Raw genomic sequence first — 72089 nt, forward strand, 5'->3', positions numbered from 1 at the left:
GCTTTTGTAGTATGTTTGGGCATCTCTAGGGTATATTCCCAAGAGAGGAATTGCTGGGTCCTGAGGGAGGTTGACTCCCAGTTTCCTGAGAAACCTCCACACTGATTTCCAAAGTGGCTGCACAAGTTTGCATTCCCACCATAAGTTATTCATATCCTGTTTAAGGGACTCTATTGCTTTCATAATGGCACTTTTTCACACTTCTTCTGGATTAAGGTGTTCAAGTCCCTCTATTGTAGGGTCGTTGGGATCTGGTGTTTTCATGTTGTTTTTCAGATTGTTGGAGGAGGTCTTGCCTCGACGTCTGCCCATCTCTTTCTTCAAATGCTCTCTATTGGATCTTCTGGTACTGGGTCAGGTTCCCTTGTTGGGCAGGGACTTCGTTGACAGAAGGCCTACCTTTCCTCAGGCAGGCTATTGAAACACAGGCACTCCCACCTTCTGGGTTGTGCCTACAGCCCAGGCCCAGTGCGCAAGGTAGCTGAGCTGGGGAAATTTTATGGCCCCAGGGGGAAGGGAGAAATACAGGAAGGTGTACCTGGATGGAAGCTGTGATGGCAGGCGGGAGAGCTTAGCAGGGTGGAGTCACCACTGCAGGGTGACCTGGGAGTCAAGGGGGTCAGGGAAAGTCTGAACTCTTCCTCGCCGGGCTTCTGCTGCGGGCCAGAAGCAAACTCACCCCTCCGATGGTTGTCTGCTAGAAGTCAGTGCCCCTTGCAGGTCAGGAATGTCGCTGAGCTGTTATATATTTATTATGCATAGTAATACTTTGCCTAACATGATTTTTATATAAAACCATTGACACATTGGTCATATTTCCACCATATGTGCCCATATTTGATTTTTATTATCTGCACCTAGTGTTTATTAGCCTCATTTATTTCACATACATAAATGCCAATGTACATATAAAATTCATGCCTATTTATAAAATGTATCAACAAAGAGGAAAAATTGTGTTTGTCTTACTGAAACTAGATACATACATATATATATGTATTACACCACAAATATAATGTAAATTATATTTACATTAAATATAATGCAAAAATATAATGTAATACATATGTATATGTATTACACAGTAAATATAATTCATATATGTGAATTACACAGTAAATTATAAATGTAGCAATAAAAATTATATACATGTATATGTAGCAATAAAAATCAAAGAAAAACAGGTCATTAATTAGGTAAATTGGAGGGAGTTAGTTGGTGAATGGTGAATTGCTTGGAATAAAAAAAGGAACTGAGAAAGTGATTTATTTTTATTTTATTTTATTCTCTTTTATTAAAACTTTTTAGAGTTTTTATTTATTTACTATTTCTATCTTTTAAACATAAAATATAATTACATAATTTTCCACTTTTCGTCCCTGCCTCCAACTTTTCCTGCACACACCCCATGTTCTCTCTAAAATCCAGGGCTACTATTTTCTTAATTGTTGCTAAATATATGATCATTTATATTCATATATATGAAATCTCTCAGTCCATATAATGTTGCTTCTTTATACTGCTTCACAGCCTATCATATGATACTGGATAGCCAAGTAGAGCATGTTTCTTTTCTAAAAAAGACTATTTGTAGCACTTCTAACATTCTATTTTTTTATTAATTTATAAAAATTTCCACTTCTGCCCTCTCTTCCAATACCCTCCCTCTCCCCCCACTCCCTCTCCTCCTCCCTCTCCAGTCCTAAGAGCAGTCAGGGTTTCCTGCCCTGTGGGAAATTCAAGTTCCTCTCCCTTCCCTCCAGGTCTAGGAAGGTGAACATCCAGACAGACTAGGATCCCAAAAAGCCAGTACATGCAGACGAAACAAGTCTCAGTGCCATTATCAATGACTTCTCAGTCAGCCCCCATGTCAGCCACATTCAGAGAATCTGGTTTGATCACATGCTTGTTCAGTCCCAGTCCAGCTGGCCTTGGTGAGCTCTTATTAGATCAGTCCCCTTGTATCAGTGGGTGAACGCACCCCACGCGGTCCTGACTTCCTTGTTCATGTTCTCCCTCCTTCTGTTCCTCATTTGGACCTTGGGGGCTCAGTCCAGTGCTCCAATGGGGGTCTCTGTCTCTATCTCCATTCATCGTCGGATGAAGGTTCCCTCTGATCCTGACTTCCTTGCTCACGTTTTCCCTCCTTCTGCTTCTCATTTGGACCAAGGGAGTTAAGTCCAGTGTTCCAATGTGGGTCTCTGTCTCTACCTCCATCCATCGCCAGATGAAGGTTCTATGGTGATATGCAAAATATTCATCAGTATGGTTATGGGCCAAGGCCAGTTCAGGCACCCTCTCCTCTGCTGTCCAGGGAACAATCTGGGGATCTCTTTTTGGACCTGGGAACCTCTCTAGAATCAAGTCTCTTACAAACCCTACAACGGCTCCCTTAGTTGAGATATATACTTCCCTGATCCCATATCCATCCTTTCTCCCTCCCCCTATCCCATTCCCCCAAGCTTTCCCCAATCATCCCCTACTCCCTTCTGTCTAACCATCCCCTTCCTTCCACCCCCAACCCCCGTACACCCAAGGTTGCCTGGCAATCTTGTCTACTTCCAATATCCAGGAAGATAACTATATGATTTTCTTCAGGTTCACCTTCTTATTTAGCTTCTTTAGTATCACGAATTATAGGCTCAAAGACCTTTAATTATGGCTAGAATCCACTTATGAGTGAGTATATACCATATTCCTCTTTTTGGGTCTGGGTTACCTCACTCAGTAAAGCGTTTTCTATGTCCATCCATTTACATGTAAAATTCAAGAGGTCCTTGTTTTTTACCACTGAGTAAAATTCTAATGTGTATATGTTCCACAACTTCTTTAACCATTCTTCTATTGAGGGGCACTTAGGTTGTTTCCAGGTTCTGGCTATTACAAATAGTGCAGCTATGAACATAGTTGAACAAATGCTTTTGTAGTATGATAGGGCATCTCTTGGGTATATTCCCAAGAGTGGAATTGCTGGGTCCTGAGGGAGGGTGACTCCCAGTTTCCTGAGAAACTGCCAGTATTTTGACTCTGGTTGAGTCCCCTTGAAATTTTCCCCTTCCATGCTAGCATGTCTCCAAATACCAATCTTGTTCAGAAATACAGTTTTTAGATAGTGTCTGTGATGTTGCTGGTACCACAGCACTGGAAGTGACTTCCTACAACACTCTACAAATTTCAGATACAGCTATAGTCAGCAGAAAGACCTATGGGTAATTCTCACTTAATTGCAGGAAGCAAGAAAAAACAAACCCCAAACTCAGATTTCCCTTCAGATATTAAGCTAATTGGATTGGCAATAGTCTATCTCAATGTCTACACTGCGGACGGCACTTTCTCTAGAGTGCGTGGAAAGGATGAGTGTAATTTTGGGTCTCTTGGGAATTAAGGGTCATGAATCAGGGAGTAGAGCAATTTTTTCACCTCTTTTTTTCTATTTAAATACTCTCCTTTGAAGAAGAGCCTGGACATTCTACTGCCCTGCTTATAAGCACACACTTCCTGAGGTAGAAGGGCCACTTTCCTCTACTTCCAGAAAGGATTTAAGACCTTAATCACAAATAATCTCCTACAATTCAGAAATTGGAACAGGAAAATTAAGCCTTGTGTGGAATTTTTTTGAATTGAAAGATCTAACATCATTAATCTTAAATATGTATCCAGATAGACTGGAAATGGGAAAATAAGACTGCTCTAAGCTTGGGCTGAAAACTGTGAGTACTGTATCCTAGAAATGCTAATAGCCATCATCTTCTCCTTTGTATTATTTTTAATGAACATTTCCTTATTTATATTTTACTTTATTGAGGAGATTTTTTTCATCTGATATGTTCTGATTTAGTTTCCTGACCCAACTGCTCTGAGATCTTCCTCACCTCCCCTACATCTGAATTCAAATCCTTTATGTCTCTAAATACATGATGGGCTTCATCAAGTTTCTTTCTTTTCCTGATTAAAAAGAAAGTTAAGTGAACCTGGCAGACAAAAGCATTCAAGGTCATCTGAGAGTGTTAAGAATCATTGTCCATGGACTTGTAAGATCGCCAGTGGAGTTCTACAGCATGATCAGAATTCAGGCCTTCCAGATTTCTAACTTTGTTACAAAGGGACAGGAAATGTTCATTTCCAACTTCTCTCTTTTTATTTTAGTTTTAGTTTTGGCATGTCTTTTTCATTTGTACTACAACAAAGGGAATCTACAGCAGCAACCAAAAATGTACTGTCCAGGCATCTCAATGCAATGGGTGGGGAAAGCTGTAGTGACAGAAGACTGGAGATGAGAAAAGGTTGAATCCTTCTTCATATATTCTTTATTTTGTGATATTTTTCAGAAATCATAAGGAAATTCATTATCAATTGCTTTCTGACATAATATAGTTTGTGGCTTCACCACCTGATCCTATGCGATTAGTCCAGCCTAGAGGAAACATTCCTAACAAACTGTCACAGATTAGAAGGATCCATGAAGATTACAGACCATTCTCTAATACAGGTCTGTTTTCTGTATCTACAGATTACCTTAGAGAAGAATGGACTCAGTAAATGTCTCTCTGGTGACTGAATTTATTCTGATTGGATTGACAAATCAGCCTGAACTCCAAATGCCCTTGTTCTTTCTGTTTCTAACAATGTATTTGGTCACTGCCTTGGGAAATTTGTGTTTGATAATTCTGACTGTGCTGAATTCTAACCTGCACACTCCTATGTACTTTTTTCTCTTTAACTTGTCCGTTATAGACCTTTGTTATTGTTCTGTGTTCACTCCTCAAATGCTGATGAACTTCATATTAAGGGAGAATGTCATTTCTTATGTGGAATGTATGATTCAAGTTTATTTCTTTATATTCTTTGCTGTGTCTGAATGCTATGTGTTGACTTCAATGGCTTATGATCGCTACATGGCCATCTGTAATCCACTGTTATATAATGTTGTCATGTCTCCTAAATTATGTTTGAGCCTTATGTTTGGTTCCTACTTTATTGCATTTTTTAATGCTGTAGCTAACACTGCATGCATGCTGAGACTGACCTTCTGTGATGCCAACACCATCAACCACTACTTCTGTGATATTCCTCCTTTGCTCCAGCTCTCCTGCACGAGTACATATGCAAATGAGCTTATAATTCTTATTACTGGGAGCATCAACATTTTCATTCCTACTTCAACTCTCCTTATCTCTTATGGTTTCATTCTTTCCAGCATCATCCACATCAGTTCCTCTGAGGGCAGGTCCAAAGCCTTCAGTACCTGCACCTCCCACATCCTTGCTGTTTCTTTGTTCTTTGTTTCAGGTGCACTTGAGTATTTTAAACCCTCCTCAGCAGGGTCTAAGAATGAAGGAAAAATCTCTTCTGTCTTTTGCAACAATGTAGTTCCCATGATGAACCCATTAATCTACAGCTTGAGGAACAAAGATATTAAAGTTGCCCTGATGAAAAGCCTGAGCCGCAGTAACTTTTGATTGTACATGGTTGTCGTTTTGCCTTTATGCCTCTTGGTTTGGGCACAAAGACAGTTTCGGTGCATGCACAATGTCTGTGTTTTTTTACATATTCATTTGTTTTTCAGTTTTTGACCAAGCAGAAATCCGAAATCCTTGGAATATTTGTAAAATCTAGCCTCTTTTAACATGAAAGAAATTTGAGTCTTCTGGATTAGATGTAAAACTTCCAGATTTGCTGTTTTCAATTTTTTAACGTTCACCCTTTCTGTTCTATTTCTTATTTAAACATAGAGGCATCCAAAGCCTTAAGTGTTACACCCATTCATCACAAACTTATTTTTCCTTTTATAAATTAAAATATATATTCAAAATGTCAAGTGAAGTATTATTGGGTTTCCATTTTCGACTGTGTGTGTTTCTCATTTTTTACATTTCTTTGAATGTGTAATTTAAACATCTGATTCTGTTATTTTCTCTACATCTTTAATTGGAAAGTAACGTATCTCTGTCAACTTCCAATGTAACAAGTTTGATTTATTGGTAACCATTTGCTTAATGAAAAGTATTACTTTCATAATTTCATAGAATTACTCAATGGTTCCAGGTTTCAAACAAACTATCAATTCAAATCCTTTTTTTTGCATATTTGTATTATTATTTTATGGAATGTGAACTTAAAAGAACATTTCAGCTTTGGAACTGAAATTTGTTATTTGTCTTTATTAATTGTACATGTGTCTAGTATTGTTGCAGTGGTTACTTTATTTTGGATTATTTTTTGCCATTATTTTTGTTACATCAAAGATTGAAGTTCATCTACAAAATTAAAAATAGAAAATTTATGGGATAGAAACAATGCAAACAAATGTCACTAAATGGGGAGCAAAAAGATAAACACTGAGTAAATGAGAAGTTTTTCTGCATATATTCACTGATGGTTCTGAAAATAATATTGCTATCTGAATACTAAAATCCTTTTGTATAGCTCTGCAACTATTTTCCTTGCTTTATTAATCTCATATTACCCTTAGTGCCCAAAATTGCTGTGCACTAATAGTGTTTTCAGGAATAAAGGTTGCTTTACTTGTAAAATGAAAATAGGTTATTTATTGAATCCAAACAGAGTGAGTACAGTTATGTCAGGGAATAAACTGCAAGTGGTTATTGAGACACTATTTAGGAAGAAGACTTCAAACACTGAAGAACAGGCAATAGAAATCTCTCTTTATAGCTTCTTTTATATGTTCTGAAACTTCCTGGGAATATAAGAGCACTGAAACATCTCTCTGGATAGTTTAAAATGCTCAAGATATTTGACAATAAAGAAAATTTTATCCCAATGGAAGAAGGGATACGAAGCTGCTTAGGCTATGACAGGGCAGAATAGAATCAGCCAGGAAATCGAGAGATATATATAGAGAGAGTAGGCAGAATTGAAGAGACACCATGTAGCTGCCAGAGGAGACAGATGCGGGAACCTTACCAGTAGTATGTATTACCTCACGGTGATACATAGATTAATAGAAATGGGTTAATTTAACATGTAAGAGATATTTAAGAATACACTTAAGTCATTGGTCAAATAGTATTGTAATCAATATAGGTCTGGGTGGCCCGGAAAAGAAATTGCAGTCTTTGCTAACACTATTCATAATCGAAGATGTGAAAGATTTCTACAACGAAAATTACATAGCCTTGCTAAAGGAAGTTGATGCATAAATTCACAAAAAATGCTTTGCTCATAGCTTAGACTACCCTTATAATATCTTTCTTTCACATTCACACAAGTACAGATCCACATGCTCTTGAACACCCATGTGCCTGCATGTACGTTTGTGTCCACTGGAATATATCTACCACTGGAAAATATGTGTAAAATAAATAATGAAGATTAACAATAGCTGAAGTGTTTGTAGAAAAAAAACACAAAATTCTGCTTAAAAAGCAGTGATATAAGTACCTAGGAGCATAATCTTTGTTAATTGATAAGAAAATTTTCTAGTGTTATGGTGTCAATACTTTCCAAAGACATCTATAGAACCAGTGCTATCTCTATCATATCTCAGCGACATTTTAAGCTCAATATTCATAAAGAATCTCAACAGATTTTGAACATGCAAAGCCCTCCTGAAAAAAATCTTGATTACCCCATTCCAAATTTCGAAACTCACCAGAAATTTGATAAACAGAGGCATATTTTATGCAAATAAAAACAGGTTTTCAGAGAAATGGAATAACACAGAAAGCACAGAAAAAAGCTCTTAGACAATGATTTAAAAATAAAGGGTTTGAACAAGTTTCTAAGACCATCTCTTCTGAGGATGGAGAGTTTCTTTAGTTAATATAACTGAATGTAGATATTTTAAAAATTATGTTGAACTCTACAGACAGAGTATATTAGTTACGCCAAGTTTGTTTGTTTCTATACAGAATTCATATTCTTGTAAACATTGAGATGAGGTTCTAAATTATAGAATCTTCATTGACATTTGATTTTTCTGTTTTTCAATAGTTAAAAGCAAGATCTGCAGAATTAGCATTTGATGGTAACTTTGGTTTAAATGTTTTTAGTGACTAATTATAGTGAGCAATGTTAATGATCTCATTGACAATTTGTATGTTTCTTTAGCGACATGCATATGTAATCCATTGTCTTTTTTAATTATCAGATTGTCATTGTGAAGTTATAAGAGTTATCTGTATAGTCTATGTAAAATATTTTCTTCTGTTCAGTGCTATATTAGTTATTTTCCTCGTTGCTGTGACAAAATACATGGTAATAACAACTTCAAAAAATGGTGAGCACTATATGGCTCACAACAAATGTAAAGAGAATCTAATGGGGAACTGAGGTAAAATAAGTGATGAGCAGCAGGTCATAGTGTGTCCAGAGTCAGGTATGAGAGATGATGGCAGCTTCTCACCTTAATTTCTCCTTCTCATTCAGTGTGAAATGCCAGCCCATGCAGAAGTGCAACCTACAGTCAATACGTATCTTTCTACTTCTATTAACTCAATTTTTAAAAATTCTGAAAAACATGACCAGGAGGTTGTCTCCCACGTGATTTGTGATTAAAGACCTGCTCAATTTATAGTATAAACACTCATAAATGGACAGTTCTATTTACATGAGAGAAATTTTCCCAGGTGAGACACCTCTATTTTTCTAAGACTGACTGTATTTTTTCACAGAAAAACAGAGGTCATTGTCAGAAGACATCACCACATGTGGGGCTATGAATTTTTGATCCCGTGTTTTCTTGCAAACACTTTTATTTGTAAATCTTGTAAAGCTATAAACTCCTTTGGGGACATCCCTTGAGGTAGTGTGTGAGCAGTCATATTGTAGATCTACTTTTAGTCTGCTAAGAAATCTCCAAATTGGTTTCAATATTGGCCAAGCTAATATATACTCTAATCAACAGTTTATAAGTATTTCCTCTTCCCACATCCAAAGAAGCATTGTTGCCCTGTGTATTCCAGATGAATACTAATCAGCCTAGGAGGAGAACAAGAATGGGAGGCTACAGTCAATATGTATACATGTGAGAAGAATAAAGAAATAGCACACACACACATATGAACAAATATTTTTTTAAAAAATATTTATTTATTATGTATACACTATTCTTACTGTGTGTATGCCTGCAGGCCAGAAGAAGGCACCAGACCCCATTACAGATGGTTGTGAGCCATGTGGTTGCTGGGAATTGAACTCAGGACCTTTGGGAGAGTAGGCAGTGCTCTTAACCTCTGAGTCATCTCTCCTGTCCTGCACAAATATATTTTTAAAAGACATCTGGGATTGGGGTGGTTATAGTTTCATCATTACAAGAGGAAGCATATTCCCTATGGAGAAACTTGCATTAAGTTTTGAGTTTCTGTAGAACTAAAGACTTACCCATGATTCTAGTTGTAAATACAATCACATCAATTCCTTTTAAAAAATTTTTTTGTTTTATTTATTTATTTATTTGTTTGTAAAAATTTCCACTTCCTCCCCTCCTCCCCATACCCTCCCATTCCCCCTACCCCCTCTCCCCCCTGACTCCCTCTCCTCCTCCCTCTCCAGTCCCAAGAGCAGTCAGGGTTTCCTGCCCTGTGGGAAGTTCAAGTTCCTCCCCTCTGCCTCCAGGTCTAGGAAGGTGAGCATCCAAACAGACCAGGATCCCAAAAAGCCAGTACATGCAGTAGAAACAAGTCCCAGTGCTTTTATCAATGGCTTCTCAGTCAACTCCCCTTGTCAGCCACATTCAGAGAGTCTGGTTTGATTGCATGCTCATTCAGTCTGGGTCCAGCTGGATTTGGTGAGCTCCCATTAGATCAGGCACACTGATTCAGTGGGTGCACCAACCCCTCCGGTTCAGACTTCCTTGCTCATCTCTCTCCTTCTGCTCTTCAACTGGACCTTGGGAGCACAGTCCGTTGCTCTGATGAGGGTCTCTGTCTCTATCTTCATCCATTGCCAGTCCAAGATTTTATGGTGATATTTGAGATAATCATCAGTGTGATAGTGGGGCAAGGCCAGTTCAGAAACCGTCTGCTCTGCTGCCCAGGGACCTAGCTGGGGACATCCCCGGGGACACCTGGGATCCCCTTTAGAGCCAAGTCACTTGCCAACCCTAAAATGGCTCCCACAAAAAGGTATCCTACTGAATGGGAGAAGATCTTCACTAACCCTGCATCAGACAAAGGTCTGATCTCCAAAATATATAAAGAACTCAAGAAACTGGACATGAAAATTCTAACCCAATTTAAAAAACGGGGTACTGAACTGAAAAGATAATTCTCATCACATGAAGTTCAAATGGCCAAGACACACTTAAGGTCATGTTCAGGGAAATGAAAATCAAAACAACTTTGAGATACTATCTTACACATGTCAGAATGGCTAAAATTAAAAACACCAATGATAGCCTATGCTGGAGAGGATGTGGAGTAAAGGGAATACTCATCCATTGCTGGTGGGAATGCAAACTTGTGCAACCACTTTGGAAATCAGTGTGGTGGTTTCTCAGGAAATTGGGAATCAATCTACCTCTGGATCCAGCAATACCCACTCTTGGGAATATACCCAAGAGATACCCAATCATACTACGAAAGTATTTGCTCAACTATGTTCATAGCAGCATTATTTGTAATAGCCAGAACCTGGAAACAATCTAGATGCGCCACAATAGAAGAATGGATAAAGAAAGTGTGGAATATACACATTTGAGTACTACTCAGCGGTAAAAAATAATGACATCTTGAATTTTGCATGCAAATGGATGAAAATAGAAAACACTATCCTGAGTGAGATAAAAAAGATGAATATGGTATATACTCACTCATTAGTGGACTCTAGTCATAAATAAAGGACATTAAGCCTACAGTTCGGAAGCTTAGAGAAGCCAAATAACAAAGTGAACCCAAAGAAAAACATATGTAGATCCTCCTGGAAATTGGAAGGAAACAAGATTGCCAGGCAAAAGTTGGGAGCATGGAGGTGGAGGTAGGAATGGGAGTGGGGATGGGGGAAGGGGAGAGGGGGAGAGAGAAGGGAGAAAGGAAAGACTGGAGAGAGCTTGGGGGAGTGGGAGGGTGGAGATGGAGGAAGGGCGGATATAGGAGCAGGGAAGAAGATATCTCAGTAGAGCTTATATGGAAAATACTAGAGAGAATGAAGTACAAGAAATAAATATGGTGATGCTGGGCACAATGATGTTAATGCCAACAACTAAAATCTCCAGCTCATTGATATAGGTGCTGGTGCAGGAGAGCTGAAGCAAAGGAAGGAGGTCACAGAAGTAGTGATTGATGGTGTTCGTATCACAGAAGGTCAGTCTTAGCATGCATGCAGTATGAACCAGAGCACCAGAAAATGCCATTATGTATAAGCTAAACACAAGGTTCAAATATAATTTAGGAGACATGGTAATGTTATACTTGAGTAGATTATAGATGGCCATATAGAGATCCTAGGCCATTGAGGTCAGCATGTAACACTCAAAAATGCAGAAAAAAACTGAAAAAGAAAAGCTGAATATTGCATCCTCTAAAGGAAATAATATTCTTCTCTGATATAAAGTTCATCAACATTTTGGGTGAGAACACAAAAGAATAACAGAGGTTAACAAAGAACAAGTTAAAGAGGAAAAAGTACATTGGGGTGTACTCCAATTCAAGGTGAGAATTCAGTACAATCAAGATGATCAAACCCAGATTTCCCAACACAGTGACCACATACCTCACCAGAAATAGGATGACAAGTTAGCACTGGAGATAAGGCTCTATTGTTAATCCCACCAGAATGAATTCAGTCACAGATGAGCCATTTTCAGGGACCGTTCTTCTTTCAAGGAATCTGTGAGCAGAGCTGAGAGGAATCATATTAGAGGAAAATGCAGCCATTCCCACCACATAGAGTAATATCAAAAGAATTTATTCCTTTAATCATGATCTTTCTCATATCTAAATTCTCTCTCTCACACACATGCACATACATAATGTTATTTTCTACCTGTTTTAATCATATTCACCCTTCCTCTTCCTTCTCTGTCTGCCCAAGTTTATACTCTTTTTTATTCTTTATCAGGCTAACATCTATTTCCCATATGTTCTTAGAAAGTATGACCTTACACTGTAGGATAGCTGGCTTACCAAGGGACAACCTCTTAGAAAATATTGATTCTTCCTTTCCCAGAGGCTCATAATTGTCATTAACTCTTAGCTAAAGATGGGAATTTGTGACCTGCTCTCGTTTCTATGCTAGGATTTACTGTGGGTGGGCTTGCACAGATCCTGTACATGCTCTCACAACTATTTCAGTTTGTTATGTTTAATTCTCCTGTTGTGTCCAGAAAACACTTTTCCCTTGTATTCATCTATCCACTAGCTCTTAATTTTTCTCCACCCTCAATTATCAACAAAATAAATAACGAAGCACAATATTAAGCCAATCCCAGAGATAACCGTAAATACCTTTCTATGAAAATATGTTTCTTGAAAACCAAAATATGTAAAAGGAAAGAGCTGAAGCAAGAGAAAAATCATCATTTCAATCATTGATTTTTCTTTGTCTTAACTCTTTCCCTTATTTCTGAGATTGGAGCTATATAGCATGGCAACATGTGTTGGCCTCTAATACATTTTTACTGTGATTAATTGAGATTAACACATGGTTCAAAAAGAATTAGAAATCATTTTTAGATTATTGTAGTTATTCCCATATCATAAATACTAACTGTGAATTGAGAAGAGCGAAATTCTGTCCTAGGAGATAATACTGCTTATAGTTTCTTCTGCCTTCCCAAAGGTCCTCTGTGTCTCTGAATAGTCTCCATGCTCCACTGTGAACAGATTCTTACTCCATTTTTGTGTGAGTCTCAATTCTGCACAATATGGAGACTTTTTTGAAACTTTAGTTTCAAAGGAAGCCAATAATGTAAATTGAATCCAAAATTTCATAGTTACTAAGTAAAAAAATAACATTTCCTCATTGATTACCTACTTAGATGGTCTTGGGAGAGCACTTACATCACAGACACATTTCTAGTATTTAACTCTAGTCATTATCTCCAAACTAAAAACCATGATTTAGTAATATAACTTAAAACCACTTCAAGCAACAGAGCAAAATTTTTTATCACATTTACCTTTGATAAGTAAGAGTTCTAATGTGCAATTAATGTTATTATACTCTCAGTTATAAATAGAGTAGATGATCACTCATACTTCTCTAGGGAATAGTTTCTATTTGTATTAGGGAGATAATTGTTTGACAGCTACATGTGGATATTAAATGTCATTTTTCCTTAGCGTTTGATGTTTTACTCAAGTATTCTTTCCATTTAGGGATGGGACACCCTACAGAGAGAATGAAAAATAAGTCATTTTTAATTCAGCAAGATGATGGAGCAGGAAGTACAGAATCCTACATCATTAACACAGCAATATTAAAAGTCTTTGCTGTTCAGTTAATACAGAGAAGAAATTTTTGAATTCCAAGGTTTTAGATCCTTTAAATCTATGAAGAGAATGTAGTAACTACTTAATTGATGATATACTCTAGAAATACTTCTGAACCACAGATGATAATTTGTGATTAGACCTTTGAGTGTTCTCCAACAGCAGAGGAAATAACTTTATTAAGGTCCTCACAATGTCACTAAATAAGGCAATACTTTTTAATATGACTTCAATGGTTTAACTCACTTGCTTATAAATGGGTTAGAAGAATAGTTACTCCCTTGTGAAATTATAGAATTTGAATATAAAAAGAATCTGAGATAGTTGTATTTACAACTTAGATCATGATATTCCTTTGGTTTCCAAGAGACTTAAAATTTAATACATATTTCTGCTTATAAAAATGCATCCTGTTGTGGAGATGGAACTATAAACCCCCAACTTCTTCACTTATTCTTTAAACATATATTTGTGTATATAAATTTCTATATGCTCATATATATTCCTTTTCTTTATTCTTCTCTAATACAATGAAGCCTGATTTCTACCTTCCCTACCTCCCTTTATCCTAGTAATATCACTTCCTTTACCCCATATCTACTGCTCCTCCATTACCATTCAGAAAATAGGAGTCCTCCCAGTGATATAAGATGAATACATCACAACAAGATGCAATAAGACAAGGCATAAACCCCCTTTAAAATTCTCTTATTGAAAATGTATTCTTGTTTTATTAAATACAACTTGACCAGAGTTTTCTTTCCCTTCATTTCTCCCAGGCCCCTCACATCTCATTGCTTCCCCAGATAAGTCACTCCCCCTCTCTTTTCCTGAAAAGGCATAGACCTCGAAGAAACATCTTAATCTCTGTAGAAGGATATGCTGCTGGCGGCTTTGTCTCTTCATCTTAATTGAGAATATCCAGTGAATATGCTGCAATCTTTCTAATAGCTTTCTCTTAAAAATCTTTTGTGATTTGACTAGATGGCTTCTAGCCTTATAACCTATGGGATACCGTGATATATATTTTAATGAAATTTAAATGACCATATTCTTTGCGTTGTTGTTACTTCTAAACACCAACTGAAAACTTCTAAGAACACTATTCATTCAGTAACTAGGATTAAAATTTCATTGTTGTAATACTATCTTTTAGAAAAGAAATTTTACCTGATAAATTCCAAATTAATTATTTTTCCTATAGATGCTTCTTTTAACATCTTACTTTATTTTTCCTAACTCTAAATCACAAATCTTTTTTTATTGTTTCCAGTAAATCTTAAATTTCAGTTTATATTTTTGTCCATGATTTACTGTGTGAAATATGTGGTAAGGTGTGAGACAGATATTCAGGTAAGCCTTTTGTTTTTTTACATATCTATGTATTTATTTCATTCTCATTATTTGAAAATATGCTACTTAATCTTCGATTTATGTTCATTTTCAAAAATTAATTGGCCTAAAATATCAGAGTCCATTTTTGTACTATAATGTTCAGTATCACAGATCAGCTAGAACATTTCAGGAACTAGACCAATACAATGTTACTGTCTCTAGGTAGCTATGCTCCTTTGAACACTAATCATAAAAATATTCCTGGACACATATGTTTAGTGACTGAATCACTATGTCTACAGACAAAGTATATGAGGAGTAAAGTTTATGCATATATGCTGCAACAGAGCTGAACATTCATAAATATGTGAGAAGCTCTATTTATGTTAGGAATATTACCCTCCTCTTGGTAACATTTTCTATTCTTTGAGATTTCACATATGTTTATACATTGAATGGACCATATATACCCAATTTCCTCCTGCAACTTCCTTTGTGGCTTCCTGTCATCCCCATCTCCTTACCTAATGTCTTCACTTCATAACTCACTAAGTCCAGTTATTGATGTCCACGTGTACATGGGTATAAGGTTATTCATTAAAGTCTGGAAAACCAACCATTAGCCACTTTCCTAAAGAAAAATATTCTTCCCTTACTAGCATCTATCATAGGTACTTAGTAAGTAAGAGGGCCTGAAGTCCTTCTCCCACATATATGCAGCAATTTTCCTTGGCTTGTGTAGATCTTGTGCAGACAATCAGAGTCGGAGAGAGTTTATGAGTCAACAGCTATGCTCTCTCCAGCAGACAGCAATTCATATCACTCATCCTATGTTCCACCTTCATTTTACCTACTTTACATTTGAATTTCCTGAACCTTGGCAGTAATTTGGAGAGTTAATAAAGGTGTTACTAATGCATATTCCATCATTAAATCTTCTTAGCACTTTGGCTAGTTATATTCCTCTGTATTAACTGTAGTTCACAGCAAAATGAAGCTTCTGTGACCTAGCCAATAACTTCTAGACCTAGCATATAAACCTATACATATATGTATAATGTATATATATTTAGAAGGCAATTTCATTACATGACTGTTTACCAAAATACTAGGGCTTTTCACCAGGGCTACAGTGTTATACATCACATCCCTCATCTCAAGGCTCAGGAAACCCCAGAGAAGAGGAGGTCAAATGATTGCAAGAGTCAATGGAGATGAAAAGCACCAAGGAAACAAGTTTTTTTTGTGTGTGCTACAAGCCACAACTTTGAAAAGTAATTGTTCAGCCATATTTTCATGAATGACTTATCATAACCAAGGGATCTGATAAAGGTTAAACCAAGAAGAAAGACTTTTTGGCATTATTGCTTTGTGAATAAAAGTGGTTGTCCTTTGATATATATATATATATATATATATATATGTATATATATATGTATATATATATATTTACTGTAGCTGACTTCCCTTCTGTTATATAATTGGAAATTAACTCTCTAGTTGAAAACAGCTTCCCACTGCAAGCCTTTTTACTCTCTTCTAGGTAGATGCATAGATCTGCCAGCCTGCAATTATCTTTATCAGCAGGCATTTGGTCAGTGCTTGGAGTCCAGGCATAGAGCATCCCATTTAAGATACTCACATATCTCCAAGAATACAGAATTCCTACTTGCCCAACTATGCTGCTCTGGTTTTACCCCACTTAAAAGAGTTTTAACTCTTTATGTTCACCTTCACTTCAGTTTACTGATGATTGTAATTCAGGAAATTTACAGCTTGTGTTTTACACTCAAGGAGAGCAAAAGGGATAATTAGCTACAACCCAGAGAAAGACCCGCAACACTCATGATCTGAATGGTTGATAACAGCATAGCCCTGAAATGATAATTTAGAGGTCTGAGTCTCGTCTTAACTTAGAACAGGAAGTCTAACTCCAGACAGCATCATACAATCAAAAGTTCCTGCTGGTCAGAGTTTTCCTAAAGGCAACTTTAATATATTTGTTCTTCAAGATGTAGGTTAAGGGATTTATCATGGGAACCACACTGGTATAGAAGACAGAAGAGATTTTTCCTTCATTCAATGTTCCAGCTGAGGAGGGTTTGAAATATACAAGCGCACCTGTAACATGAAAAGGCCGGGCCTGCTTGTCGGGGTTTTTGTCCCGTCCGGTTCCCCCAGCCTGTTTAGCCCCAATGAAAAATCACACACAGATCTCTGTATAAAGCTGATTGGCCCATTAGGTCAGGCTACTTATTAGCTAACTCTCACAACTTGATTAACCCACTTTTCTGCTCTATTTTAGCCATGTGGCTCAGTACCTTTTTCAGTGGGGCAGCTTACACCCTACTGCTTCGGTGGTCTGGGCAGGAGTGGGGGAATCAACTTCCTCCTCCCCAGAATTCTCCTGCTCTCCTTGCATCATTTCCACTTCCTGTCTGGTTTTCCCACCTACACCTCCTGCCTGGCCAATCAGCGTTTATTTAAAACATGATTGACAGAATACAGACAATTCTCCCGCACCACTTCCCCCTCTTTTTAAAAAAAAAACAAAGGAAAATATCCATAGTCCATTTTTTTTGGGAATGTGGGTGTAGTATGTATTCCAGGCTACTTCCTGCTGGTTGGGGGCACTGATAATCTTATGGGGACCTAAAGGAAGTTTAGAGTTATGATCAAGTCCTGACTGAAGGAAGGATCCTGTGAGTCTTGATCATCTCAGGCAGCAGTCTTGAATCTGTTCTGGATGAAGAACTCAGACATCTGGGCCATCTGTTCCTACTGGAGATTTCTTAGGTGGTCTCCCTTGGTTAAAGATGATTTTTTTTAACTCTGAATAAATCCAAAGCCTCTCATTTTCTGTGGAAACAAAAGCAAAATCTCTTCTCCAAAGTAGCATACCTTTTGACTTCAATTTTGAAGCTAAGGTATTTTAAAAATATCTGTCTTGGATTAATTTTGGAGCATTTATAAACAAATATTTTTTAGCATCCTTCCTCAGCATTCAAACAATTTAAAGAGAGCATAATAGCATACAGTATCAAGATTTTTTGTGTATTTTCCATCTTTACGTGGCTTTATTTTTTTTCAGGAATTATAAATCTATAGTTTTATTAAGACAAAAACTGACAGTATGGTATGAAGTTTACATTTAAACAAAATTTTCACATATATCTAACACATGCTTTAAAAGATTTTACAATGTAGTTCTAAATGCAGGTCTAGACAATACTAAAAATTGATGGAACTCATGATTCAAGACAGGATCTTGGACATCAGTTAATTTGAAGATCTTGTATTCTCAAATGAACCACTACCCCAATATGAAAGTTAATCTCCTGAGACCAGGGCTTGTGAAGTCATTCAACCCTTAATTGACTCAATGGAATTTGTGCTGTCAGTAACTGAACCTGCCACAAGCAGCTTCAGGGTTCAAAGCTGAAGAAAAAAACCAAAAAACCAAAACAAAACAAAAAAAACCACACCAAAAAACAGAGGCTCCAAGAGTTTCCACCCTAAGAGCGCAGGCCCTCCACTCCCATCTCCCATAGGCCCTCCTGCAATACTTGAGCCAGTGGCTTGGATGGACAAACTGATATTATAACTTCATAATTGGAAAAAGGTCTTTTTCTCCAATTTCAGGAATTAGCACCTCTAAGGCAGAATGATCCGCCTGCTTATACTCTCCAATAAAACTGTCCCTCCTCAGTCAGTTTCCATCTTCACATGGCAGCTTTGGTAACTTGGGAACTGGCTATGTCCTTTGTGGGCCACAATGAGCTCAGGTAGGGAGCACCTTGGCTGTAGGTTTCAGCTTTCACAGATTTTTTAAGTCTCTCAATCCTCATTAATGGTACCAATGTAATTTTTTGAAAAGGCAAAATATTGACATAGAACCAATTGATTAGTTAGCTGTTCTTTCTACTGTTTCACCATTCCCCCAATCAGGTCCCAAATTTTAACCAAAATGATTCCACCCATCTCCCTTCCTCCCTGCCCCAACCCTCCCACCCCTAATGAATATACCAGTAATAGCCAAAAACTACACACATGCTAGGCTGTAAAAATGCAGTTAACACTATTGGGAAGAAGGCTGTGGGTTGTGGAGATGCTCTTTGAAGATAGACAGTATCTTTGCTCTCCCACACCCCAGTTCTGCAGGTTTTGTCCTTCATGGAAGGCCCTCCGCTTTCTTAACAAAGCGCAGAACGGGTTGCCTTGAAACACTTACCCTTTCCCCTCCACTGGGATGGGTGTGCAAACTATACAGCTTGAAACGAGTTAAAGCACTTGGGCTGCTGCAGGGCATAGAAACTATGCTGGCTCTTCAAAGGACATCTTCTCAAGCCACCTCTATGGTGTCAAGACAAGTAGAACTCCTTCCCTCCCCACTTGGAACCCACAGTCGAAGGTGACAGGGGCTGGCACTCAAGAGGGCTAATTCTTGTCGTCTTTTTTGTCATCATCCTCTGAGGGGTAGGAATGCCACGTGAGCCTTTCCTCATAGAAGGATATGACAACCTGTGGGCACTTGACATTGGCTTCCTTGGCAGGGACCAGGTCAGCCTCATCAGAGTTTTTCCATTTCATCAGGAACATGAGTTCTCCACTGGAGTCAGTAGCTCCAATAATCCGCTCAGGCTCCAAACCCCGGGCAAAGCCTCGTGGCTTTTCTGACTCTTCTTTCTTCTTCTTTGGTTTGCTTTCTTCTCCCTTATCTTCATAATCAGAATCAGCTTTGCACTTGCCTCCCTCTGATTTGTCTGTCTCGTGAGCTGTTTTCTGTGACTGTAGAAACTCAGCAATAAGGTCAGGGCAATCCAGGTTCTCTTCTGGCTCCCATGTGTTGTCCTCATCTGAGAAACCCTTCCACTTTAGAAGATATTCCACTTTGCCCTTGACAACTCGTCGATCGAGAACTTTTTCCACTACATATTCCTCTTCCTCTTCTTCTAGTACCTCCTCCACTTTCTTCTTGTTCTGTTTTTTTCCCATAGCACCCGCCAGCTTTCCGGTGTAAAGGGTGACACTGCTCGTAGCAGCGCCCGAGAGTCCGAGAGGAATCGGTGCCCCGCTCTTAGCGCGTCGCGTCGGGCGCCCGAGGGAGTAGCGCCCAGAGGAGCAGAAAGCCGTGAGGCCGCAGTCGAACGCCGAGCTGAAGCGGCGTACTGCAGGCCCCACCAGCGGCCCTCACGTGGCTTTATTTTAACCTCTATTTTCTTTTATTTTTTTTACTTTTAACTTTTGGTTTTTTGAGACAGGTTCTCTGTATATTTTTGTCCTGGAATTTTCAATTTTCTCTGTAAACCAGGCTATCCTTGAACTCCCAGAGATCCATCTGTCTCTGCCTCCCAGGCTACTCTTTCTTTCTTTTTTCTTTCTTTCTTTCTTGTCTGAGAACTTGAACCTTTAGCCTGTATATATTTTTAACAAAATATAAACCATTTAGAGGTTTTCTTACTCTTTGAATCTCTCTTTACTGTATATCTCTCTTTTTCTGACCACATGGGTCTTTAATTTGCTAAGGAATATGGAGAAAACAACAGTCAAAAGCTCTTAAGGCATTTCAAGGTCCTTGCCAGGAAGCAAGCTGCAACAGTGTTTCCATAGTCAGGACTGCCTGCTTGAAAGAGTCAGAGTTTTCCCTGGCAGGACCGTCCAGAAAGCCGACATTTTAAAGCAGTGCAGCTATGGCTGAAAACTGAAATGCTTTACTCTAGTATTTCCCAAGCTTTCTCAGGCTTTCTGTGGATGCAGTTACCCACGTTGGGCACCATTATGTAACATGAGTGGGGCCTATTTGTTTGTGTTTCTGTCCTGCCTGGCTCCCCAGCTGTTTAGTCCCAGAGAAAAATCATACACAGATCTCTGTAAGTTATAAAGCTGACTGGCCCATTAGGTCAGGCTACTTATTAGCTAACTCTCACATCTTGATTTACCCACTTTTCTGATCTATTTTAGCCATGTGGCTCAGTACCTTTTTCAGTGGGGCAGCTTACATCCTGCTGCTTCGTGGTCTGGGTAGGAGTGGGGGAATCAACTTCCTCCTCCCCAGAATTCTCCTGCTCTCTTTGCATCATTTCCACTTCCTGTCTGGTTTTCCCACCTACACCTCCTGCCTGGCCAATCAGCGTTTATTTAAAACATGATTGACAGAATACAGACAATTCTCCCGCACCATGCACTTGAACCAAAGAACAGGAAAACTGAAATGATGTGGGAACTACCGGTGCTGAAGGCTTTAGACCTTCCCTCAGAGGAACTGATGTGGATGATGCTGGAAAGGATAAACCCATAGGAGATAAAGATAGTTGAAGTAGGAACAATGATGTTTATGCTTGCAGCAACAAAAATTACAAGATTGTTGATGTATGTACTCGAGCAAGAGAGCTGGAGCAAAGGAGGAATATCACAGAAGTAGTGGTTGATGATGTCAATGTCACAGAAAGTCAGTCTCAGCACGCATCCAGTATGAGCTATAGCATTAGAAAAAGCAATAAAGTAGGAACCAAACATAAGATTCAAACAAAGTTTAGGAGACATGACAACATTATACAACACTGTATTTCAGATGGCCATGTAGCAGTCGTAGGCCATTGAAGTCAAGATATAGCATTCAGAAACAACAAAGAAGCCAAAGAAAAAGACTTGTGTCATACATTCCTTGTAAGAAATGACATTCTCGGTTAATATGAAGTTCATTAGCATTTGGGGAGTGAACACAGAACAATAACATACATCTATAAAGGACAAGTTAAAGAGAAAAAAGTACATAGGGGTGTGGAAGTGAAAATTCAACCCAGTCAAAATTATCAAACACAAATTTCCCAATGCAGTGATCAGATACATTCCTAGGAAGAGAAAGAACAAGGGCATCTGAAGTTCAGGTTCATCTGTTAGTCCTACCAGGATGAATTTGGTCAACAAAGAGAAATTTGCTGACTTCATTCTTCTCTAAGGGAATCTGTGGACACAGAAAATAGAGATACATTAAAGGATGTTCCACACTATTCATGAGTCCTTTTTAAGTGTGACAGGTATGTTGGAAATGTTTCTTCTAGCCTGGACTACTCCTACAGAATCACCTTGTGCAGTCACAAACAATTTTGAGTCAGAAAGCAATAGATACTGAATTTAATTATGATTTCTGAAATAATATATTGCAAGATAAAGAACACACTAAAAAGGATTTATTGTTTTTCTATCTCCAGTCTTCTCTCACTAGAGTCCTCCCCATAACAATAAAATTGGATGGAGATGCCTGGATGGTCAGTGTTGGTTGCTGGGACAGTTTTACTTCTACTGTGGTACTAATGAAAAACATGTGCCTATATTAAAACTAAAAGAAAAAGGAGAGTCGTGGAAAGAATGTTTCCTGTCCCATTGTCACATAGTCATGAGGTCGCAAAGGCTTGAGTTCTATCAATGAAGGAGAAGTCCGATGAATTTGATGCATAACTAATGACCACTAACACCTCTTCACACTCTCTGCTCTTTCTTTCTTTCTTCCTTCCTTCCTTTCTTTCTTTCTTTTTTTTTTTTGAGATAGGGTTTCTCTGTAGCTTTTGAAGCCTGTCCTAGAACTAGTTCTTGTAGACAAGGCTGGCATCAAACTCACAGAGATCTGTTTGCCTCTGCCTCCCTAGTGCTGGGATTAAAGGCGTGTGCTACCACATCCCAGCCTTTTTACATTCTCTGATTGACCTGACTGCTTTCATCTGCCATTTTCACTTGAGACTTGCTTTGCCCATGAAAAGGAAGAAATTTCCTGAAGCCCATCATATATTTAGAGAGACATCAACGGTTTGGATTCACAAACAGAATGGGGGTAGAGAATACCTCAAAGGAGTTTGGGGATAGAAAACTTTAATCAGAATATATCATATGAAAAGCTCTCTTCAATAAATTAAAAAAATGAGAATTCATTTTAAAAAGACAGGAAAGAAAGAGGGCTAATGGTATACCTGAGAATCAGAAGCTGACAGTTTTCAGTCTAAACCTTAGAGCAGTCTTATTTTCCAATTTATCTCTGTTCATCTGAATAAATATTTCATATTCAAAATTTTCAGACCTTTCAATTCAAGAAGATGCACTAAATACTTAATTCTTTTAGACCAATTTCTGAATTGCAGAACATTATTTATGATCAAGGCCTAGTGTCTTTTCTGGAAGCAGAGAAAAGACCCTTTAATCTCAGGATGTGTGTGTTTATAAGCAGGGCAGAAGAATATCTAGGCTGTTTCTCAAGAGAGCATTTAAATTAAAGAAGGAGCTGAGGAAAATGGATTACACCCTGGATCATAATTCTTATTTCCTGAGGGACCCAAAATTACTCCAGAGAATGTACTGCCCCAATGTAGATAGTGAAATTGACTATTGCCTTTCCAATTTTCTTGAGATCTGAAGGGAAATCCGAGTTTGGGGTTTTTCTTTTCTTGCTTCCTGTAGTAAGTGAGAATTGCCTAGACATCTTGCTGCTGACTTACTAAATTCTGTTTCTGAAAGTTGCAGAGTATTGTAGGAAGCCACTTCCTGTGCTGTGTTACAAAGAACAGTACAGATGCTATTTTAAAGACTATATTTCTGAACTAGAATGATACCTGGAGACACAAAAACATGGCAGGAAAAATCTCATGGGTCCTTAACCCTGAGGAGAAAATGAAGACAGTTGAAGAATGATGGGAGTGGACAAATAGTCTTTTTCTGGGTAAAAAACTACTTCAATAGGCCACCGTATATCAAGTGGTCAACAATGACCTCATACAAAGAAGTAGCATTAAATGTACTGAGAGCTTGTATTTACATATTTAGGAATATATATGTAACAATAATTATAGAAATACAAAATTGAAATTTAGAAGAGCAAAGGGTATTGCATGGAAGGGGTTAGAGGAGATAAAAGAAAATGGAAAAATAGTGGAATTATGTTATCTTTGAAAAATAATAATACCAAAATAAGTAAATACAAATTTTAAAAAGTTTTGATAAAATAAAACATAACTATATCAATTTCTCAGCTCCCTTTTCTTACTCCAAGCAGTGCCATGTTTATCAACTAAACCCCTGAAAATTAATGGACTATTTTTCTTTTACTTTTTTTGTGATATATGTAATACATATATGTACCAATATGTAAATTAATTCAATATCAGTAAGACAATATCTATCTTTTGTATTCTTTGTGAATCCTGTATGCATACATGTAATTATATATATATACAAATGACAGAAATGTAGGGAAAAAAGAGTCCTAAAAACACAGTAGTAAAAAGTAACAAATGAGACATGAGAAGGTATGGAAGAAACATGCTCAATGAGTCACAGATTTTATGTGAAAATATTAAGTTTCATATTACTATTTAAAATGTATATATATATATAATGTTATTTTGATGATAAATAATCTTGACCTCAAGTTGTATATTTAGCAGCAACAAATGTAATATTCAAATATAAAAATTTAAAGTGCTATTATCTACTGTAAAATATACAATGTATTTAAAATAAGCCTTTTTTATTTGAAAGAGTACAGATTTAAAGAAATGTGTGTATTCTCTTAGGAAGATTGCTGGTAAACATACACTTGGAAACACATGCAAACAGGATGTACTGCAAATTTATGTAGTTCACACCATGCAATAAAAGTACGTTAATCAGAAAACACAAACTTGTGTTTGTTATAAGCTGAAGGACATGTTCTTTTTTCTCTCTAGAATCAATATAACTGTGACACTTAAAATTATCTTCCTACTCGAAAGTAAATTATACACAACAATGATAAAATAGATTCTCAAATGGCTTGTCTATTATGAATCATTCTATGCTTCTTTAAGGACCACACATGTTATTCTTAATTTGGACATAGATTGCTCCATGGATATTGACTGGAGAGTTTGACTTTAGTTCATCCAACTGAGACAGAATTGATTAAGAAAGAAGATGCAACATATGTTGAACTTCTCTAACTAAGGAAGTGAAAGATCTATAGTTCTTATCTATTTGACAAGAACTTTAAGTCTTAGAAGAAAGAAATTGAAGAGAATACCAGAAAATGGAAGGATCTCCCATGCTCTTGGATTGGGAGGATCAATATAGTAAAACAAGGCAATTCTACCAAAAGTAATCTACAGATTCAATGCAATCCCCATTAAAATCCCAAAAAAATTCTTCACAGACCTCAAGAGAACAATAATCAACTTTATATGAAAAAACATAAAACCCAGGATAGCCAAAACAATCCTATACAATAAAAGTACTTCTGGAGGCATTACCATCCCTGACTTCAAACTCTATTACAGAGCTACAGTAATGAAAACAGCTTGGTATTGGCACAAAATCAGGGATGTTGGCCAATGGAATCGAATCAAAGACCCAGATATTAATCCACAAACCTATGAACACCTGATTTTCGACAAAGGAGCTAAAGGTATACAATGGAAGAAAGAAAGCATCTTTAACAGATGGTGCTGGCATGACTGGATGTCAACCTGTAGAAGAATGAAAGTAGATCCATTTCTATCACCATGCACAAAACTCAGTCCAAATGGATTAAAGACCTCAATATTAATCTGACCACACTGAATCTGATAGAATAGAAAGTGGGAAATAGTCTACAACACATGGGCACAGAAGACCTCTTCCTACGGAGAACCCCAGTAGCACAGACAATAAAAGCAACAATGAATAAATGGAACCTCCTGATACTGAGAAGCTTTTGTAAAGTAAAGAACACTGTCAGTAAGACAAAAAGGCAACCTACCGATTGGGAGAAGATCTTCACCAACCCCTCATCAGACAAAGGTCTGATCTCCAAAATATATAAAGAACTCAAGAAACTAGACTTTAAAAAGCTAATTAACCCAATTAAATAATGGGGCACTGAACTGAACAGAGAATTCTCAGCAGAAGAAGTTTGAGTGGGCAAAAGACACTTAAGGTTATGCTCAGCCTCCTTAGCGATCAGGGAAATGCAAATCAAAACAACTCTGAGATACCATTTTACACCTGTCAGAATGACTAAAATCAAAAACACTAATGATAGACCATGCTAGAGAGGCTGTGGAGTAAGGGGAACACTAATCCATTGTTGGTGGGAATGCAAACTTTGGAAATCAGTGTGGCGGTTTCTCAGGAAACTGGGAGTCAACCTCCCTCAGGACCCAGCAATTCCACTCTTGGGAATATACCCAAGAGATGCCCTATCATACTACAAAAGCATTTGTTCAACTATGTTCATAGCAGCATTATTTGTAATAGCCAGAACCTGGAAACAACCTAGGTGCCCCTCAATAGAAGAATGGATAAAGAAGGTGTGGCACATAAACACTTTAGAGTTCTACTCAGTGGTAAAAAACAATGACATCTTGAATTTTGCATGCAAATGGATGAAAATAGAAAACACGTTTCTGAGTGAGGTAATCCAGACCCAAAAAGAGGAATATGGTATGTACTCACTCATAAGTGAATTCTAGCCATAAGTGAAGGACATTGATCCTATAATTCGTGATCCTAGAGAAACTAAATAATAAGGTGAACCTAAAGAAAAACATATAGTTATCCTCCTGGATATTGGAAGTTGACAAAATTTCCAAGCAGGGGTTGGGAGCACGGGGGTGGGGGTGAGGTGGGGATAAGGGGAGATAGGGAGTGAGAAGGGAGAAGGGGAGGATGGGGAGAGCTTGAGGGAATGGGCTGGTTGGAATGAAGGAGGGTGTATGTGGGAGCAGGGGAGTATATATCTTAATTAAGGGAGCCACTTTAGGGTTGGCAAGAGACTTGGCTCTACAGGGGTTCTCAGGTGTCCAAGGAGATGTCCCCAGCTTGTTCCTTGAGTAGCAGAGGAAAGGGTGCCAGAACTGGCCTTGTCCTATAGCCACACTGATGAATATCTTGCATATTACCGTAGAACCTTCGTCTGGTGATGGAAGGAGATAGAGACAGAGACCCACATTGGAGCACTGGACTAAGCTGCCAAGGTCCAAATGAGGAGCAGAAGGAGGGAGAACATGAGCAAGGAAGTCAGGACTGCGAGGGGTGTGTTCACCCACTGAGATGGTGGGACAGATCTAATGGGAGATCACCAAGGCCAGTTGGAATGGGACTGATGGAGCATGTAATCATGCCGGACTCTGAATTTGGCTGACTGAGAAGCCAAGGACAGTGGCACTGGGCTTCTACTGCATGGATGGGCTTTGTGGGAGTCTTGTCTGTTTGGATGCGCACCTTCCTGGACCTGGGGGGAATGGGGAGGACCTTGGACTTCCCATTGGGTAGGGAATCCTGACTACTCTTTGGCCTGGAGAATTAGGGGGATGAGGAGTGGGAGGAGGGGAGGAGAGGGTAGTGGGAGGAGGTGGAAATTTTTTTTTCTTTGTTGCCCATCATCTTTATTTGAAGTAAATTGATGCTGCCAGGAGCAGACACTTCTCACTGTCATGAAAAGCCTTATATTATTAGAACATTTTATTTTTTTATTTAATTTTTTTGAAAGTAATTTTATTAAATTATAAAAGTTTCCATTTCCGCCCCTCTTCCCAACACCCTCCCACTCCCCCCACTCCCTCTCCTCCTCTCTCTTCATCCCTTAGGGCAGTCAGGGTTTCCTGCCCTGTGGGAAGTTCAAGTTCCTCCTCCCTCTCTCCAGGTCCAGGAAGGTGAGTATCCAAACAGACTGGATCCCCAAAATCCAGTATATGCAGAGGAAACAAGTCCCAGTGTCATAGTCAATGGCTTTTCAGAAAGACTTCGGGCCAGCCACATTCAGAGAATCCGGCCAAATTCCGAGAATCTGGTTAGATCACGTCCTCGTTCAGTCCCAGTCCAACTGGCCTTGGTAAACTCTCATTAGATCCGTCCCCTTGTATCAGTGGGTGAGAGCATTCCTCGCAGTCCTGATTTCCTTTTTCATGTTCTTCCTCCGTCTGCTCCTCATTTGGACCTTGGGGGGCTCAGTCCGGTGCTCCAATGTGGGTCTCTATCTGTATCGCCATCCATCGTCGGATGAAGGTTCCCTCTGATCTTGCCTTCCGTGCTCGCGTTCTCTTTCCTTCTGCTCCTCATTTGGACCTTGGGGGGCTCAGTCCGGTGCTCCAATGTGGGTCTCTGTCTGTATCGCCGTCCTTCGCCAGATGAAGGATCTATGGTGATAAGCAAAATATTCATCCGTATGGTTATGGGTCAAGGCCGGTTCAGGCACCCTCTCCTCTGTCCAGAGAACAATCTGGGGATCTCTCCTTGGACCTGGGATCCCATATATAATCAAGTCTCCTGTAAACCCTAAAATGACTCCCTTAGTTGAAATATATTCTTCCCTGATCCCATATTCATCCTTCCTCCCTCCCCCCATCCCAGGCCACCTAGCTTTACCCATTCCTCCCCTACTCCCTTCTCTCTAACCCTCTCCCCTTCCAACAACCCCCCCCCCATGCACCGGAGGTTACCTGGGACTCTTGTCTATTTCCTACCTCCTGGCGGATAGCTAAATAATCTTCCTCAGGTTCATCTTCTTATTTAGCTTCTCTAGGATCACGAATAACAGGCTCAAAGACCTTTAATTATGGTTAGAATCCACTTATGAGTGAATACATACCGTGTTCCTCTTTTTGGGTCTGGCCGACCTCACTCAGTAAAGCGTTTTCTATTTCCATCCATTTGCATGCAAAATTCAAGATGTCATTGTTTTTTACCGCTGAGTAAAACTCTAATGTGTATATGTTCCACACCTTTTTTAACCATTCTTCTATTGAGGGGCACCTAGGCTGTTTCCAGGTTCTGGCTATTACAAATAGTGCTGCTATGAACATAGTAGAACAAATGCTTTTGTATTATGTTAGGGAATCTCTAGGGTATATTCCCAAGAGTGGAATTGCTGGGTCCTGAGGGAGGTTGACTCCCAGTTTCCTGAGAAACCGCCACACTGATTTCCACAGTGGCTGCACAAGTTTGCATTCCCACCCACAATGGATGAGTGTTGGAGGTGGAAATTTTTAATAAAAAATAATAAATAAATAAACAAATAGTATCTAATAATGCTCCTATTGGCCTACTCATTTAAATGAAGAATTTTTAGTAAAAATTTAACAATTTGTAATTTATTTAGATACTCTTAGAAAACTGTATTACTACTTTAAAATTTCTACCTTGAAAAGTTGTCCCTTCTGGTCCTTCTATAACTGCACCCTCGTGAACATTGCTGTTTTTAAATGGTGCAACACTAACCCCCAAATGTGTGTCATCCTGCACTCACTTGAAATCATAGATGAGAGTCTAGTAGGGTTGCAAACTTTATAGCTATTTCATGTAGAAAAGTTCTTAATTTCAACTTTAATTGACTTATATCATTTGAAATGTATAAGATTCTTTTGAAAGCTTATTATCTCAGTAGTTATTAAAGGTCCCATACTAGTTTTAATGTGTAAAAGAAAATTAAATTGACCAATCAAGATACTACCATCCTAAGCTTGAAATCACAGAAGCCTCTGAATTATTTGGGCTAACTGGCTGTCAGAGACATTTTGTTCAATGTAGATAAACAGAAAGATGGATTGGTAGTCAGATACAGAAACAGATAGAAAGGAAATAGATATGAAGACATAATAATATCAGTTTATCAACATCTCATAGCCATCAAAGTCAACAATGATTTGCCTCCATGTTATAAATATACACAAACAGTCTTCCCAGTATAGCTAAGCCAGTAACTGTGCCTTTTGTGTCCTGTCAATATTGGTGAGTTTCCTACACTATGTAAGAAAGGTTGGAGTTGGTAGACCTTCAGAATGTTCAGTCAACCCCTTCCACTATCATCAATGGAGTATACACCTGCCCTACTAGAGCCTGGTTTGTTTGGATGCTCACCTTCCTAGACCTGGATGGAGGTGGGAGGACTTTGGACTTTCCACGAGGAGGCTGACTGTTCTTAGGATTGGAGAGGGAGGGGGAGGGGGAGTGGGAGGTAAGTGGGAGGTGGGGAGGAGGTGGAAATTTTTAATAAATAAATAATTAAAAAAAGTATAGGATTTTCTTTTGATTTTATTTTCTTTCTTAATAACTTGTTAAAGAATGCAGCATTGAAACATAGTTTTTCTTAATTTTATTTGTTTTCTTTTAATAAATATACTCAGTTGCACTCTATAAATTACAAAGACCCATTCCCTCTAAAGGGTTTCAAAAAAAATTCCCTTTAATTAGCACTTTATTCACGTTGGCAAATCTTCATAAGCAGAATCTGTAGCACAGTTGGATAAAGGTACAATAGAGCGTTACCATTTTCGCTGTTTCTCCTTCTCTGTGATATTATGATGCAATCATAGCATTATTTAACAATAATGTTAATGGAATCCTTGGATGTTTTCCCTTATTTTCATTAAGATCATGCATGTATAGTTTTTATCAAATAATGGAAGATATTTCTTCAAATGATAAGTAAAATTTACACTAGCGTTGTGCTTTTCAATTGTTTACAAGGTTTCTTATTTTGCATTGGTAATATGTTATTGAAATGAAATTTAGAACATCTGCTCTCTTCTCTACATCCTCTCCTGGGGAGCAAATTGTCTCCTTTAATTGCTAACATGACAGATACACCAGGCTCCTTAAAGATTGTTACGTATACCTCATTATGTACCTTCATTAAATGTGTTATATTTCTGTTGTACAAATTTGTCATATCTACATGCAATCATGACAACATAAACTGTATTGCTGTCATCTTCTTTTTATATGTGCAGTTTACTAGCACTATAAGAAACTTAAGACACTGAAGAAGAAATGAAATTACTAAATAATGTAAAGACCTCCCATACTAATGGATTGGCAATTCTAGTATTGTGAAAGTGCTTACCATTACAAAAAATCTATAGAGTTATTAAAATCCTCATTAAAATCCCATTGTAATTCTTCATAGAAATGGAAAACCCATGAGCACTCTTCTCATAAACAAACGTATAAAAACAACTCAGATGAATGTTGGCTGTGTTTTGTGTAGAATTTTTAACAATTTCTGAAATGGTCTTAAATAAACTTTGTCTATATTGTGTAATTTACACAAAGATGTGACTATTGTAAAACAGAAATATTTATTAACTCTGTATTGCAAAATTTTCCTTGACCAAAGTATTAAACAAGATCTTAAGGTAAGATGTTTTGTGACAATAAATAAGCACACCTATGTCATAAATATGTGAATTTACTCTTTAACAACTGAGAAAAATAATCTACATTTTAAAAAAACTGTTTCAGAGACTCATTGAGTAAAACTCTTGATCCACAAGCATTAGGGCCTGAGTTAAGATCCCTAGAATCCATATAAAGTCTAATGTGATAGTGCAAATCTGACATCTCAGTGTTACTAAGAGAAGAATTTTTAGATGTGAATGGGCTAGTAATCTGGGAAATCCATCAGTGAAAAACAAGATATCCTATTCTAAACAGATGAGAAAAGAGGACTAGCACACAAAATATGAGGCATAAAGACAAATTTGCACAATCAGAAGATCCTGCTGATCAACGTTTTCTTCAGGGCAACTTTAATATCTTTGTTCCTCAAGCTGTAGATTAAAGGATTCATCATGGGAACCACATTGGTGTAAAAGACAGAATATATTTTCCCTTCATTCATAGATCCATCTGTGGAGGGTTTGAAATACACAAATGCACCTGATCCAAAGAACAGAGAAACAGCAAGAATGTGGGAGCTGCAGGTACCAAAGGCTTTGGACCTGCCCTCAGACGAACTGATGTGGAAGATGCTGGAAAGAATGAAACCATAGGAGATAAAGACAGTTGAAGTAGGAACAATGATGTTGATGCTCACAACCACAAAAATCACAATCTCATTGACATATATGCTCGAGCAAGAGAGTTGGAGCAAAGGAGGAATATCACAGAAGTAGTGGTTGATGGTGTTGGCATCACAGAAGGTCAGTCTCAGCATGCATGAAGTGTGAGTCACAGCAGTAGAAAATGAGATAAAGTAGGAACCAAGCATAAGGTTCAAACACAGTTTAGGAGACATGACAACATTATACAACAGTGGATTGCAGATGGCCATGTAGCGATCATAGGCCATTGAAGTTAACACATAGCACTCAGAAACAGCAAAGAAGATAAAGAAATAGAGTTGGGTCATACATTCTGAGTATGTAATTACATTTTTCCTTAATATAAAGTTCATAAGCATTTGGGGAGTGAATACAGAACAATAGCAAATGTCTATAAAGGATAAGTTAAACAGAAAAAAATACATAGGGGTATGGAGGTGAGAATTCAGCACAGTTAGAATTATCAAACAGAAATTTCCCAATGCAGTGACAAGATACATTCCTAGGAAGAGAAAGAACAAGGGCATTTGAAGTTCAGGTTCTTCTGTTAGTCCTACCAGAATGAATTCAGTCACCAAAGAGAAATTTGCTGAGTTCATTCTTCTCTCAGGGAATCTGTGGACATGGAAAATAGAGCTGTATTAGAGGATGATCTATACTATTCATGAGTCCTTCCCACCTGTGAGGTCTATGTTGGAAATTTTTCTTCTAGTTCAGACTAATACAGATTCAACTTGTTCTGTCAGACATGGATTACTTAGTATGTTTTCCAATGGTACCACATTTTAGTATTATTTATGAAAAATTTAAAGAATACACTAAGACTGATTCAACCCTCTCCTATCTCCTGTCTTTATATACTGCAATCTGAAGAACAATAAACATAGAAGCAGATTCATGTATGCTACACTGCTGGTTGCTGTTGAAGTTCCAACTTTGCTGTGGTATGAATAAAAAACTAAAAGAAAAAGAGAGAGGCAAGGAGAGAATGTTTCCTGTCCCCTTTGTCACAGAGTCATGGCTCTGGAAAACTTGAATTCTGACCATGCAGGAGAACCCCAGTAGAGATAATGCAGCTCCAGTAACAACTGACACCTCCTACCATTCTCTGATCTCCCTGAATCCTTTCTTTTGCTGGCTTTACTTTAGTCTCACTTGACAAATGAAAAGGGAGATACTTGTTCAAGTCCATAATATATTAAGAAATGCTTAAAGGATATGAAATTGAAATGGAGGGAAGATAGGGAGAATCTCCAAAGAGTTGAAGAGAAGAAACTGTTATCAGGATAACTTATGTGGCAAAAAAATCTATTTTTGACAAAATAAAAATGAAAGACAAATATTTAGTTTAAAAAGGAGAGAAAGGAAGTAAAAGAAAGAATGAACAAAAGAAAAATAAAGAAAGACTGTTTGCATGCTTTAAATTCAGAAACTCACAATTTTTATTCCACATTTTGGAAATCGCTTACTTTCCCATTTATCCTTGCTCATGGGTATAAATATCCCATATTCAAAGGTTTTAGATCTTTCCATTCAAAGAAGATAGACCCAAGACTTAATTTTCCTGGACACATTTCCAAATTGCAAAACTTTATTTCTCATTAAAGCTTTGAGTCTTTTCTGAAAGCAAGAAAGAATGAAAGAGAGGAAGTAATCTCAGGATATGCGTGACTATAAGAAGCACAGAACAATGTCTAGACTCTTTGTCAGAGGAAAACAAATAAATCAAAGAAGGAGCTGAGGATAGGGAATTACACTCTGGATCACGATCCTAATTTCCTGAGGGACCCACAATTACACGCATCCTTTTCATTCACTCTAGAGAACATGTATCCTTCAGTGTTGATAGAGAGATAGCCCTTTGCCTTCCCAATTATTTTGAGATCTGATGGGAAATCTAAGTTTGAGTTTCTTTCTCTCCTACTTCTGTAGTAAAGTGAGAATTAACCACAGGTCCCACTCCTGACTAAATTCTGTGTCTGAAAATTGTTGAGTGTTTATTGAGTCATCTCCAGTGCTGAACTACCATAAACATCACAGATGCTATTTAGAAAATACTCTCCTGAACAAATATGATACTAGGAGACCTGCTCACATGGAAAGTGGTAAAGAGACTGCCTTGGCCCCTTGATAGGACAGAAAATTAGGTAGGCGGAGTAAACAGAACAGAATGCTGGGAAGAGGGCTACGAGGCAGACGCCATGGAGCCAGCCACCAGGTCAGACATGCTGAATCTTTCCCGGTAAGTCACACCTCATGGTGTGATACAGATTATTAGAAATGGGTTAATCAAGATGTGAGAGTTAGCCAGTAACTAACTCTGTAGAGATAATGGACCAGGCAGTATTTAAATGAATACAACTTATGTGTTATTATTTCTGGGGCTAAGCTAGCCGTGCGGGAGCTGGGCAGGATGAAAAGCAGGCCTGCCCGCAGCCCCTCACTACAAAGTGGAGATCTCAAGGGGTCTCAACCCCTGACAAAGAACTAAGAACAATTAAAGCATTTTGGAAGTGATATAAATAGTCTGTTATAGGGAAGAAAAATGCTTAAGATGGTTTTCTAAAATCAAGGGGTCAGCAGTAAACTCATAAAAGGAAGTAAGTAACATTACTTGGACTGATTGATTATATTTAGGAATTAGGAATATATATATATATATATATATATATATATGTGTGTGTGTGTGTGTGTGTGTGTGTGTGTGTGTAACAACAATTAAGGAAATAAGAAACATTGAGTATATAGAGAGAGCAAGAAGGTGTGCATGGGAAGGGTTAGAAATGGGATGGGTTGGAGACTGGGAAGGATATTGAAAAAATATGCAATGATATTTTAAGTTTAAAAAAAGAAAAAAGATATTAGATAAATAAAAACTCTAAAATGCTTTAATAAAAAGAATAAAAATAAAATGTAAATGAATTATTTTTCCAGTTCACTTGTTTACTCCAAGCATCCACATGTTTACCAATTAACTACCTCCAAATTAACTAAATTAATTATCTCTTTTTTATTTTTATTGCTACATTTATGTAAAAATCTGTAAATTAGTCCAGTATCAGTAAGTCAAATACTATTTTTATGTCTGGTTGTTAATAGATTTTATAAATAAGAATAAAATTTTATATGTACATATGATATGAATGTATCATAAAAAAGAGGACTAATAAACACTGAGATATAGACATGAAAATGAGAAGTGAAGAGGTATGGTCAACGGTTTTATATGCAAATATTCCTATGTCATATTTTATTATTTACAGTAAATATATATGATGCCAATTTTAAAGGTTAATAATCTTCACCTCAAATTACTTATTAAATAGCATTACATTTAATATTCATACACAAAACTTCAATCACTTTTGTTCGATGTAAAACATCTAAGATATTTATAAATAAGCCTTTCAAGATTTGAAAAATACAGATTTGCAAGGTGTGTTTATTCTTTAGAAAGACTGCACACAGACATTATAGACTTAGAAACATATACAAAATAAATGAATTACAATATTTTGTAAATTACATCATACAATAATAAGTATAATAGTCAGGATACACAAGCTTTTGTATATTCTAAGATGAAGGACAATTTCTTACAGAACTGAAATAACATAAAACTATGGTGATGGAGGAGGGTCTTCTGTCTATTTGTTACTTTCATTGATTAATTAATAAAGAAACTGCTTGGCCTGATAGGTCAGAACATACATAGGTGGGTGGAGTAAACAGAACAGAATGCTGGGAAGAAGGCAATGAGGCAGATGCTATAGCTCTCCTCTCCAAGATGGACACAGGTTAAGATCCTTCCCGGTAAGCCACCACCTCGTGGTGCTACACACATTATAAAAAATGGGTTAATCAAGATGTGAGAGTTAGCCAATAAGAGGCTGAAACTAATGGGCCAGGTGGTGTTTAAAAGAATACAGTTTCCGTGTAATTATTTCGGGTGTAAGCTAGCTGGGATCCGGGCGGCGGGAATGCAGCCTGCTCCTTCCTTTTGGCGCCCAGCGTGGTAATGAACTCCACGTAAAACCTGAGAGGGCTTAAAAAAAAAAAAAAAAAAGGGAAAGAGAGTTTAACACAGCTTTTTGCTGTTTGCTAGGACATGCTGTAGAGAGATTTCCTGTTTCAGCAATAGCGGCAGAAAAAAAGCTGTGTCATTTTAAAACATGGCTTCCTGGGCTGTGCAGCCAGTGCAAACTCTGGCTTTAAAGCATTTCAATGGCTTTTATGGGACTAGATGTTTGTGTGCCCGCTCAGGATCGGGAAGAAAGTACTCTGAGACCATGCCAATGGAATGGATGAAGCCTGAGATGCCCTTCCGTTATGACTGTGAACTGTGTCTCATTATTTCTCGTGCCTCCGTACTGGTCCAGTTAGGGAAAATAGTTTCTATGTTGGGGCATATGGGCCCTGACACACAATAGCATCATTTCCAGTTAAATTTCTCAGAACATACCAATGTCGTGAAATAATGAAGGACTATATTTTGAAATAAGCAATTTTTCAGCCATATTGACAAATAGGGTGATGAGAAAAACAAGCAAAATAGGCCTATCTGAGACACAATGAAATTAAAACTTTTCAAAAACTAAATGAAAGAAATAGAAAAACATTGAGTATTTGGAACAAACACATATGTTAGTTGGATTTAGTATGTTGATTTGATGAGTTTTCTCACTGTAGGTTATTTCAGTGGAGAAAATTTAGGCAAGTACACACTTGCATAATATGCCCAAAAATATACACCACAAATATATCCAATTAATTTTCTGTATTTTAGAACAAAATTTTAGATGTGTATATAAATATTCAAAGACAGTTACTAATCAAGGAAAATGACTATAATATGCTGGGTGATAAAATCAACTCATGTTGTATGTATAGAATTATACCACTTTTTAAAATGGGTATACTAACATAAGAAAACTTTGAAAATATTAGTCACTTAGAAATATGTAGAATTATGCATAATTGTGTCTATTTTATGTATTTTTAAATGGTTTAAAATTATTTTATGTATGTATTAAATAACCTGATATACTTCCATTTCCTGGATAAAACATTCAATAAAAACAATATCAACCTAATAATTCCCCTAATAATAAAATAAATAATTTATTTATTTAATAACAAATTAAATAATGTTAATTTTAAAATGACAAATATACTTTAGTGTTTGAAGAGAGTGGGGAGTGCCACTCCATTTGGAGGTAAAATAGTAAATCACGCTGGTATTTAAGAAGTAGAAAGTGGAACAAAATTACACAATATATGTGAGGAAGTCTGGGTTTGTGAAGAAAGTTTCAGTGAGGCTAAAGTCATTAAAATCCAGGAAAAAGAAAATTGGTACATTTAAATCATCATAACTTTGTATTCCTAGGGCTTATTTTTCCATTTTTATATTCATATGTCTGTCTATTACACAGGTTCTTCTAAATATTTCATGTACATTTCAAACTCAGTATGTCTTAAACATCCATTCAATTTACATCCTCTGACCAGTGTTCAAGAGTTCCCAGCTTCTGTCTTCTTTCATTTCCTGGAATGACTTAACAGACACCATTTGTCATACATGGAAATCTTAATAACACCATACCTAGGACTGATGATGTTCACCACGTATCTGGATAAACTAAAGTTTTATTGGTTTGTCTTCTGTAGTCTCTTGACATTTCATCCACTGCCCATTTTTGATGTCTTGTGCTGCTCTGTTACATAGGCTGCTCTCCAAAAATCTGGCTCAAATATTCTTGCCAAAAGCATCCCATGTTTTGGGACAACAATCACATAGCCCTACACCTTGAACTGATTTTTATATAAAAACCATATAACAGCATTTCTAACTTCCACATATAAATATTCAGTTATTTCTACCCTGTTATATGTTATAGGGTAAAATAAACATCCTTATTTTGTTCTTGATTGTTCTTGATTTGTAAAAACTGTGAGTTCTTTGTAGATGTGTAGGTTTATTTCAGGACTCTACCTTGATTTATTAACATATGGAAATCTTTGTAGTATTATGGTTTTTTAATGTATATTAAACCTAGGAATATGCTGTCTCAACTTTTTATCCAGAAGTTTCTGTCCTACTTGGTTCCACACTCATTCAGTCCCAAAGAAATACACAAAGGTTTATGTTAACTATAAACTGTTTGGCCTATTGTTCAGGCTTGTTACTAACTAACTCTTACAACTTAAATTAACCCATAATTTTTATCTATATTTAGCCATGTGGTTTGGTACCTTTTCTCAGTATGGCATTCTCATCTTACTTCCTCTGAGTCTGGCTGATGACTGTATCTCTCTCTGCCTTTCCTCCTCCCAGATTCTTCTTGTCTGGTTGTTCCACCAATACATCCTACCTGTCTACTGACCAATCAGTGTTTTATTAAGCCAATTTAGTAATTTGTAGTTTGTAAAAAGTGCCACTAAGACTTCAATAGGAATTTAATTAAATATGTAAAGTATTTTATTAATACTTTTTTGAACTATAAACATGGATTACCCTGCAATTATTTGTAAGTCACCTTCATTTACTTTCAATAATGATTTGAGCCTTTTATTTCTTTTGTTAAATTTATTTCTATTTTTAATGTTATTATAAAGAAATTTTTAATTTTAATTTTTATATGTTGTCATGGTTTGAAATAAATGGTCCTCAAATGGAGTGGCACTGTTAGAAAGGGTGGCCTCGTAGGAGTATGTGTGGTATTGTTGGAGGAAGTATACCACTGTGGAGATGGGATTTGACATCTCACATATGCTCAAAATGCAATTCAGTATCTGAGATTACTTTCTATGACCAGTACATCAGTACTAGATGGTAGAACTCTCAGTTACCTCACCAGCACCATGTTTGCCTGTGTGCACCATGCTCTACTGTGTTGAAATGGACTAAACCTCTGAAAATGTGAAGCACACCATTAAGTATTTTCCCTTCCTAAGTGTTCCTGTGATCATGCTGTCTCTTCACAGCATTAGAAACCCTAACTAAGACGTATGTGTTGATAATGTCTAAATGCAATTCTTTTTTGTTGTTTGATTTTGTGTTCTGAAATGTCACTGAATTTCTTTGCCATTTTTAGCATCTTTTTCAGTTCTGCCTTTAAGACTGTGTAGACTTAATATCATTTTATTTGCAGAGACAATTTAACTTTTTGTTCCCTTCAATTTAATTAGAGCTCATGATTGATGCCTTTAATTTACTTTCCTGGGATACATGTCAGGGCTAGAACTCCCAGCTTTGTCAGGAACAGAAGTTTAGGAGTGAGAATCCTTTTCTTCTTGTTCCCTCTACCTCTCCACAACCATGGCTTCCAGGCTTCCTGTATATGATCTTTATTAGGATGAGAAATTTTTCACTTATAACTAATTTGTTGTGTGTCTTTATTATAAGAAGAGGCTTCATTTAGCTAATTACCCTTTTTACATCGATCAAGATGGCCAGAAAGTTTTGTAATTCCTTGTGTTAATACAGGTGAATATATTTAATGATTTGTTGATAACAAACCATGTTGACTGAGGTTTTTGTACTGCCTGGTTCCTGCAGTCATTAGTCCCAAAGAAGTCACACAGAGGTCTACATTAATTATAAACTGATGGGTCTAGTATCTCAGCCTTCTTATTAACGCTTATAACTTATTTTCGCCCACAATTCTTGTCTGTGTTAGCCACGTGGCTTGGTACCTTTTTTGGCGAGGCAATCACATCTTGTGTCCTCTGTATCTGGGTCACGACTGGAGACTGAGCTTCCCTTTTCCCAAAGTTCTTCTGTTCTTATTGCCCTGCCTCTAATTCCTGCTTGGTTTCCCTGCCTCTACATCCTGCCTGGCTACTGGCCAATCAGCATTTTATTAAATATAATACAAGTGAGAGGGTACAGACCATTGTCCCACAGCAAAACCAATCTTATATTCTGTGGAGGGCTGCAACCACATTCTCCATTACTTTAAGGGGCAGAGGTAGTTGACCTCTGTGACTTCAGGGTGTGGCAGTACACACCTTTAATCCCAACACAAGGGAGGCAGAGGTAGATTAACCTCTGACTTCAAGGGGCAGAGGCAGATTGACCTCTGTGACCTCAAGGTGTGGTAGTACACGCCTTTAATCCCTATGACTGGGAGGCAGAGACAGATCTCTGTGAGTTCAAGGTGTTGTAGCACACGCCTTTAATAACTTTCCACTGCTGCTGTCCCTGCCTACTCCCGAGGCGTCATCTGGGTTGATGGGCAGCGGACCAATCCAAGAGTGACACGTCCGAAGCGAGGACTGTTTCCTATATAAGGGACGGGTTCCCCTCATTCTGGGTTTCCGCTTTGGAAGCTTATGCTCTCTCTCTCTCAAGACGCATTAAAGCTTTTCTGCAGAAGGATCCTAAGTGTGCCGCGTCGTTCTTGCTGGCGAGATGGTAGCGCGGGACAATATTCTATAAATTAAATTGATAATCATATTTAAACCATTTATACAGTTTTGAATAATCTGCTAATATTGTTTATAACCACTGTGTGTGATCATAGTGATAATGGTATATATAGATAGAGATATATCTATTATATATTGACTTAAGGATTGCAAAAGTTATATTCTTTAAATTTAATTTCTTTAGTTCAAATGGTCAGGCAATTAGTCATGTATTATAATTGCTCCTTGACCTGGCCATCCATGTTAACTCTTCAATATTAATTGCTTTTTTACTTTTCTGTTTATTTTCATGGACTACATTCTAGACACATATAGTTGACAATCAAATCTCTTTGTAATAATGGTTAAAGACATTCACAATGTATAAGTGTATCTATTAGTACTAAGTTACATGTTTAAAATGCAAACAAACCTCAAACTAACTGGTTGAAATGAATGTGTGTGTTGGGAGATTGCCCAGTCTGTAAAATACTTGTTGCATAACATGAGCACCTATGTTATGTACCCAACAGGTAGTTATAATCTCTGTGCTGGGCATGCAGTGAGAGTATATATCCTGTGGCTAGTTGGCAACCATGGGATTCAGTGAGATGCTTTCTCAAAAAGAAAAAAAGGAGGCAGTTTGAATCGCGGTCCGACGGAGGAGTGGGCGCCGGGATCTCGCTGCGCGTCCGCCTGGCCTCGACTCTTTCTCGCTTATCCGATCTTCATCACGGTCCGAGATGGCTGGCGGTAAGGCTGGAAAAGACTCCGGAAAGGCCAAGACAAAGGCGGTTTCCCACTCGCAGCGAGCCGGCTTACTATTCACCAACACCTGAAATCTAGGACAACCAGCCACGGACATGTGGGCGCCACCGCCGCTGTGTACAGCGGAGCCATCCTGGAGTACCTCACTGCAGAGGTACTAGAGTTGGCAGAAAATGCATCAAAAGATTTAAAGGTAAAGCGCATCACCCCACGTCACTTGCAGCTCGCTATTCGTGGAGATGAAGAATTGGACTCTGATCAAGGCTACAATTGCTGGTGGTGGTGTCATCCCGCACATCCATAAGTCTCTGATTGGGAAGAAGGGACAACAGAAGACCGTCTAAGGATGCCTGGATTTCTTACTATCTCAGGACTCTTGTTCTTAACAGCTGTCCAGTGTCAGTGATTCCAGTGGACTGATCTCTGTGAAAAACACAATTTTGCCTTTTGTAATTCTATTTGAGCAAGTTGGAGGCTTAGTTAGCCTTCCAAACCAACCAAATTTCTGCATTCGAGTCTTAACCATATTTAAGTGTTACTGTGCCTTCAAAGAAGCTATCGATTCTGAAGTAGTGGGTTTTGATTGAGTTAACTGTTTTTAAAAAACTTGTTTGGATTTAAATTGTGATGCAGAAGTTATAGTAATAAACATTTGGTTTTGTACAGACATTATTTCCACTCTGGTGGATAAGCTCAATAAAGGTCATATCCCAAACTAGTTTTAAACCTGCTTAAAAAAAAAAAGAAAAAAAGGAAAGAAAAGAGGAGAATAACTGAGGAAAGCAACATGTGTCAGTATCTACCCTTTAAATACAGGAATATATATTTGTGCAAATGCAAACACACAAGAGATACGAATGTTCACTTGTCCTTCATGTATACTTCTCAAGGGAAGCAATCTGGCATGGGTGTGGGAGATTTGTAAAATAATGTTTCAGGAGAAACAAGTTCTTTCCTGTCACATGCACTATCATTGAAAATGTAGCCTTTATCTTAGCCCAAACAGACACTCAAGCACTGGCAATGATACTTCAAGCAGAATAATGAATAAAAGAGGAAATTAGACTGTGGTGCTATCACACAGCATGTCTACCTCTGTCTCTTTAGCTAGACTTTTGGCAAGAGAACATGGTGTCAAAAGGACTCTTCAAAACTAGCTATTTTTCAGGCATCATTGTACACTTGGATAATCCCAGCACTAAGAGAATGAATGATAGAGGGTTGGTGCAAGTTTGAAACCAGCCTGAGTGGTACAGTGGGTTCTAGTTTGGGGTACTTAGTGAAAGTCTGTAAATAAAATTGAGTCTCATCTCAAATGTATTCGCCAAGGTCTGAGGTCATTACCATTGACAGCAGTTTCTTTTCTGGTGTAGAGATTCTCTAGGATCTTTATATTGCAATTTAAGCTAGATGATATCAATTTGTTTATTAGAACGTTTACTTTGTTGTAGTGTTTTGAACCAGTTTCATTTAAAGCAACAAAATATTTACAATGCTGGGGATTCTCAAGAATTCAGTATCTGCTTCCCTTTTGATATGCAATCATCCCCTCATGTGATTCTAGCCTCTTAAATTCCTTGGAAATTCTACCTGAAAACTTGTACCCCATGGAGTTAACAGAAAATAACTGTATTTACCCTATTCCTAATTAGCAGTTATTTTTCTTCATGTGGCTTTTATTAACAAGAAAACAAATCTCTTGAGTTCCTACCAGGAAAGAAGTTAATTCACTCTTCCGATCATGAGAATAAAACCATCACCAGCCTTTCTTTTTACTGTATATGAACCTCCTAACACCTCACATCAGAGTGTGGAAATTCTGATTCAGTAAAATTGCTACAAATAACTTTATGATCCTAATGAGTAGCGTGTAAACACATAACATTATAACTTAAAGCTTTATTTTATGTACTTGCTGCTTTTTAACATATTGTAATAATATGTTAAACACTTTGTCACTGTGAATTTTACTGCTGATGATTATTGCCAGAGCAAAAACAATTACTTTTCTCCTGATGAGTCTGAACTCCTTTTGCATTTGCATTGTCATGGTAGTAGCAGTATAGTTCCAGACAGGTAATACAGTGGATTCCCTGATAATGTGTGGAGTTCAGATAATTGATCTAACAATCTGGGTATTTTCTTCATACGTCAAACAGAAGTTCTGTTGTATGCTACATCACAAGAGTGCCATGAAGATAAAATAAGTTTCTACAACGTGAACGAACAATAAATCTTAACTATTTTATGTCCTTTCCCTGTGTTATTTTGCCTTTACTAACTGAATATTTTAAATTATTTGTTTATTTCCCAATTTAGCTCATCTGAGTCTTATTTTTTATTTTAGATACTCTGAGTCTATCTGCTATCTTGAAAAAATTGTGCTATTGCAGAGCAGGCCTGTTTTCTAAATAATGATTTACTATAATTCCTCATTTTGATAAAAGTATTGTGTGTTCGTGTGTGTATGTGTGTGTGTGAACATTTATGCATTGGTGCAGGTATGCATGGGGTGCTCATGTAAATGTGTTTGCATTTATCTGGAAGATTAATGCAAGCTTCAGGTGTTAACCCTTAAGTAACCTCGCATTTTGAAATAGACTTTCTCATTAGCTGGGACTCTCTAAGCAGGCTAGTGGTTGTTCAGAGAGTCTTAGGGACTTACTTTCTGCCTCCTACCTTCTACTGAGATTACCAATACAGACAGTCCTGACCACATTTTTCTAAGAATTTCTAGGACTTGATCTCAGGTCCTCATGTTGCAATGTGCTCTGGGGTAGTTCAGAGATTTCCCCAGTCTGACCATGAATAAATTTAACAAAGAGGCTTTTATTTATATATAGGTGGAGTCCTACACCTGGGACTTGGAATTCTAAACTGCAGCCACCAGACACCTCAGTCAGGATCTTTATAAGGCAAAGAACACAAAGATAAGGGGCTTTAAGAGGAATGTGCAAAATCCTCTAAGATGTAACATCCCTCCAAAGATTTGGAGGGATGGGCAATGAGATGGGCAATGTTCTCATGAGATTGAATCATTGACTAGATCAGATGAAAAAGTCTTAAAGAAAGAAGGAAAATGGGGAGTTGAGAAGTCTCAGTGGTTAAGAGTTCTGGCTGGTCTACCTGAGAGCCTGGCTTTGATTACCAACAGCACACAGATGCCCTTAATTGTCTGTAATACCAATTCTAGGGCATCTGACATCTCTCACTGTTTTCCTGGGGCATTGCACGCATGTGGGGCACAGACATACATGCAGGAAAATCACCACACAATAATATACATGAATAAAAATTAAAAATGGTAAAAGTATATGAAGATCAAGAGAAGTATTGTACAGAAAGATAATAAAGGAGACAGACTAAACTGACAGAGAAGTAGGGGAAATATAAATCTAAAACCAAAACAAAACACCCAAAGTGTACGGATGGTAGACGGGGGTGGGGTGGGGGGAGAAGAGAGCAGCAGTGGAAAGGTTGCCATACCTCCCTCCTACTCTGCGTGCTCAGGGCTGCGAAGTCTTATTCAGGGCAGTGTGAATCCCACAGGCGCGAAGCATCATAGGCAAGAAGCATCTTGGAAAGCCTGCCTAGCAGGAGCCATGACTAAATAAGGGGCAAGATAAGAGGACTCTTCTTCCCAGCGGACACGGACCAGCTTGTCATCAATGACGCCAGTGACCTTGTTAACTGTGCATCATTCTGATGCACTTCAAGAAAAATTTCACTTTCCCAATACAATGTGAATCCCACGGTAATTGACTAAACCAACTAAATAAGACTGCAGTCTCTGTCTGAAGATGTGTGTGCATTTTCCCAAGTTGAACTACATCAGAAGGAAACTTTATAATCTAAGAAATCGCTAAAATTTTTCATGCAGCTGTGGAAATTATCGCAGCCACTATCATCCGATGCCAGGAATTTCTACACATCCCTGTTGGTGTCTCCAAAGGCCCACTGGTCATTCAAAACTATATTGTTCAACCTTCACATCTTTTCAATTTCTCTTGCTATTGATTTCTAGTTTTATTGCACTATTATTTGAGAAGGTACAAGTAATTACACTGGTTCTTTTGTCTTCCTTCCTTTTTTATTTTATTTTATTTTATTTTATTTTATTTTATTTTTTGAGACAATTATCTCTGTCTCAAAGCCCCAAGCCATGTGACCCAAGCCGTCCTGGAACTTCTTCTATAGATCAGGCTGAACTCAAACTCACAAAAATCCACCTGCCTCTCCCTCTTAAGTCCTGGGATTATAGGTGTGCACCACCACTGCCCGGATGTTTTGTATTTCTTTAAAAATTATTATTTTATTTTATGTGTTTAATTGCTTTTATTATACAAGTCTTTGCTGCACATGCATACAATGCTCACAGAGGCCAGAAGAGGGCAGTGGAACCCCTGGAACTGGAGTTACAGATGGTTGTGAATCACCCTGTAGTTCCTGGGACTCAATCAAGCCAGGGTCCTCTGGAATAGCAGCCCTGCTCTTAACCTTTGGGCAATGTCTCCAGCCTAGCCTCTCATCTCTAATGTTATTAATTTTGTCCTTTTCTCTCCACCATTTCAATACTTTGGCTACAAATTTGTCAGTCTTGTTGATTATTCACAAAGAACCAATTCTTTTTTTTAAAAATTGTTTTTATTTAGCTGTAAATTTTCTCCACTTCCCTTCCTTCCTCCCCTTTCCTCTTCTACCCTCTCCCATGGGACCCCATGCTCCCAATTTCCTCAGGAGATCTTGTCTTTTTCACCATCCTATGTAGATCCATGTATGTCTCTATTAGGGTTCTCTCTGTTGTCTGGGTTCTCTGAGGTTGTGACCTGTAGGCTGGTTTTCCTTGCTTTATGTCTAAATATCACTTATGAGTGAGTACATATTATATTTGTCTTTCTTGGTCTGGGTTACCTCAGTCAACATTTTTTTCTAGATCCATGCATTTGCCTGCAAATTTCAAGATGTCATTTGTTTTTACTGCTGTGTAGTACTCCATTGTGTAAATGTGTCACATTTTCTTTACCCATTCTTTGGTTGAGGGTCATCTAGGTTGTTTCCAGGTTCTTGATATTACAATTCTGCTGTGAATGTAGTTGAGCACATGTCTGTCTTTCTGGTATGATTGAGTGTCTTTTGGGTATATACCCAACAGCAGTATTGCTGGGTCTTGAGGTAGACTGTTTCCTAATTTTCTGAGAAATTGCCATAGTGATTTCCAAAATGGATAAACAAGTTTGCACTCTCACCTGCAATGGAGGAGCATTCCCCTTACCCCACATTATCTCCAGTATAAGCTGTCATCAGTGTTTTTGATCTTGGTCCTTCTGACAGGAGTAATATGGAATCTCAGAGTTGTTTTGATTTGCATGTCTCTGATGGCTAAAGATGTTGGGCATTTCCTTAAGTGTCTTTCAGTCCTTTAAGATTTGTCTGTTGAGAGTCTCTGTTTTGGTCTGTATCCCATTTTTTAAAAATTAGATTATTTGTTCTTTTGTTGTCAAGCTTTCTGAGTTCTTTGTATATTTTGGAGATCAGTGCTCTGTTCAGTGTGGGGTTAGTAAAACTCTTTTCCCAATTTGTAGGCTGATGTTTTGTCTTATTGACCATGTCCTTGTTTTACAAAAGTGTCTCAGTTTCAGGAGGTCCCATTTATTAATTAAATAAAGGTTGCTGTCCTTCCACCTGAAAAGAAGCCTCTATGTCTCAAACCCACCACCCTGCCACCCCGCATGTCTAGGCATTCAGGTTGTGCTGGCACGGCAGAGAGGAAGGTTTTCTTGAAAGAATGTGAGTTATCACCACAAGCGGAGGCAAAAAGACTAACTCCCTGCATCATCACAAAATATCTGAGATCTAAGCAGACCACAGTTATAAATATGTGGAAAGCCCCAAAGTGGTTGGAGTGGCCAGTCACTATCAGGCATTGCTCCTGCAGATAATATAGGAGGATATTGTCCTGTGGATGTATTTCAGAAGGATTGACCCTCAGAAAGTTGTCAAGGGCAGTGGGCAGACAAACATCCTTGAAATTGTAAAATCCATTCAGGGCAGACACCCTAACCCTCCACGAAAATTGTAAGATCTTTTTGGACCTCTGGCTAGAACTACTGTGTACCTCTGGTTAGCCGAGAACTAGATAAATAGTGTAGGCTGACCTCATACAGATCTGACAGTCTCTGCCTCCCAAGTGCTAGGATTAAAGATGTGTACCACAACACCCAGCTAAACTGCTGGTTTTATTTCCCTGGCCCTGACACTGGGTGTGTATGTCTGCAGGCCAGAAGGGGCACCAGACCTCATTACAGATGGTTGTGAGTCATTATGTCGTTCCCAGGAATTGAACCCAGGACCTTTGGAAGAGCAGGCAATGCTCTTGACCACTGAGCCATCTCTCCAGCCCCTTCTTTCTGCTGCCAGAAGAGGGCACCAGACCTCATTACAGATGGTTGTGATCCATTATGTGGTTGCCAGAAATTGAACTCAGGATCTTTGGAAGAGCAGGCAATGCTCTTGACCATTGAACCATCTCTCCAGCCACCTTTTCCACTTTTTTAACTAAACCAGGTTTCCTTGACATGGTGTGTGGGTCCCATCTGCATTCTTCTAACATGTGGAGCACAGAGGTCTCCATGGGCCTATTGGCCGTTAGTGTACCTCATAGAGGAGGTCTAGATAGATTGTTTCTCAGGCTTTAAATTGGATTAGCCTTTCGCTGGTGTTTGTAGTCCCTTATATGTCTTGGATGTGAGTTCTTCATCAGGCACATGAACGCGCCAGTATTTTCTTCTTCTACAAAGAATCTTGCCTTGCTCTTCTTGGCAGTGTCTGAAGCACGCTGCATGATGATGGAGCTGTTAGGCTTTAATGTCCTAACACAATGTCTTGTCTGATCCAGTCACAACGGCGTTTGCCCATGTCCTTTTCTTAGAATTTGCGCGTCTCATTTCATACTTTTAGTGTTGCATTCTGAGTGAATTTTATTGGTGGTGTTTCATAGTCACCAGCACTTGTTTTTTTTTCACATGTGGATATCAAATTGCCACAGAATCATTTCTTGTTGGAAAAAAATTGTCCTGGAATTAGCTCTTATAGACAAGGCTTGCCTCAAACTCACTGAGATCTGCCCGCCTCTGAGTGCTGGGATTAAAGGCGTGCACCACCACAGCTAAAACTATTGTTCTTAAGAATGATTTTGAATCCGCCAGCAATCCCAGCTTCCATCCAGAGGGCCATCCGAGAGGTGAGTTTGCTTTGGGCCTGCGGCAGGGGCCCTCCGAGGAGGAGCTCGGACTTTCCCCGACCCCATAGACTCCCAGGTCACCCTGCAGTGCTGGCTCCACCCTGCTAAGCTCTACCACCTGCCATCCCAGCTTCCATCCAGGTACAAATTCCTATATTTCTCCCCTCCCACTGGGGCCATAAAATTTCCCCAGCTCAGCTGCCTTGCACGCTGGGCCTGCTCCGTAGGCGCATCCCAGAAAGAGGGAGTGTCTGTGCTTCAATAGCCTGCCTGAGGAAAGGTTGGCATTCTATCAGTAAATTCCCTGCTCAACAAGGGAACCTGACCCGTTACCAGAAGTTCCAATAGAGAGCATTTGAACGAAGAGATGGGCAGACACCAAGGCAAGACCTCCTCCAACAATCTGAAAAACAACATGAAAACACCAGATCTCAATGACCCTACAATAGAAGGACTTGAACACTCTAACCCAGAAGAAGTGGAAAAAAGTGCCATTATGAAAGCAATAGAGTCCCTTAAACAGGATATGAATAACTCCCTTAAAGAATTGGATGAGAAGTATAACAAAAAGTTTGAAGAAATGAGTATAGAAATGGATGAGAAATATAACAAAAAGTTTGAAGAAATAAGTAAATCCGTGAATGATACCCTGAGAAACCAAGAAAAAACAATCAAACAGGTAAAGGAAACAGTCCAAGAATTGAAAACTGAAATGGAGGCACTGAAGAAAACACAAACCGAGAACTGGCTGGATATGGAAAACCTAGGTAAACGAACGGAGACTACAGAATCAAGCATAACCAATAGAATACAAGAGATAGAAGAACGAATCTCAGATTCTGAAGATACCATAGAGAAAATAAAAGCTCTGGTCAAAGAAAATGGCAAATCCAACAAATTCTCTTCACAAAACATTCAGGAAATCTGGGACACAATAAAAAAACCAAATCTAAGAATAATAGGAATTGAAGAAGGAGAAGAACTGCAGATCAAAGGCCCAGAAAATATATTTAACAAAATTATAGAAGAAAACTTTCCCAATCTAAAGAACGATAATCCTAGGAAGGTTCAAGAAGCATACAGAACACCGAATAGACTGGATCAAAAAAAAAGTCCCCTCACCATATAATAATCAAAACACAAAACATACAGATTAAAGAAAGAATATTAAGAGCTGCAAAGGAAAAAGGTCAAGTGACTTATAAAGGTAAACCTATCAGGCTTACACCAGACTTCTCTATGGAAACCATGAAAGCCAGAAGATCCTGGATAGAGGTACTGCAGAAACTAAGAGACCATGGATGCAAACCCAGACTACTATACCCAGCCAAGCTATCATTCACTATCAATGGAGAAAACAAAATATTCCAGGATAAAAATAAATTTAAACAATTCGTAGCCACAAATCCAGCCTTACTGAAAATAATAGAAGGAAAATCGCAACCCAAGGAATCCAACATTACCAACACTTCCTACAATAACTCAGACATCTAGCGACCCTTCACAACCACAACTCAAAGAAGAGAAACACACAAACTCTACTACACACACACAAAAAAAATAATAACCGGAGTCAACAACCACTGGTCATTAATATCACTTAATATCAATGAACTCAACTCACCTATAAAAAGGCACAGACTAAGAGACTTGATAAGAAAACAGGATCCAACATTCTGCTGTTTACAAGAAACACACCTCAAACACAAAGATAGACATCTACTCAGAGTAAAGGGGTGGGAAAAGGTTTTCCAAGCAAACGGACCTAAGAAACAAGCAGGTGTGGCCATTCTAATATCTAACAAAATTGACTTCAAACTAAAATCAATCAGAAGAGATGGAGATGGACATTTCATACTCATAACAGGAACAATTAATCAGGAGGAAGTCTCAATCCTGAATATCTATGCCCTAATATAAAAGCACCCACTTATGTAAAAGAAAAACTTTTAGAACTCAAGGCAGTCATCAAACCACACACACTAATAGTAGGAGACTTCAACACATCTCTCTCAGCAATGGACAGGTCAATCAGACAGAAACTCAACAGAGAAATTAGAGAATTAATAGAGGTAATGAATCAAATGGACTTAACAGATATCTATAGAACATTCCACCCAAATAGGAAAGAATATACCTTCTTCTCTGCAGCTCATGGAACCTTCTCGAAAAATGACCACATACTCGGTAACAAAGCAAACTTCCACAGATACAAAAAAATATTAGTAACCACCTGTGTCTTGTCGGATCACCACGGAATAAAGTTAGAATTCAATAACAATTCGAACACCAGAAAGCCTACAAACGCGTGGAAGTGGAACAGTCAACTACTGAATCATCCCTGGTTCAAGGAAGAAATAAAGAAAGAAATTAAAGTCTTCCTTGAATTTAATGAAATAAAGACACAACATACTCAAACCTATGGGACACAATGAAAGCAGTGCTAAGAGGAAAGTTCATAGCACTAAGTGCCCAATTAAAAAAAACGGAGAAAGCACATATTGGAGACTTAACAGCACACCTAAAAGCTCTGGAATAAAAAGAAGCAGACTCTTCTACTCCCAGGAGGAGTAGAAGATTGGAAATAATCAAACTGAGGGCTGAAATCAACAAAATAGAAACACAGAAAACAATCCAAAAAAATCAATGAAACAAAAAGTTGGTTCTTGGAGAAAATCAACAAGATTGACAAACCCCTAGCCAAACTAATCAAACGGCAGAGAGAGAACACTCAAATTAATAAGATCAGAAATGAAAAGGGGGACATAAAAACAGATACAGTGGAAATTCAGAGAATCATTAGATATTACTACGAAAGTTTATATGCCACAAAGTTGGAAAACGTAAAAGAAATGGATTGGTTTTTAGATAAATACCATTCACCAAAGTTAAATCAAGACCAGGTGAACAATCTAAATAGACCTGTTAGTCACGAAGAATTAGAAGCTGTTATCAAAAGCCTCCCCACCAAAAAAAGCCCAGGACCAGATGGTTTCAATGCAGAATTCTACCAGAACTTCCAGGAAGAGCTAATACCTATACTCCTTAATGTATTTCACAATATAGAAACAGAAGAATCATTGCCAAACTCTTTTTATGAAGCTATAGTTACCCTGATACCAAAACCACACAAAGACACAACCAAGAAAGAGAATTACAGACCAAACTCACTCATGAACATTGACGCTAAAATACTCAATAAAATACTGGTGAACTGAATCCAAGAATACATTAGAAAAATTATACATTATGATCAAGTGGGCTTCATCCCAGAGATGCAGGGCTGGTTCAACATACGCAAATCTATCAATGTAATCCATTATATAAATAAACTGAAAGAAAAAAAACCATATGATCATTTCATTGGATGCTGAAAAAGCATTTGACAAAATTCAACACCCATTTATGATAAAGGTGTTGGAGAGATTGGGGATACAATGATCATACCTAAATATAATAAAAGTATTATATAGTAAGCTGACAGCTAACATCAAATTGAATGGAGAGAAACTCAAAGCCATTCCACTAAAATCAGGAGCACGACAAGGCTGTCCACTCTCTCCATACCTCTTCAATATAGTGCTTGAAGTACTAGCAATAGCAATAAGACAACATAAGGGCACCAAGGGGATTCAAATTGGAAACCCCTTGGAAATTGGAATTCAAATTGGAAACCACCAACCCCTCATCAGACAAAGGTCTGATCTCCAAAATATACAAAGAACTCAAGAAACTAGACACTAAAACTCTAACTAACCCAATTAAAAAATGGGGTACTGAACTGAACAGAGAATTCACAACAGATGAACTCCGAATGGCCAAAAGGCACTTAAGGTCATGCTCAACCTCCTTAGCGATCAGGGAAATGCAAATCAAAACCACTTTGAGATATCATCTTATACCTGTCAGAATAGCCAAACTCAAAAACACCAATGATAGCCTATGATGGAGAGTTTGTGGAATGAGGGGAACACTCATCCATTGTTGGTGGGAATGTAAACTTGTGCAGCCACTGTGGAAATCAGTGTGGCGGTTTCTCAGGAAACTGGGAGTCAACTTCCCTCAGGAGCCAGCAATTCCACTCTTGGGAATATACCCAAGAGATGCCCTAACATACTACAAAAGCATTTGTTCAACTATGTTCACAGCAGCACTATTTGTAATAGCCAGAACCTGGAAACACCTAGGTGCTCCTCAATAGAAGAATGGTTAAAAAAGTTGTGGAACATATACACATTAGAGTTCTACTCAGCGGTAAAAAACAATGACATCTTGAATTTTGCATGCAAATGGATGGAAATAGAAAACGCTTTACTGAGTGAGGTAAGCCACACCCAAAAAGAGGAATATGGTATGTATTCACTCATATGTGGATTCTAACCATAATTAAAGGTCTTTGAGCCTATTATTCGTGATCCTAGAGAAGCTAAATAAGAAGGTGAACCTGATGAAAATCATGTAGCTATCCGCCTGGAGATTGGAAATAGACAAGAGTCCCAGGTAACCTCGGGTGCATGGGGGGGGTGGGAGGGTTGTTGGAAGGGGAGAGGGTTAGAGAGAAGGGAGTAGGGGAGGAATGGGGAAAGCTCGGTGGCCTGGGATGGGGGGGATGGAGGAAGGATGGATATGGGATCAGGGAAGAATATATTTCAACTAAGGGAGTCATTTTAGGGTTTACAGGAGACTTGATTATAAATGGGATCCCAGGTCCCAGGAGAGATCCCCAGATTGTTCTCTGGACAGAGGAGAGGGTGCCTGAAACGGCCTAGGCCCATAACCATACTGATGAATATTTTGCTTATCACCTTAGAACCTTCATCTGGCGATGGATGGAGTTAGAGACAGAGACCCACATCGGAACACTGGACTTAACTCCCTAGGTCCAAACGAGAAGCAGAAGGAAGGAGAACGTGAGCAAAGATGGCAAGACCAGAGAGAACCTTCATCCGACGTTGGTCGGCGATACGGACGGAGACTCACATTGGAGCACCGGATTGAGCCTCCAAAGGTCCAAATGAGGAGCAGAAGGATGAAGAAAATGAAAAAGGAAATGAGGACTGCGAGGGATGCGATCACCCACTGATACAAGGGGACGGATCTAATGAGAGTTTACCAAGGCCAGTTGAACTGGGACTGAACGAGGACGCGATCCAACCAGATTCTCTGAATGTGGCCGGATTCTCTGAATGTGGCTGGCCTGGAGTCTTTCTGAAAAGCCATTGACAATGACACTGGGACTTGTTTCCTCTGCATATACTGGATTTTTGGGATCCAGTCTGTCTGGACACTCACCTTCCTGGACCTGGAGGGAGGGGGGAGGAACTTGAACTTCCCACAGGGCAGGAAACCCTGACTGCTCTTAGGGATGGAGAGGGAGGAGGAGAGGGAGTGGGGGCAGTCGGAGGGTGTTGGGAGGAGGGGCTGAAATGGAAACTTTTATAATTTAATAAAATTACTTTCAAAAAAAAGAATGATTTTGAATCATTTTGTTGAGATTCAGTTGATCATAAACATGGGAGTTTACTTTGGGTCCCGCCAGCCAGGACCAAATCAAGTCGATTTCTCAGGTGAGAACTCTTTTCAGGAGTGTGTGGTTTATTGCCAGCTGTCTTCTGTAACAAGTTGCTGGGGTGGAAGCGATAACTTCATTCCGGTGTAGACCTTCTCCTTTTTAATTAATATTTATTGAGCTCTATATTTTTCTCTGTTCCCCTCCCTGCTTCTCCCCTCCTGCCTTCAACCCTCCCCAAAGGCTCCATGCTCCCAGTTTACTCAGGAGATCTTGTCTTTTTCTACTCTCTACTTCCCATATAGATTAGATCTATTTAAAGCTCTCTTAGTGTCCTCATTATTGCCTAAATTCTCTGGGATTGTGGTTGTAGACTGGCTTTCTTTGATTCATGTTTAAAAATCACCTATGAGTGAGTACATGTGATAACTGTCTTTCTGTGTCTGGGTTACCACACTCAAAATGATGTTTTCTAGCTCCATCCATTTTCCTGCAAAATTCAAGATGTCATTTCTTTCTGCTGTGTAGTACTCCATTGTGTAAATGTACCACATTTTCCTTATCCATTCTTCAGTAAAAGGACATTTAGGTTGATTCCAGGTTCTGGCTATGACAAACAATGCTGCTATGAACATAGTTGAGCGCATGTCCTTGTGGCACGGTTGAGCATCCTTTAGATATATACTCAAAACTGGAATTGCTGGGTCTTGAGGAAGGTTGTTTCCTAATTTTCTGAGAAATCACCAAAGTGATATCCAAAGAGACTGTACCAGCTTGCACTCCCACCTGGCCCTGGCCCTGGCCCTTGTTATGGTATGGTAAAGAGTCCTTTGGGCATATTGTCAGGAATTGCACAGCTGGGTCTTGTGGTAGACCGATTCCCAATTTTCTGAGAAACCACCATATTGATTTCCAAAGTGACTGTACAAGTTTACACTCCCTCCAGCATGAAGGAGTATTCCACATCCTCTCCAGCATAAGCTGTCAATTGTGTTTCTGATCTTAGCCATTCTGTCAGGTACAAGACAGAATCTTGAAGTCATTTTGATTTTCATTTCTCTCATGGTTATAGAGGTTAAACATTTCTCTAAGTGCTTCTCACTCATTTGAAATTCCTCTGTTAAGAATTCTCTGCTTATATCTCTACTCCATTGTTAATTGGATTATTTGGATTGTCAACGTCTAGTTTCTTGAGTTATTCATATATTTTGGATATCAGCACGTTGTCTGATGTGGGGTTGGTGGAAATCTTTTCCCATTATGAAGGCTGTTGCTTTGTCTGGTTGTTGGTGTCCTTTGCCTTATATGGAGCATATAGAACCTGAGCCAGCCATCTTCTGTAGCCTGGCAAGGCTTCCAGTGGCGGGATTGAGTCCAGCTACAAAACTTTTGACCTGCAATTTGTCCTGCCTGCAAGTGGTGTAAAACTTGTGGGAATAGCGAATAATTGCTAGTTCAAGTTGAGACCCATGTCATGAGAGGCAGTCCATATCTGATACTGTCTGGACTGTCAGGAACCAGAGATTGGATAACCCAGAGACACAGGAGAAAGAAAACTGCACTTTAGTGAAAAAAAATAACAAAACAATAATGAACAAAACAAAACAAAAACAGCAAACAAGCAAACAAACAACAAAAACCTGAAGTGGCAATGAAGGATTGTAGAAGCTGGAGTGGTCAAGGACAGCACAAGAAATAGCCCTCAGAGTCAACTACCCAAGGCTCATAGAGACAGAAACAACAAAGAACCTGTGTAGGTCTGACTTACATTCTTTGCATATGGGTTTGTTGTTGTATAACTTGGTGTTCTTGTAGAACTACTAACAGTGGGAGTGGGGGCTGTCTGTGAACTTTTTGCCTACTTTCTGAACCCCTTTCCTCTTTATTTGTTGCCTCAATGAATTTAATATGAGAGGATATGCTTGATATGCCATGTTTGGTTGATATCCTTAGGAGGCTTTATCTTTTATGAAGTGAAAGAAGAAGAATTGTATCTAAGGGAGAGCGGATGTCTGGGGAAAGGACTGGACATAGATGAGGGAGCGAAATCTGTGTTTGGGATGCAGTATACTAGAAAAAATACTAAATAAATAAATAAATCAAACAAATGAAAAACAATAAAAACCACACAATATAAGAAATGTTTGTATACCCAGTGAAAAACTGATGGAAAACAAGAAATTTCTCATTTACTAGTTGTTATCAATTGTAGATAGATTTTTAGTTAGGAATGGGGGCATGTGCATACCTCTCTCAGTATTGGAGTCTCATCCAGTACAAACCCATTAAGGCCCTGTGTATGCTGCCACAGTCTCTGAGTTCATATGCACATTGCTCCTACAGTGTTTAGAAGGACTTATTTAATTTGTGTTCTCCCATCTCTTCTTGTTCTTAAAAACCTTTCTACCTCCTCTTTTGTAGGGTTCTCTGATGCCTGGATGAATGGATTGATGGAAACAGGACAACGAGAGTGAATTGTTCCAAGGTCTTTCACTCATCGCAGCTTGTCCAGTTCTGAGCCCTGGTATTTATTCCTTGTTTAAGGATGCACATGGTACCCTATTGACCAAAAATTCATCTAATTCATCTCTATATAACTCATTCCTAGAACTGGAGGCTTCTTTGGCGGGAAATGTCCATTTGTGGCTCTTATCTGTAATATGGTGATTATGTTTAGACTTCCTTTAAACACATACACACACACACACACACACACACACACACACACACACACACACACACCAGAAATGGCCCTTAATTTTAGGTGTTCCTGTCCCTATTCCCTCTCTACCACTTATCCTCTTCCATTCCCTTCTATTCCAGTGCCCGCTCAGCTGTAACTAACCATACTGTTTACTTTTCATAGGGTGGTCCAATCTCTCTCCAGTCCATTACTACATGTCTAAACTCTGTGTTCATATGAATTGTGGACTGCTTATTGAATACTCAGCTCTAACACTGACATACAGTCAAATGTACTACACACCATTTTTTCTATTGGGGTACCAGTTACCTCAGGATAATCAGCAGTCTACAGAAAAGAAAATATTTTTACCAACTTCACATTCAATAGAGACCATATAGTCAAAATACATAAAGAACTCAAAAAAACCAAATCTGAACAAAAAGAAAACAATCTAATTAAAAAATGGAGTTCAACCTGTGAGGTGGTGGCATATGACTTTAATTCCAGTAACTGTAAGATAGTGTAGAGAGATTTCTGTGAGTTTGAGGCCAACCTGCTTTATGAAGTGAGTGCCAGGACAGCCAGGGCTACACAGAGAAAACCTGACATGAAAAACTAACAAACAAATAAAAAAGAAAGAAATAAACAAAAAAAATAGAAAAAAGGAAAAGGAAAAAAAGAGAGTGGAAATATAAACAGGGCATTCTGAAAACACAAAATATAAATGGCTGAGAGACAATTAAAGATATGTTCAACACCCTTAATCATCATAAAAATGCATATCAAAACTACTTTGAGATTTTAGCTTACACCTTTTAGAAAGGCCAGGATCAATCAAATGACAACTTGGAAAGCTGGGAATAGATCTACCTCAAGATGAAGCTACATAATTCTTGGGCATATACCCAAATGACTCTACATACCACTGCTCAAATATGGTCACTGTTGCTCTGTTCATAGTAGCCAGAAACTGAAAACAGACTAGATATCTGCCAATGAATGAATGAATGAAGACAGAAAATGTTTTGAAAACTCACAAAGGAATATTACTCAGATATTAATAAAATGAAATCTGCACATAAGTGAGTAGAGCTAGAAAATGTGATCCTGAGTGATGCAAATTCCTCATATTGAGGCTGGACAAGGCAACCTGATAGGAGGAGAATAGTCTCAACAACAGTCAAAATAGTGAAAGAAAAACCTGCTTCCACTGACAGGAGTCCCACAAAAATCTTTAAGATAATAACCATAACATACATACCTTGTCTAGACCCCTGCAGGTCCCTTGATCGCTGCTTCAGTCTCTGTGAGTCCATGAAAGCCCTACTTAGTTTATTAAGTGGGCCATGTTTTCCTGGTGTCTTTCATCCCTTATAACTCCCGAAGGCTTTCCACGCTGTCTTCCATGTGGTTACTGTTTCTCCAAGAAGGAACTGGATAGAGCCCCTCAACTTAGATTCTCTAACTATATAATATCTGGCTATGGTTCATTTTTCCACCTGCTCCCATAGTTTTTTGAAGCTTCTCTGATGATGACTGGACAAGACACTAATCTGTGTACATAGTAGAGTATCATTAGGAATCATTTCCCTGATTTTCCCTCAGCCATGTTTGTTCCTTCCCTAGATCTCTGGGCTGTCAATCTCTATATCCTGGGTATTCAGGCAGTAGAGGGCATGGGCCTGAACCTCAGGTTATACTAAAAATCAGTTGGCCACCCCCACAAGTTCTTTATGATCATTGCTCCAAGACATCTTGTATGCAGGACAGATATAGGTAGAGGGACTGTGGCTGGGTTGGTATTCAGGTTTCTTTTTTCATAGACTGCAGAATAACATTTCACACCAAAAAGAATAGAAAGTAGGAGGTGAAGGCCACAAGCATGCACCAGTTTAAACTCTCTTTATTCAATGAGCTGTATGGAAGTTGTCCTTGTCAATGGCTCCACTGTCAATATTAAGAGAAAGACATTTTTTTCCTAGCATCAGTCTTGGTTGTTTAGGGACCTCCATGCAACCTTTTGAGCCATTAATTATTGAAATTCTGCATATAAATTTAGAAGGGATGGATTCTGTCACTCTACTTGTTATGTTTTTTGTTTTTCCTTGTGATAATTCTGACATGGTAAAGCACTAACAACAGTACTATCCAAATGATGTGCTCATTACAGGAAGCTTTGGTTCTTTATTATTGTTCTCTTCCAAAAGTTTTGGGTTATTTTGTTTCCAATTTGTTTTCTTTCTATACTCTATCATCTTTTAAAATTTCTTCACTGAATAGTATGCTGCTCAGTATCATGCTGAATGACCACATAATTACTAAATGTCTAAATGTTTTATGCCTTATTTTCTAGTTTTTTTTTTAAAATCATGATTATTGATAAAGGCATTTGTTATGTCACACCAGTCACATTTATTAAGAAATCTCATCTCGCCTAACATAATATTTATTCTGATTAATATGCAATGTTGTTCCTGAAAAGAATATGCTATTTGATACCATATGATGTTGTGTTAATGTGATGTTCTCTAATTTTATTATACCTGTTTTATCTTCCCATTTTGGAAGCTTTACTGATGATTTTATTGTTCTAAATTTTTTGTCCCTTCCCAGGTCAGACTTTTAAATTTTTGTCTGATATTCACATTTATATTTATTGTTTATATATTTATAATATGCCTAAATTTTTATGAATTGATAATGCCAATTGAAAGAATGTCTCATTCTTTCAATTCATAGTGTTTGATTTAAGGTCTGCTTTGTCAGCTGTACCTACTGTTTCTATCCTGCCGCTTGTTTTCCCTTTCATTCTTTGTGTGTCCTTACAACTGAGGTGAGTTTCTTTCACAGAGACTATAATACATCTTGGTCATGGTTATTTAGATCATTTCATATTTTCTATCTGAGGCATAAAGAGCTTTCATTTAGTATGTTATTTATAGGTGCAGTATTTATCTACTACTGATGTTTGACTGTCAGGTTTGGTTTGCATAATTTTGTTTCTTATAATCTGATATCTTTCTTTGTTGATTTTACTGTTGATTTTGTGCGATTAATGCAGTTTGAAAGTTTGTTTTCCATCAACCAGGTAATATTGTTTTATTTGTGATTGCCACGAGGTTTACTAATATATCATGAAAGAGTCTGTTTCAATAATGAAAACCTTGGCTTTGACTTCATTCAGTCTTTTGCCTTTGTAGTGTGTAAGTATAAGCCATTCTAACTACTCTGAAGCAGCTAATTTAACATTGAGTTGTTATGTTGAAATACTACAGATGATTCAAGAAGTCACTGTGGTTTTATGTAGTGTGCTATATGCTGAAATATAATGTATTGTAAAAGGTTTTAATTCCTATAGTGAACTTTTATTTTTTTTTATTTTTTTTGAAAGTAATTTTATTAAATTATAAAAAGTTTCCATTTACGCCCCTCCTCCCAACGCCCTCCCACTCCCCCCCTCTCTCTCCTCCTCCCTCTTTGTCCCCTAGGGAAGTCAGGGTCTCCTGCCCTGTGGGAAGTCCAAGCTCCTCCCCCCTCCCTCCAGGTCCAGGAAGGTGAGCATCCAAACAGACTGGATCCCAAAAATCCAGTATATGCAGAAGAAACCAGTCCCAGTGTCATTGTCAATGGCTTCTCAGAAAGACTGCAGGCCAGCCACATTCAGAAAATCAGGCCACATTCAGAGAATCTGGTTGGATCACATGCTCGTTCAGTCGCAGTCCAGCTGGCCTTGGTAAACTCTCATTAGATCCGACCCCTTGTATCAGTGGGTGATAGTATCCCTCGCAGTCCTTCGTCATTTTCTGCTCCTCATTTGGATCTTGGGGGGCTCAGTTCGGTGCTCCAACGCGGGCCTACATCTGTATCGCCATCCAACGCCAGATGAAGGATCTATGGTGATAAGCAAAATATTCATCAGTATGGTCACGGGCCAAGGCCGGTTCAGGCACCCCCTCCTCTGTCCAGAGAACAATCTGGGGATCTCTCCTTGGACCTGGGATCCCATATATAATCAAGTTTCCTGTAAACTCTAAAATGACTCCCTTAGTTGAAATATATTCTTCCCTGATCCCACATTCATCCTTCCTCCCTTCCCCCCATCTCGGTCAACCGAGCTTTCTCCATTCCTCCCCTACTCCCTTCTCTCTAACCCTCTCCCCTTCCAACAACCCTCCCACCCCCCCCCCATGCACCCAAGGTTACCTGGGACTCTTGACTATTTCCTACCGCCTGGCGGATAGCTAAATAATCTTCATCAGGTTCGTCTTCTTATTTAGCTTCTCTAGGATCACGAATAATAGGCTCAAAGACCTTAAATTATGGTTAGAATCCACTTATGAGTGAATACATACCGTGTTCCTCTTTTTGGGTCTGGCTTACCTCACTCAGTAAAGCGTTTTCTATGTCCATCCATTTGCATGCAAAATTCAAGATGTCATTATTTTTTACCGCTGAGTAAAACTCTAATGTGTATATGTTCCACACCTTTTTTAACCATTCTTCTATTGAGGGGTACCTAGGCTGTTTCCAGGTTCTGGCTATTACAAATAGTGCTGCTATGAACATAGTTGAACAAACACTTTTGTAGTATGTTTGGAAATCTCTAGGGTATATTCCCAAGAGAGGAATTGCTGGGTCCTGAGGGAGATTGACTCCCAGTTTCCTGAGAAACCGCCACACTGATTTCCAAAGTGGCTGCACAAGTTTGCATTCCCACCAACAATGGATGAGTGTTCCCCTCATTCCACATCCTCTCCAGCATAGGCTATCATTGGTGTTTTTAACTTTAGCTATTCTGACAGGTGTAAGATGGTATCTCAAAGTGGTTTTGATTTGCATTTCCCTGATCGCTAAGGAGGTTGAGCATGACCTTAAGTGTCTTCTGGCCATTCGAAGTTCATCTGTTGTGAATTCTCTGTTCAGATCAGAAGCCCATTTTTTAATTGGGTTAATTAGAGTTTTAGTGTCTAGTTTCTTGAGTTCTTTGTATATTTTGGAGATCAGACCTTTGTCTGATGAGGGGTTGGTGAAGATCTTCTCCCAGTCAGAAGGCAGCCTTTTTGTCCTACTGACAGTGTCCTTTGCTTTACAGAAGCTTCCCAGTTTCAGTAGATCCCATTTATTCATTGTTTCTCTTATTGTCTGTGCTGCTGGGGTCCTACTTAGGAAGAGGCCTCCTGTGCCTAAATCTTGTAGACTACTTCCCACTTTCTCTTCTATCAGGTTCAAAGTGGACGGATTAATGTTGATGTCTTTAATCCATTTGGACTTGATTTTTGTGCATGGTGATAGATATGGATCTACTTTCATTTTTTTACAGATTGACATCCAGTTATGCCAGCACCATTTGTTAAAGATGCTTTCCTTCTTCCATTGTATACCTTTAGCTCCCTTGTCGAAAATTAGGTGTTCATAAGTTTGTGGGTTAATATCTGGGTCTTCTATTCGATTTCATAGGTCGACTTCTCTGTTCTTATGCCAATACCAAGCTGTTTTCAATACTGTAGCTCTATAATAGAGTTTGAAGTCAGGGATGGTAATGCCTCCAGAAGTTCTTTTATTGTATAAGATTGTTTTGGCTATCCTGGGTTTTTTGTTTTTCCATATAAACTTGATTAATGTTCTCTCAAGGTCTGTGAAGAAGTTTGATGGGATTTTGATGGGGATTGCATTGAATCTGTAGATTGCTTTTGGTAGAATTGCCATTTTTACTATGTTGATTCTCCCAATCCAAGAGCAGGGGAGGTCTTTCCATTTTCTGGTATCCTCCTCAATTTCTCTTTTCAAAGGCTTAAAGTTCTTGTCAAATAGGTCTTTCACATCCTTGGTTAGAGTAACCCCAAGATATTTTATGGTGTTTGTGGCTGTCGTGAAAGGTGATGTTTCTCTGATTTCCCTCTCCGTTTCTTTATCCTTTGTGTATAGGAGGGCCACTGATTTTTTGGAGTTGATCTTGTATCCTGCCACGTTACTAAAGGTGTTTATCAGCTGTAGGAGTTCTTTGGTAGAGTTTTTGGGGTCGCTTATGTACACTATCATATCGTCAGCAAATAACGAAAGTTTAACTTCATCCTTTCCAATTCGAATTCCCTTGATCCCCTTATGTTGTCTTATTGCTATTACTAGAACTTCAAGCACTATATTGAAGAGGTATGGAGAGAGTGGACAGCCTTGTCGTGTTCCTGATTTTAGTGGAAAGGCTTTGAGTTTCTCTCCATTCAATTTGATGTTAGCTGTCGGCTTGCTGTATATTGCTTTTATTATATTTAGGTATGATCCTTGTATCCCCAGTCTCTCCAACACCTTTATCATAAATGGGTGTTGAATTTTGTCAAACGCTTTTTCAGCGTCCAATGAAATGATCATATGATTTTTTTCTTTCAGTTTATTTATATGATGGATTACATTGATAGATTTGCGTATGTTGAACCATCCCTGCATCTCTGGGATGAAGCCTACTTGATCATAATGGATGATTTTTCTAATGTGTTCTTGGATTCGGTTTGCCAGTATTTTATTGAGAATTTTCGCATCGATGTTCATGAGTGAGATTGGCCTGTAATTCTCTTTCTTGGTTGTGTCTTTGTGTGGTTTTGGTATTAGGGTGACTGCAGCTTCATAAAAGGAGTTTGGCAGTGACTTTTCTTTTTCTATATTGTGGAATACATTAAGGAGTATAGGTATTAGCTCTTCCTGGAAGTTCTGATAGAATTCTGCATTGAAACCATCTGGTCCTGGGCTTTTTTTGGTAGGGAGATTTTTGATAACAGCTTCTAGTTCTTCACGACTAACAGGTCTATTTAGATTGTTCACCTGGTCTTGGTTCAACTTTGGTATATGGTACTTATCTAAAAAAATGTCCATTTCTTTTACATTTTCCAACTTTGTGGCATATAAACTTTCGTAGTAAGATCTAATGATTCTCTGAATTTCCTCCGTGTCTGTGATTATGTCCCCCTTTTCATTTCTGATCCTATTAATTTGCAAGTTCTCTCTCTGCCGTTTGATTAACTTGGATAGGGGTTTGTCAATCTTGTTAATTTTCTCCAAGAACCAGCTTTTTGCTTCATTGATTCTTTGAATTGTTTTCTGTGTTTCTATTTTGTTGATTTCAGCCCTCAGTTTAATTATTTCCAGTCTTCTACTCCTCCTGGGTAAATCAGCTTCTTTTTTTTCTAGAGCTTTCAAGTGTGTTGTTAAGTCTCCAATGTGTGCTTTCTCTGTTTTCTTTAGGTGGGCACTTAGTGCTATGAACTTTCCTCTTAGCACTGCTTTCATTGTGTCCCATAGGTTTGAATACGTTGTGTCTTTGTTTTCATTATATTCAAGGAAGACTTTAATTTCTTTCTTTATTTCTTCCTTGACCCAGGGGTGATTTAGTAGTTGACTGTTCAACTTCCATGAGTTTGTTGGCTTCCTGGGGGTACCATTGTTGTTGAATTCTAATTTTAATCCATGGTGATCTGACAAGACACAGGTGGTCACTAATATTTTTTTGTATCTGTGGAAGTTTGCTTTGTTACCAAGTATGTGGTCAATTTTCGAGAAGGTTCCATGGGCTGCAGAGAAGAAGGTATACTCTTTCCTATTTGGGTGGAGTGTTCTATAGATGTCTATTAAGTCCATTTGATTCAGTACCTCCAGTAAATCTCTTATTTCTCTGTTAGGTTTCTGTCTGATTGACCTGTCCATTGTTGAGAGAGGAGTGTTGAAGTCTCCTACTATTAGTGTGTGTGGTTTGATGACTGCCTTGAGTTCTAGAAGAGTTTCTTTTACATATGTGGGTGCCTTTATATTAGGGGCATAGATATTCAAGATTGAGACTTCTTCCTGATGAATTGTTCCTGTTATGAGTATGAAATGTCCATCTCCATCTCTTCTGATTGATTTTAGTTTGAAGTCGATTTTGTTAGATATTAGAATGGCCACACCCGCTTGTTTCTTAGGTCCATTTGCTTGGAAAACCTTTTCCCAACCCTTTACTCTGAGTAGGTGTCTGTCTTTGTGGTTGAGGTGTGTTTCTTGTAGACAGCAGAATGTTGGATCCTGTTTTCGTATCCAATCTCTAAGTCTGTGCCTCTTTATAGGTGAGTTGAGACCATTGATATTAAGTGATATTAATGACCAGTGATCCATGACTCCGGTCATTTTTTTGGGTAGTAGCGTGTATGTGTTTTCCTTCTTTGAGTTGTGCTTGTGAAGGGTCGCTAGATGTCTGAGTTAATGTAGGCAGTGTTGGGAATGTTGGATTCCTTGGGTTGTGATTTTCCTTCTAGTATTCTCTGTAAGGCTGGATTAGTAGCTACGTATTGTTTAAATTTGTTTTTATCCTGGAATATTTTGTTTTCTCCGTTGATAGTGAACGAAAGCTTGGCTGGGTAAAGTAGTCTGGGTTTGCATCCATTGTCTCTTAGTTTCTGCAGTACCTCTATCCAGGACCTTCTGGCTTTCATGGTTTCCATCGAGAAGTCTGGTGAAAGTCTGATAGGTTTACCTTTATAAGTTACTTGACCTTTTTCCTTTTGCAGCTCTCAATATCCTTTCTTTAGTCTGAATGCTTTGTGTTTTGATTATTATATGACGAGGGGATGTTTTTTTCTGATCCAGTCTATTCGGTGTTCTGTATGCTTCTTGAACCTTCATAGGAATATCGTTCTTTAGGATGGGAAAGTTTTCTTCTATAATTTTGTTGAGTATATTTTCTGGACCTTTGAAATGCAATTCTTCTCCTTCTTCTACTCCTATTATTCTTAGATTTGGTTTTTTTTATTGTGTCCCACAGTTCCTGAATGTTTTGTGATGAGAATTTGTTGGATTTGCTGTTTTCTTTGGACAGAGTGTTTAATTTCTCTATGGTGTCCTCAGAGTCTGAGATTCTTTCTTCTATCTCTTGTATTCTATTGGTTAAGCTTGTTTCTGAAGTCTCTGTTCGTTTACCCAGATTTTCCATAGCCAGCCGGCCCTCGGTTTGTGATTTCTTCATTGACTCCATTTCAGTTTTCAAATCTTGAACTGTTTCTATTACCTGTTTGATTGTTTTTTCTTGGTTTCCCAGAATTTCATTTATGGATTTACTCATTTCTTCAAACTTTTTGGTATATTTCTCTTCCATTTCTTTACTCATTTCCTCAATTTTTTTGTTATACTTATCTTCTATTTCTTTACGGCAGATTTTCACCTCCTGTTTAAGTTCCTCTATTATTTTCATAAAGAAGTGCTTAGAGTCGATTTCTTCTATTTCTTCTGGAGTAGGGTGTTCAATTCTTCTAGTTTCGAGCTCCCTGGATACTGGCGATGTCATGTTGCCTTTCAGGTTGTTGGAGGAATTCTTGCATTGGCGCCTGCCCATCTCCCCCACTCTGGATGAAACTCCTCAGCACTTTCTGGATAGAACTCCTCAGCACTCTCTGGATAGGACTTCACAGCACTCTCTGGATAGAGCTCCTCAGCCCTCTCTGGGAAGAACTCCTCAGCAGTGCAACAGGGCTAGCTGGTCTTCCCAGGACCCAGGAGACAAAGGGCCCGCAGCAGTGGGGGGAAGGGAGGGGTCCCTTGGAACACCGAAGAAGACCCTGCCGCAGAAGCTGAGGGGGGAAGGGCTGTGCTCCCTTCCCGGACAGGCAGGCAGGCTGCCCAGGCTAGCACCCACTCACCTCTCTGGGAAGAACTGCTCAGCAGGGCAACAGGGCTAGCTGGTCTTCCCAGGACTCAGGAGACAAAGGGCCCGCAGCAGTGGGGGGAGGGGAGGGGTCCCTTGGAACACCAAAAAAACTATAGTGAACTTTTAAAATGAGGATTTACTGCTTTGTTTTGAGTACAGGGATCATTACCTAAGTGCCGACAAGTCACAGATTGCACAATGCCTTACATTCTTACCCTTTCATTTGTGTTTTCACCGTGTTTGTATTATTCAGTGTGAGACATTAATGTTCAGGCTTAATGTGTTCTAGAAACATGTAAATTCTTAGTCATGTAAATCCAATATGCTTTAAGTTTATGTACACTTATAATTGGACCAAATAATCTTCACAACCAGCAATCAAGTTCTGTTATTCACTATGTCCAAATCACACATTTTCAGTATTTTAAATCTTTCAAATATCCATGAACACTGGTATTTACCAGTGAGAATTTACTATTTTTAGTTTACAGGGTTTTACTCTTTCCTTTTTCCTAATCCTTCCCAAAATTAATCACCACAAATATATGAGGAAATATATACTTTAAATTCACCCATAATTTATAATAAGTAGAACCTGGGTAGAGTAATGTTAACTGACCTTCCTCAACTATTGTATTAAGGATTCGATTTCAGAGTCTCCAACTCTTTTTCTTCCATAATATTTATGAAAAGTATAAAAATGTTTGCCTCAATTGTTAAATATTGTGTTTAATGACAAAAGAGTTTGATATTTTAGTGGTAATTTAAAAAAAATATTAAAAGCAAATAGTATGCAACATATAAAAATTAATTTTTGTAGGTTGGGGAAAGTAATTGTATGTTTGAACCCCGGTATAATATCCATGAGGACTAAGGATTCATTCGCAGATGAGGAAACAAAAGTAACACAAATTAAAAATCATTTGGACAACTATTGGGGAGATTATAAGTGAAGTACTACTATATTCCTTACACAGTTTTATTAAATAGTTGGAAAGCCATTGGGTCATTTCTTTACAACTGTCCTGTGACAATATGGGGAGAGATAAAGAAAGAAACAATGTACTTTTGTGAAGAAACTGATTTTAAGATAGGAGTTTAGTTTTGGCTCAAATAATGAGGATACACATCCCCCCCAAAAAAAACAGGGAACTCATTGATTGAATATCCAAGGACACATATTGGTCTTCCATGCACAAGCCATCACTTGAGATCTTTTTACTATCTGTCTCCAGGCTTCTGAAAGAGCCAAAACTGTTCCTGGTGAATTTTGAGAACATTATGAAATGAAACACATAATAGGAGTTTCAAGTGGCAGGTGTCTCAAAAAGAACATTGGCTTTCTTTCCTCTTGTTCTACTATATTAAGAAATAGTATTAAAATTACAACCTGTGACATCAAACTTTGTTCAGCATTCTCACAAACTAAAGGCAATAAAAGCTCAGGACCTGTTATAGGCTTTTTAAGGCATAAATAGTAAGTAATAATGACAATGAGCACACTCTTTTTTCCACTTCCAAATAGGGTAAGTTTTAAAATCTACTCATAGTAATGCTTTCATTTTTATTTAGCATATTTGTTGAATAACTACTTAGGTGAAAAACAGTATATATGTCATATAATTCATGGTGCTTTGACTAAACAACAATAAAGGTATTTCTGAAATGACCGAATAATAAAGCTAATCCATCTATGCATTTTTTACATATTTATGCTTTGTGGCAATAGATTTGTGTATATAATGTGATAATCAAATTTTTAAGCACCCTTAGACGTTAAATATTGCACTGTTACCTTGTGTATCATTGCTGAACATTTGAAATCAAGAACCTTTTTATGTTTCATAATTGAGCATTCTTCAACTTGGCCAAGCCTCACCTGTTTTACTCTCCTATGGGTTCCAACAAGCAACATCCTTCTTTTCCTTCATGGGAATACGACTATTGCAAATTTCACGTGCAGGGTTTTTATACAGGCTTTACCGTGGAGTTTATTGCATTTTCTGTTTTCAGAATGGCTTCAGCTTGCAACTAGACCAAGGATCCAAGTTATACCCATTTTCTTTAGGAAAGACTTATGATTGAAGTGAAACTCAAAAAAGAATGTCTGAGTAGGGTGAATTGACACTATTCAGAGATCTAGCAGACATATAAGTTGCTATATGTCTTATTTAGTAATCTATTTAGCCATTAAAGATTTTAAATTATTTCAGATTATGAATGTTCCTGAGTATCTTAGCTGTTCTTAGACTTGTTTCTTTTAATTTATGTGGCAAGTCCAAGGTCCTCCCACCTCCATCCAGGTCTAGGAAGGTGAGCATCCAAACAGACTAGTTTCCAACAAGGACAGTCCATACAGTAGAATCAAAACTCAGTGCCATTGTCCTTGGCTTCTCAATCAGCCCTCATTGTCCACCACGTTCAGAGAGTCCAGTTTGATCACATGCTCCATCAGTCCCAGTCCAGCTGGCCTTGGTGAGCTCCCATTAGATAGGTCCCATTGTCTCAGTAGGTGGACGGATCCCTCACAGTCCTGAATTTCTTGCTCATGTTCTCGTTCCTTCTGCTTCTCATTTGGACCTTGGGAGCTCAGTCCAGTGCTCCAATGTGGGTCTCTGTCTCTATCTCCATCCATCGCTGGATGAAGGTTCTATGGTGATATGCAATATATTCATTAGTGTGGCTATAGGATAAGGTTAGTACAGGCACCCTCTCCTCTGCTGCCCATGGAACTAGTTGAGGAAATCACCTTGGCCACCTGGGAACCCCTCTAGAGCCAAGACTCTAGCCAACCCTAAAATGGCTCCTTGATTAGGTACCTTCTTCCCTGCTCCCATATCCGCCCTTCCTCCATCTCAATTATCCCATTCCCCAAAGCTATCCCCAATCCTCCCCTTCTCCGTTCTCTCTCCGCATCTCCCCTTCCCCCCAATCCCCTCCCCATCCCAACTTTTGCCTGACGATCTTGTCAACTTCTAATATCCAGGGGGATAAATATATGCTTTTCTTTGGGTTCACCTTCTTATTTAGCTTCTCTAGGATCACGAACTGTAGGCTCAATATCCTTTGTTTATGGCTAGAATCCGCTTATGAGTGAGTACATGCCATATTACTCTTTTTGGGTCTGGGTTACCTCACTCAGGATAGTGCTTTCTATTTCCATTCATTCACATGCAAAGTTCAAGATATCATTGTTTTTTACCACTGAGTAGAACTCTAAAGTGTTTATGTGCCACACCTTCTTTATCCATTCTTCTATTGAGGGGCACCTAGGTTGTTTCCAGGTTCTGACTATTACAAATAGTGCTGCTATGCACATAGTGGAATTGCTGGATCTTGAGGTAGGTTGACTCCCAGTTTCCTGAGTTTCCAAAGTGGCTGCACAAGTTTGCATTCCCACCAACAATGGATGAGTGATCCCCTTACTCCACAACCTCTCCAGCATAGGCTATCATTGGTGTTTTTGATTTAGCCATTTTGACTGGTGTAAGATGGTATCTCAGAGTTGTTTTGATTTGCATTTCCCTGATCACTAAGGAGGTTGAGCATGACCCTAAGTGTCTTTTGGCCATTTGTACTTCTTCTTTTGAGAATCCTCTGTTCAGTTCAGTACCCCATTTTTAAACTGGGTTAATTAGAGTTTTAGTGTCCCTTAATTTCAATGGACTCGATTCACCTATAAAAAGGCACAGGCTAAGAAATTGGATACGAAAACAGGATACAACATTCTGCTGTTTACAAGAAACACACCTCAACCACAAAGATAGACATCTACTCAGAGTAAAGGGTTGTGAAAAGGTTTTTCAATCAAATGGACCTATGAAACAAGTGGATGTGGCTATACTAATTTCTAACAAAATTGACTTCAAACTAAAACCAATCAGAACAGATGGAGATGGACACTTTATACTCATAACAGGAACAATTCATCAAGATGAAGTCTCAATCCTGAATATTTATGTCCCTAATACAAAAGCACCCACTTATGTAAAATAAACGTTACTAGAACTCAAGGCAGTCATCAAACCCTGCACACTAATAGTAAGCGACTTCAATACTCTTCTCTCACCAATGGACAGGTCAATCAGACAGAAAATAAGAGAATTAATGGAGGTAATGAATCAAATGGACTTAACAGATATCTATAGAACATTCCACCCAAATAGCAAAGAATATACCTTCTTCTCAGCATCTCATGGAACCTTCTCGAAAATTGACCACATACTTGGTACAGATACAAAAAAAAATATTAGTACCATCTGTGTCTTATCAGATCACCATCGAATAAAGTTAGAATTTAACAATAATTCTACCCCCAGAAAGCCTTCTAACTCATGGAAGCTGAACAGTCAACTACTGAACCACCCCTGGGTCAGGAAAGAAATAAAGAAAGAAGTTAAAGTCTTTCTAGTACTCTTGATGGAATTTTAAATATTTATTTATTTGCTTATTATGTATACAATATTCTGTCTGTGTATATGTCTGCAGGCCAGAAGAGGGCACCAGACCTCATTACAGATGGTTGTGAGCCACCATGTGGTTGCCGGGAATTGAACTCAGGACCTTTGGAGGAGCAGGCAATGCTCTTAACCGCTAAGTCATCTCTCCAGCCTTCTTGATGGAATTTTAGTACTCAGTTCAGTTGTGTAGACTATTTGTGGTTGTGTGTGCATGTGTATGTGTGTATTGTGGAGTATCATTGTACATCTCTGTAGACCAGGCTGACCTTATGCTCATAGAGGCTTACCAGCCATTTTCTCTAAGTGGTAGGATTAAAGGCAGGCATTATTTTTATTTAGTAGGGATGAATGCCACTTTATATCGTGGTAATACAAATTTGATTCTACTGTATTCAAGTGGATCCATGTCTTCCCATTACATTCCTCAGAATTTTCCAAGATAGTTGTCAGTTGTAATTTTTCCTACAATTTTCACTTCCCCCACCCAGATTTTCTTGAAGAGCAATGTCTGTGGGAAATGGCTCTTTGGGGATGGAATTCATTCTCTGAGGCATAATGGAAGAGTCTAATATCCAAGCACCACTCTTCTCCCTCTTTATAGTAATTTATCTATTAGCCACTTTAGGAAATTTGGCTTTGATCATTCTAATTGTGTTGAATTCTCACCTTCACACCTGCATGTACTTTTTTTCTCCTTAACTTGTCTCTCATAGATCTCTGGTATTCTTCAGTGGTTACACCCCAAATGCTGATAAACTTTTCACTGAAGAAAAATACTATCTCCTAAATGAAGTACAAGACTCGTGTTGCTTTTCTGTGATTTCTGAATGTTTCATGCTGACAGCAATGGCCTAGATCGTTATGTGGCTATCTGTAATCCACTCTTGTATAGCATTGCTATGTCCCCTAAGGTGGGTTTCTATCCGATGCTTGGTGCATATTTTATGGAACTTTCTGGTGCCATGAAACATACTAGTTCTATGCTTCAACTGAGCTTTTGTGATAGAAACACCATCAATTGCTTTTGTGATAGTCTCCCTTTGCTGCAACACTCCTGTACTAGGACTTATGTCAATGAGATACAGCTGCTCATTGTAGGAGGTAAAGACATCATTGTACCCACTGTCACTGTATTTACCTCTCATGGCTTCATTCTCTCCAGCATCTACAAAATACAGTCTACTGCAGGCAGGTCCAAAGCCTTCAGCCCTTGCACACAATTGCTGTTTCTATGTTCTTTGGGTCATGTATTCATGTATCTTCAGTCATCCTCAGATGGGTCTATGGATGAGGATAAAATTTCTTCTACCTTTTATACTATCATAATTCTCAGGATTAATCCCTTAATATATAGCTTGAGAAAAATGATGCTAAAGTTGCCTTGAAGAAAAACCTTGAATGGGATAAAGCATTGACCAGAATTTGACTTAATATTTGTCTGTAGTTAAACTTCAGAGAAATTTTCAGTGTCAAGTAATTTTTGAGTGCAGCTTTATTGTCACGTTTATTTCTACTTGAGATCATATGTTTGAAGCCTTTTTATTTCCACATTGTCAAACTAAGGACAAAGAAAAAGTGAGAAGTGCACAATATTGAGTTATAGGAGTGTTTGTCTTGTCGTGACCATTTCTGGGTCACCTCACATCACTAAAACTGGCAAATATCTATTCTAAAGGAATGTACAGTCATCTCTGCCTGATGTCACAGACATCTACATGGACAATGTGCATGTTTTACTTCTTTTTTTTTCTGATGCTTCATTGATATGTGAAATGGAATAATATCCTTTAGGCAGAGAGAGATTTGGTTT

The 72089-nt window shown here is 38.3% G+C and overlaps 2 protein-coding genes and 4 pseudogenes across 3 annotated transcripts; 2 read left to right on the forward strand and 4 right to left on the reverse strand.

Annotated features, from left to right (window-relative positions):
* Positions 1-4526: 4526 nt before the first annotated feature.
* LOC148122294 (olfactory receptor 8B3-like) lies at positions 4527-5459 on the forward strand. Its single transcript, XM_087905045.1, has one exon. The coding sequence runs from the start codon at positions 4527-4529 to the stop codon at positions 5457-5459; it is 933 nt and encodes a 310-aa protein (XP_087761171.1).
* Positions 5460-6234: 775 nt separating this feature from the next.
* Positions 6235-11834, reverse strand: LOC148122295 (olfactory receptor 8B3-like; annotated as a pseudogene).
* Positions 11835-16677: 4843 nt separating this feature from the next.
* On the reverse strand, positions 16678-21674 carry LOC125388950 (olfactory receptor 8B3-like; annotated as a pseudogene).
* On the reverse strand, positions 18720-19832 carry LOC148122296 (chromobox protein homolog 1 pseudogene; annotated as a pseudogene).
* Positions 21675-31212: 9538 nt separating the features above from the next.
* On the reverse strand, positions 31213-35979 carry LOC125388895 (olfactory receptor 8B3-like). 2 transcript variants are annotated; one of them, XM_085688537.1, is made up of 2 exons: positions 35972-35979; positions 31213-32146 (listed from the first exon to the last, which is right to left on the reverse strand). In XM_085688537.1, the coding sequence occupies exons 1-2, from the start codon at positions 35977-35979 to the stop codon at positions 31213-31215; spliced, it is 942 nt and encodes a 313-aa protein (XP_085544663.1). The 2 variants fall into 2 exon arrangements, with proteins under 2 accessions (XP_085544663.1, XP_048273204.1); XM_048417247.2 differs by lacking the exon at positions 35972-35979 and having other exon boundaries at positions 31213-32188.
* Positions 35980-40602: 4623 nt separating this feature from the next.
* LOC125388666 (histone H2A.Z pseudogene) lies at positions 40603-41442 on the forward strand (annotated as a pseudogene).
* The last annotated feature ends 30647 nt before the right edge of the window (positions 41443-72089 follow it).

Source organism: Myodes glareolus, chromosome 4, assembly GCF_982192425.1.
Source record: "Myodes glareolus chromosome 4, mMyoGla1.1, whole genome shotgun sequence".
NCBI lineage: Eukaryota > Metazoa > Chordata > Mammalia > Rodentia > Cricetidae > Myodes > Myodes glareolus.

Coding starts and splice junctions, on each gene's coding strand:
- LOC148122294 (XM_087905045.1), top strand. CDS start 4,527: ATGGACTCAGTAAATGTCTCTCTGGTGACTGAATTTATTCTGATTGGA.